Consider the following 72,089-nt stretch of genomic DNA (forward strand, 5'->3'; position numbering starts at 1 on the left):
GAGGGAGAGTGAGTAAGAGCCTCTTTCTGCCTAGATGCTGGAGGAGTCTTTGTGTCATGGATAGGAATGGGGTGGAGGAGTAGATAGTTTCCAAGGAACCATCCAACTCTTGTAATTTATGATTCTGTGATCTGAGCGGGAGTCATGGGATGAAGCCTTCATTCTACAGGTGACTTAATGATGTACACAGACATTCTAGTTTGTTCTTCATATTTATGGCATCTGTGTGTCTACTCTCCTATGCACACCTTGCTGTTGGCCATAGCTGCGACTGTCATTAACATAGACTAGTATTTTATTTCTGCAAGTCTAGCAAAAAAAAGGAGGACATATTAGATGTTTATGCTATTTGCATCCATGGTAAAAGCGTCTCCTTCAACTCCTAGCTCACAGAATCAGGGATTCATAATCTTTTTTTTTTACTTTACAGGACAGTCTGGATATCTCATAGAAATTATGAATGCTATTCCCATAAAAATGTACACATTCACCAGTACACAATTTTTGCACACAATTCTAGCGGTATGTGCACCCTCTGAAGCCAAACTGTAGAATCCTAATTAAGAACCTCAGTGTTAGAGATTTTTGGCTGTTTTATTTCAATGAAATGAGCACCAGCAATAAACAATAGCACAGCTTGAGTTTCTTCACTTGCTCCATGTAGTTTATCTGCTCTACAATGCAGCAGGGACCTCAGGTGGTGATCTAGATCATTCCTGTGCTACTTTTTCAGCGGGATTTAGTAGGACTGTACATGTGCTTCCCAGAATACTGTATTGGCAAAACTCCCAGAATCTTAAAGAAGATTCCATGATTTAATGCACTTTATTAACTGTAAAAGATTGTTTTCTTTGCTTTGTTTTGTTTTCAGCTAAAGGAGTCCTTTAGTTGTCTTGTAAAGCATAACTGTCTCAGTTTGAAAGCACATCACTAGACCAGGTACAAGTAAGTTAGTTGGAAAGTGCAACAAATATTGGTAGAGGAAAGGGAAGTGATACAGGGAAGAAAATAAAGTCAGAGAGTCTGTGGCCAAGCCAGCAAACCTGTGGACAACAGGAGCTAACCACATCCCCCTCAAGTCCACCATGTTGGGAAACTCTGGGAACCTTTGTAGAATACATGTTTCAGAGTTCTCCTACCTAAAAGACGAGAAAGCTGGTGTATATGGAACACAATGCACATCAGTCATTCTTTGAGGGCTGCTGGAGGTGGGTAGGTAGTACTTCTGGCTTACTAATCAGGTAGCAAAGAGGGTCTCAGTGGCCAGAAAAAGTTCTTCTGGATAATAAATTTAGGCACTGGAGTTGGGAAGTCATACTGGTCTTTCCTGAAGTGGTGAGGTGGGTGTGGATATGGGTGTGGCACCTGGAGCACCTCCTGCAAGAGGTTTTTTTGGCCTTGTGCTTGAAGAGTTTTTTCAATGCATGTTGGAACAAACTTAATAGTATGTAGAATAAAATGAGTTTGTTAGTCTGATTAAACAATACAAATTTTTTTTAAAAATTCCTTCTTTCCTAAAAGTACCTACTATTGTGACTAGGACTAACTATATTGTTGCTTTATTTTAGTGGAGGTAAACTGGTTTGAAAGATATCTGCAACTCATTTTTTCTCATAAGTTCAACTTGTGTTAAATATTCTTCCAGAGTTTCTACTTTTAGAAAACATCATGGCTATCAGTTTTATGTTCCTCTATTCTTTTGATATATCCTAAGAAAGGAATACTTTTGTCCTCAAGGCAGGATGAACTTTGGTTATAAAATGAGTTGCGAAGCGTTCCCTCCTTTTCTACTTTTTGGAAAGTCTGTAAAGATACAGCATTAATTCTTTAGATTTTCCTTTGAAATTCATCATCGAAGCCACCTAGGCCTGGGATTTTCTTTGTGGGTTTTTTATTGATTACTAATTCAGCCTCTCTTCTGTTGTTTAGGTCCATTCAGATTATCTATTTCTTCCTGAGTTAGCTTTAGTAGTTTGTATCTTTATAACAGTTTGTCCACTTCATCTAAAGTTATCTAATTATTTGGCATACAATTATTCACCGTATTTATTTATAATCCTTTTTTGCTTTTTGATAAGGTCAGTAGTAATGTCACCTCTCACTTCTGTTTCTAGTAATTCGAGTTTGTTCTCCCTCTCCCTCTTCCTTCCTCCCTCCTTCTCCCCCTCCTGCCCTCACATCCTTTCTCTCTCCCTCCCCCATTCTGTCAATCTAACTAAAAAGTCAATTTTGTTGATCTTTTAAAAAAATCCCAGTTTTTGGCTTCATTGATTTTTTCAAATATTTTCTCTATTTCATTAATTTCCACTTTAATCTTTATTATGTCTTTCCCTCACTTGCTTTAGATTTAGTGCACTCTTCTTTTTCCCATGTTAATTTAAGTTATTGATTTAAAATCTTTCTTCTTTCTCAATATAGATATTTACAGCCATAAATTCCCTTTAAGCACTGTTTTAGCTGCATCTCATAATTTTTGGTTTTTATTTTCATTCCTCTCAAAATATTTTCTGGTTTACTTTTTATTTTTTGACTCATTGATTATGTGTGTTGTTCAATTTCTACTTATTTGTTAGTTTTCTAAAATTTTTAATGCTTTTGTTTTTTAATTTCATTCCATCGTGGTCACAGAATATACTTTGTATTTTTTCTATCTTTTTAAGTTCATTAAGGTTTGTTTTATGGTCTAGCATTTCTTAGAGACTGTTTCATGTGCTCTTGAGAAAAATGCATACTCTGTTGTATTGGGTACAGTGTTCTATAGATGTCTGTTTACTTTAGTTGGCTTTCAGTGTTGTTCAAGTCTTCTTTTTCCTTGTTGTTCTTTTGTCTAGCTGTTCTATTTATTATTGAAAGTGAAAATCATCCATTATTGATTTAAATTTTTTTTCTTAAAATATTCCCAGTTCTATTATTTGAGTTGTGATCATAAAATTTGGCTGTAATTTCTCAGGGGATAAAACAATATTAATTAATTCAAAAGTGACTCTTGAACCTTGGTATTCCCATGTTCAAAATGGAATAGTAATCTTTGCACTGCTTATTTTAAATGGATGATATTTGGATTACACCTGAAAATATATATAAAACCATTTTGTAATTACATAGACTGCCACACCAGTGGTTATCAACTGGAGGCAATTTTGTCTCATAAGTGACATTTGGCAATGTTTGAAGACATTTTTGATCATCACAACTTGGGAGGTGCTACCGGCATCTAGTGGGTGGAGGCCAGGGTTGCTCTTAAATATCTTACAAGGTACAGGACAGCCCTTTTCAACACAGCATTATCTGGTCCAAAATGTCAATAGTGCCACTTGCTAGGAAACCCTGTGCTATACATGGGTGATCCAGGTATCACAAAATAAAGGCTTAGAGAAGATATAAGTGGTATTTATAAAATCATGGAGAGTATGATAAGGGAATATTAAACTTAGTTTCAAACCATGAATGTCTTAAAGAAGGATATTTCCATTTGACCTCAAAAAAATGTTGAAAAATATATATACTGAGAAAAAATACATATATTAGGTTTTACCTTATACCTGTAATCATAATTAAATGACTTATGTATGCACAATAAAACTTACAGGTCCTCCATTTTCCCAGAATAACTAGTAAAAAAAAACACTGGGGGAAAAAGAAGGCATGGATTTAGATCCCTTATAGTAAAAACATGTATAAAATTATAAGTAAAAATAAAGATTAACAAGTACATTAAAATAAAATATAAGACCTCTTTGTTTGGAGAGATGAAGAATTCTCTGCTCAAATCAGGGGATTCTGTTACAAAGAGGAAAATGGATATATTGGCAACCTGAAGAGTAGAGCTTGACTAGTTCAAAAAGGCATTTGAACAGGCATCTAAAGCAAACACAATGGGGAAGATATTTGAAAAAGATAACGTCTGCCATGCCATTCTACCAATCATACTTCCTAAAAATAACCACGATTAACATTTTGTCTTTCTAGGAAAAAAATGGATCTAGTTTAAAAAACTAGTAAATTCACTGAACTTAAAAATACAATTTATATGGGTTTTGTGAGTTTAGGGGAAGATATTTCCATAGTTTATTAAAGGAAACCTGGGATGTTTTGGATGAGGCTTTTGACTTTTTAATTATGATACATCAAAAAGAAACTCTGATCTACACAATATTTTTATCAGTTACATTCCCAGAAGCAGAATGGAGTTCGAAGCAAGTATATGGCATTTGGATGTCATTATTACTCTGATTATTCTGGTATCTCTGAGTTTATAATGTGTATCCTCAAATATAATTCACTCCTGTACCTATTCTGAGAGGACATAAACACAACCACAGAAAAATGGCAATTTCAATTACTAAACCATATCTCTGGTATATTCATTTCAGTTAAATTTCAAACTTAGCTAAGTCTTTCAGGAGCTTTAATGTTTTCAAAAGCTCCTTACAAAATCTTTCAGGCAAAGGAGAGAGTCACACATTCCAAAGCTGAGCAGTCAATGAAAATGCAGATAATAAGAATTTAGCAAACCATTTGCATGCAGCTGCTTCATTCCTTAGAGAATAATTTTTTCCTACAAGTGGACCTCTTTCTTTTTGGGCTGCATTTTACTGCAGAACATCTCAGGAATAGGCATCATTGATAAGATTTTCCGTACAATGCACCATCCTTGGAACTTTTCAAATAGCTCACCCTCAGTCTTCATGTGATAAAGATCCATGACTTTCATGAGATTCTTTTTTATGATAGGCCACTAATCACTCTTGATCCTATGATAAATTTAAATACTAACTAATCCACTTTGAATAGGGATTAAGCTTCAGTGTAGGAGGAAAGGGTTCATTAGAATTCATTACATCAATTTGTAATCTGAATGATGCACCTTCTAAATAAGGTACTGCAATTTCTAGTGATTGTTAACTGGGAGCCTAAACATCCTCATTATTATTTAATGAAAAGAGTAATAAAATCTATAATAATTGAGGGAATGCTTGTGCGTTCCCCTCCTCCCTTAGCTTCTTGAAATATCTAGCAGTTATTATTTTTAAGACAAACAAGGTCAAGATAGAATAATCACCATGGTAGAAGGAAAAATATAACAAACTCAAATTTCTTATGTCAAGGATAATTTGATGTGCATGAAAAATGGAATACATACTGCAGACTTCCTTATTTTGATGTATGCTTTATTCTTGGTGAACTCATTGTTATCAAATTATTTTACAAATTTGGGATGGAAATCAGATCAGATAATCATCTATCACTGTCTTATATTTTCCATGTTTGGAATGATAACATCTAACATTATTGAGCTAAAGTTCAATAATAGCTTTCATACCTGAGTAATATTTCATTCCAAATAATTGTCACTATAGTGCAATAATTTAAATTTTGATCTTAGAATATTTAAGCCATGAAATCAAAAGGAATTAGACATTTCTCTTTCTCACTTAAAAAAAGATATTTCTGTAAGTAGTCAGTCATTTGAGAACTGAATAAAAAACATGAAATTTCTGGGGTCTCGGTGCCTATGAAAGTATTTCACTCAACTTGAAAAATTAAATCATGATCTTTAATGCAGTGAATTGTCTTAAATTTTAATTTTATACTACACAGGGTATCATCAAAGTTGATGTTCAGTATTTTTATTCTGCTGAATGCTGTAACTCATTAAAAGTGATTTTTGTTATCAAGATTGATAGTGAAATAATTGGGAATAACTGCACCGTACTTGACGTATGCTAGGCACCATGCTAGTGCTCTATGCAATGAATTCATTTAGTCCTCACAACAGCCTTGTAATGCAGTCATATTAGCAATCTCATTTTATAGGTGAGGAACATGAGACTCAGAGAGTTAAAAAAAACTTGCCCAAGGTCACACAGAGAGTTAATAGTGGTTCTGGGATTCAAACTTAGCTAATGTGGCACTAGAGTTCATGCTTGTAAATATTTACTCCACTACACTGCCTTATTGATGCTCTACATCTCAGTGATTGTGCTCTCCCAAGGATCCATTTCCTATACATATGGACATGTTTTCTGACTTCCATAATGGGATAATCTAGTTCCTCTTCAGCTCATGATTGAATTCTTTTTAATCATGTGTCTTGAAAGGAGCCCAGTCCATTCTCATAATCCTAAAGCTGGTATCAATGAAAAATGCCATCATTGCAGGTAATTCCCAGAAAATTTCTTTAAATCTTCTATTTATTGTCTTACTCTTCACTTTGCTTTTTTCACCAGTTAGGTCCTGACCTCCTAACACGATGTGAACATGAACATCATTCTCACATCATGAACTTGGTGATAGATTCTGACTTCTCTGATTTTTGTCCCGAGTTCCTCCATAGACCATAGCTTGTATACTCATCTCTTCATTTTCTGCTCCTGGTCCTATACAGTATTTTTTTTTTTTTTTTTGAGTCCTCGTGCGATTTTTTTTTTTTTATTCAAACAGAAAGTCACAAAAATTATAATCATCCTCATCAGTTCACTCAGTCCCATGTAATTAATTTTCTTTTTCATCTTCTTACTTAAAGGTTTTCAAAATAGAGAGCGAGTGGGAAGCAGCCACGTAGCATGGGGAGATCAGCTCAGTGCTTTGTGACCACCTAGAGGGGTGGGATAGGGAGGGTGGGAGGGAGATGCAAGAGGGAGGGGATATGGGGATATATGTATACGTATAGCTGATTCACTTTGTTATACAACAGAAAGTAACACAACATTGTAAAGCAATTATACTCCAGTAAAGAGTATATAACATATAAGATTTTTAGAAATTTCATGTAACGTCTGAAACATTTATATTAACATATTTCCATACAAATAACCCAAAGAAAGTTTAGTATTAGTTGTTTTTTTTGTTTCTTTTTTTATACTGCAGGTTCTTATTAGTCATCCATTTTATACACATCAGTGTATACATGTCAATCCCAATCGCCCAATTCAACACACCACCATCCCCACTCCACCGCGGTTTTCCCCCCTTGCGTGTCCATACATTTGCTCTCTACAACTGTGTCTCAACATCTGCCCTGCAAACCGGTTCATCTGTACCATTTTTCTAGGTTCCACATACATGCGTTAATATACGATATTTGTTTTTCTCCTTCTGACTTACTTCACTCTGTCCTATACAGTATTTTTATTCCCCATATCTTCCTTGGTTTATTTTATACATATGTTAATCAAGACTGAAATTTCAGTGCCTTAACAATAAAGGCCCTCCTCCTTCTTTCAGCCTTGCTATCAGGAGCAGGTGGTTTCCAAGGTCTCCATGATAGCGGAAGATAGGGATGACGGAACAAGCTGACTCTTAACTGTCTTAGCCCCAAAGTGGCACATGTTCTGGTCAGAGCTAGTCTATGGTCCCAACTTAATTGCAAGGGAGACTGGGAAACATAGGGGAGCACATGGAATATGTGGTGAGCTTTAATAATCCTTCCTAGAATACATTAAGATCTCAAAAGGCTTTATATATAACTTACAAAATTGTCTTTTGGTTTTATCCTGAGAACGAGTTTATGACCTGCTTAAGAGGACCATATATTATTAAAAGTCCAGAAAACTGTAATATTCTTTAATGGTAATATTATAATGATATTTTGCTATACTAGTAATGTACATTAGAGACTTCAAGTGCCATTTGGTTTTAAGTCCATGAGCAGAGAAAGAAAAAAAAACATTAAGAAAAAAAAAATCTCTACGGTGTTGCAAATCCTCTCTCAATTTCTCTTGCCTATTGTCCATAAATTTGATAAAGTGGTATGTATATCAGTCAAGATAATTCTCGTAAGAGTATTTTACAGATGAAAACAACAAAACTATGTTATTGTCTTGGGGTTGTGGGGGATCTCTTGTTTATAGGATTCTAAGGTAGACAAGCTGTATCGAATTGTCTAAGCTTACATAACTGTTTTCCAAAGAAGAATGAAAGAAACACTTCAGTTTGGAAGCCCTTTGTAAAAAAGTAAAATTATTAATATGCACATACGTTTGCATCATTGTAAGATAATGAGAGTGAACATTTATATAAGGAAAACTGAGGTTACTTCCCTTGAGAGAATAAATAATGTCCTTGTGAAAAACGTTTGACCCTAGAGAGGAACAAAACTAAATTTTTTTTTTTTTAATCTTTACTGGAGTATAATTGCTTTACAATGGTCTGTTAGTTTCTGCTTTATAACAAAGTGAATCAGTTATACATATACATATGCTCCCATATCTCTTCCTTCTTGTGTCTCCCTCCCTCCCACCCTCCCTATCCCACCCCTCTAGGTGGTCACAAAGCACCAAGCTGATCTCCCTGTGCTATGCAGCTGCTTCCCACTAGCTATCTATTTTACATTTGGTAGTGTATATATGTCCATGTCACTCTCTCACTTCATCCCAGCTTACCCTTCCCACTCCCCATATCCTCAAGTCCATTCTCTAAGTCTGCATCTTTATTCCTATCCTGCCCCTAGGTTCTTCTGAACCATTTTTTCTTTTCTTTAGATTCCATATATATGTGTTAGCATATGGTATTTGTTTCTCTCTTTCTGACTTACTTCACTCTGTATGACAGACTCTAGGTCCATCCACCTCACTACAAATAACTCAATTACGTTTCTTTTTATGGCTGAGTAATATTCCATTGTATATATGTGCCACATCTTCTTTATCCATTCATCTGTCAATGGACACTTAGGTTGCTTCCATGTCCTGGCTATTGTAAATAGTGCTGCAATGAACATTGTGATACATGACTCTTTCTGAATTATGGTTTTCTCAGGGTATATGCCCAGTAGTGGGATTGCTGGGTCATATGGTAGTTCCATTTTTAGCTTTTTAAGGAACCTCCATACTGTTCTCCATAGTGGCTGTATCAATTTACGTTCCCACCAACAATGCAAGAGGGTTCCCTTTTCTCCACACCCTCTCCAGCATTTATTTTTGTAGATTTTTTGATGATGGCCATTCTGACTGGTGTGAGGTGGTACCTCATTGTAGTTTTGATTTGCATTTCTCTAATGATCAGTGACGTTGAACATCCTTTCATGTGTTTGTTGGCAATCTGTATATCTTCTTTGGAGAAATGTCTATTTAGGTCTTCTGCACATTTTTGGATTGGGTTGTTTGTTTTTTTGATATTGAGCTACATGAGCTGCTTGTATATTTTGGAGATTAATCCTTTGTCAGTTGCTTCATTTGCAAACATTTTCTCCCATTCTGAGGGTTTTTTTTTCCATCTTGTTTATGGTTTCCTTTGCTGTGCAAAAGTTTTTAAGCTTCATTAGGTCCCATTTGTTTACTTTTGTTTTTATTTCCATTTCTCTAGGAGGTGGGTCAAAAAGGATCTTGCTGTGATTTATGTCATAGAGTGCTCTTCCTATGTTTTCCTCTAAGAGTTTTATAGTGTCTGGCCTTACATTTAGGTCTTTAATCCATTTTGAGTTTATTTTTGTGTATAGTGTTAGGGAGCTTTCTAATTTCATTCTTTTACATGTAGCTGTCCAGTTTTCCCAGCACCACTTATTGAAGAGGCTGTCTTTTCTCCATTGTATATTCTTGCCTCCTTTATCAAAGATAAGGTGACCATATGTGCATGGGTTTATCTCTGGGCTTTCTATCCTGTTCCATTGATTGATATTTCTGTTTTTGTGCCAGTACCATATTGTCTTGATTACTGTAGCTTTGTAGTATAGTCTGAAGTCAGGGAGCATGATTCTTCCAGCTCCGTTTTTCTTTCTCAGGATTGCTTTGGCTATTCAGGGTCTTTTGTGTTTCCATACAAATTGTGAATTTTTTTGTTCTATTTCTGTGAAAAATACCATTGGTAGTTTGATAGGGATTGCACTGAATCTGTAGATTGCTTTGGGTAGTACAGTCATTTTCACAGTATTGATTCTTCCAATCCAAGAACATGGTATATCTCTCCATCTGTTTGTACCATCTTTAATTTCTTTCATCAGCGTCTTGTAGTTTTCTGCATACAGGTCTTTTGTGTCCTTAGGTAGGTTTATTCCTAGGTATTTTATTCTTTTTGTTGCAATGGTAAATGGGAGTGTTTCCTTAATTTCTCTTTCAGATTTTTCATCATTAATTTATAGGAATGCAAGAGATTTCTGTGCATTAATTTTGTATCCTGCTACTTTACTAAATTCATTGATTAGCTCTAGTAGTTTTCTGGTAGCATCTTTAGGATTCTCTATGTATAGTATCATGTCATCTGCAAACAGTGACAGTTTTACTTCTTTTCTGATTTGGATTCCTTTTATTTCTTTTTCTTCTCTGATTGCTGTGCCTAAAACTTCGACAACTATGTTGAATAATAGTGGTGAGAGTGGGCAACCTTGTCTTATTCCTGATTTTAGAGGAAATGGTTTCAGTTTTTCACCACTGAGCATGATATTGGCCGTGGGTTTGTCATATATGGCCTTTATTATGTTGAGGTAAATTCCCTGTATGCCTACTTTCTAGAGGGTTTTATCATAAATGGGTGTTGAATTTTGTCAAAAGCCTTTTCTGCAACTATTGAGATCATCTATGGTTTTTCTCCTTCCGTTTGTTAATATGGTGTATCACAATGATTGATTTGCGTATATTGAAGAAACCTTGCATTCACGGGATAAACATCACTTGATGTATGATCCTTTCAATGTGCTGTTGAATTATGTTTGCTAGTATTTTGTTGAGGATTTTTGCATCTACGTTCATCAGTGATATTGGCCTGTAGTTTTCTTTTTTTGTGACATCTTTGTCTGGTTTTGGTATCAGCGTGATGGTGGACTTGTAGAATGAGTTTAAAATTTTTTTTAACTTGTTAATAGACACCTGTCTTATAGATCTCCAGCTTGAAACTTCCTTTATATCATCTCTGAATGTCTAAAACCTTCACATAGTTACTTTGATCTGAAGTTCTCAAATTTATATTGACCTCTACATGAATATTTTAGATTTTCAGATTTAATGATATCACTAGCCAAGAGTATGATTTCTATTCTTGTCACCACATCAAGTGAAACAGTAATAATGGATACTGGATAGGAAAACAATGTAATTATGGATTACTGGCACTTGATATAAGGAAGCAAACTCAAATTGGTCAATTACTTGTCCATATTTCTTCAAATCATATGATCTGCTTGTAGAACAATTTTAATGAATCAATATTTGCAAAACTCCTAGAAGAATGACTACTTTAATATAAGAAAAATATCAACATAATAATAATAAGCTTCCGATTTTTAAAATTTTTCCTTCGTTTTGATTTTCTTCTTTTATATTTAATATTTTTAAGATGAATTTTTGATAGTGACGTTATCCATTGTGGGCTTTAATTTTGGTTTTAGCTACTGTTGATAGAATGTATAATGTGTTTATGGAAAGTAGGTTTTACACATAACCAATCATTATGCTAATTACATATGCTGTTTTATTTTACTGAGAAATTAGGAACAATATAATGTTTGCCACATTTTTTCTATCATTGGTAGACTAAGCTTAAGCTATTAATGCTTTTTAAAAGTCTGCATCAAAATATTATTGTGAAAATTAAAGAGGGTGGCAAGATTACATTTTTGCCACTAATTATGCAAATGAGCTCAGCAGGAGACAGCTTACCCAAAGTCAGGCATTCCATGGATTCACACTGACCTTCCCTCAAGAACTTCAAGGGCTGAATGCAAATACCTTCACTGCCCTGAAATTTGTCTCAGTCAAATCCTCTCTTTCAAACCCTGCACAATAGAAGTCTTGGGTCCCCACCAAGTCCTTGTTTACATACTTAAGCAGATTTTCTTTCCTTTCTTTCCCTTTGGAAAAAAATTGGCCCTGCCTTTTGGTATCTATGTTACCCATCCCTGTGCAGAGGCTGGTGATCTTTCTGGTTGAAAGTTAGTGAGGATACTACTTTGTATAGAAAATGACAGATACAGCACTAAATTATCAGGCATAAAATGGCTATGGATCTTCTCCATTAACTACAATACAGGGGTAATTTTCAAATCACCAGAAAGGAAAATCTTGTTGACTGTGATTTAGCAATTTATGGATACTTATTTAGGTTGATTAATATCGGAAAGACAGACTCTTTAGAACATGACCAGTGTCAAGATCAGAGGTTGCAAACTGATGGCCTGTAGATACGCTTTATTTGGCTAGAAGCTGTGCTTTGACCACATCCACATGTTTGGTTTTGCCTTGTTTTAAAATATTAGTTGCCTACATTAAAAACAAAAAATTTTTTGTTTGCTGCCTGTTCCCAACTCTCAACTATTTTGTCAGACCTGCTTCTCTCACTGACATGATCAGGCTACCTCTGTAGCACAGAGATTTGTGATCCCATAAAACAAGTTATTCTTATTCTAAGGTAGTCTTATTATACTTACATCAGAGTTACCTGGGGTGCTCAGTGAATTTGCAGATTTCTGGCCTCAAATTTCTAGGCCTTTATTGAATTTGAATCTTTGTTATCAGAGTGGAAAATCTGCATGTGGACAAGTTCCCCAGAGGCATCCAAGGTATATCAAAATTTGCAAACCACTAATAGAGATCCCTGGGTATTTACTAGAGATGCATATGTAAATCTCTCAGCGATTGCCTTTACAAACTATACAGCCCAGATTCCTTACCCAATGCTCTTTTTACTCCCATTTTCCTACTGCATTGTTAAATTTTTAAATAGATAAATAAATATATATATATATATATCTCATCACTCAGGAGAAGGAATTGTCCCTATAAATATAGGATTTAGACAAAGACAATTTTTAACATGTTTTTCCCCTAAGTGTTCTCTCTTGGTAGAGAAGATACATCCATTTGCTGCATTCTTGGGCAAACAAGATCTAGAAAGGGTGGAGTTGCTGGGCATTCCCCATGTATTCCTGAACTTTTTTTATCTCCTTCTTTTTTTCCCAGTATTAGCTTTGTATCTTTCCCTGTTGGGAAATTAGTGTGTTTGCTTGTCTTATAATTTAGAGCAGTTCTACATTAGCTTATACTAAATTTCTTACAAGACACAGAAGTCATTTTTATTTGGCCTTTTTGTTCTTTTTCCTTTGTCTAACAAGATTAAATGCTAGAAAAAGCTTTGCTCACCATGTGGAACTGCACTTTTTAAAAGCTAGATATTGAAGGTTATATAATTATTGTGTTTCACTTTTCACTTAGGTGACCAAGAATTTCAAAATCAAATTTATAACTCAAATTTAATAATTGTATAGATCTCTGTAGCTACAGTATCTGCATTTTAGCTTCAATATTTGGAATCATTTATTCTGATCTTTAATGTATTATGTATTTCAAAGGGTCAGTTCAAAAGACTTTGAATGAAATTAGGCGTCCAAATGCAAATAAACTATATTAAGAAGCCTGACTGATTTTCTTCAAGCAAATATAAGGTTTTAAGCTAATGGACATCTTTATAATTCATTTAAACTCATGGTCTTTTTTGAATACCAACCAATCATCATTCTAAGTAAATAAATTTTTAAAATCAAAGTTCAATTACGTATTGTGAAATGCACTGATCTAAAGTGTATATAGTTCCATGTGTGTTGACAAATGCACATATTATATATTTAACTCATAACACTATCAAGAAACAAAATATCAATATTTCCATCATCCCAGAAAGCTCCCTCATTACCCTTCCCAGTTAATCTCCAGCCCCTAGAAATAATTATTTTTAAAATTCTGTTAAAAAATAAAATTCAACTGAGGAAATTTGAAAGATCTTAGTGCCTTTTCAGCAATTCATGAATCAGGCAGCAGCCAATCTAGCAGATAGAAAGGAGCTCTGAGGAGCTGTACAGAATGAAAGACTTTTATAGGGAGAAGGGAGCAGGAACAAGGAAGTTATACTAAACAAAAAAGCAGCTTGGTTATTGCAAGGCCACTTTCCTTTAGGGAATGGCAAGGATCTATCAGGCAGATCACCTCACTAGTGCTGATCAGGTGACTCCTGATTGACTGGTTTAAGATTCCATTTCCAGGAAAGCTGAAACTATAATTACGTTAGTTCTCAGTTTGGTGATGTGGGGTTTAGGATAAATAACTCCATTTTGGGTCTGTTGTCTTGTTTTTTACAATTCCCCCTTTTGATCAGACTCTCAGTCTGAGAGATGTGATCAAAATTTAATATATTAATGCTATTCCAAGCTTAACTCTCTGGAGTTCTCCCATTTTTTTTTTTCTTTTTTCTGAATCTTTTTGTGGTATTTACAGGTCATGATATTGGGTTCACATTCTTTAAGTCAGCCTTTGTTTTTGATCCTTTTCTGACATTCTAGTCTTAGGGAGATCACTTGCTTTGTGGTGGTGGTTGTGAACATGTATTTAAAGGTTTTGAGAGCATATAGCACACCAGGGAGACTACTATGATTATTATAATGAGCGTGATAATTCCTAATGTCTGGAGTTCACTTCAGAGCCATGGTCCCTAAGACCCAAACCAATCAGAATCAAATAAGTCAAAGAAAAACCCTATTGAAGGAATCACTTTCTTAAGCCAAACGGCTTGTTCAGTGATCTTATGTAACTGACTTTTAGCTTCCCCAGAAATGTCAATCCAAGTGCAGCAAGCAGTGTTGGCCATAGCACAAACATCTCAATGCTCTGCTAAAAGATAATCCTATTATCAAGAACAATTTCAGCCAGAGAGTCTAGGGATTTCTGTTGAGCAGTTATTGCTTTAGCAACAGGTTCTGCAATATCTTCAAGAGTTGAGATATTCCTGATCATAGCCTCATTTGCATTTACTTCTAGCCAGGGGAGTAGGGATCTGCCAGTGGAGGCAAATTTTGAATAATGAATGTCTCCAGATAATTCCAGTTTGAGTCTGTGGCTCAGGACTGGAAACGTGACAGCCACAGGGGCCAGTAGAACTTAAGGGTCTGTAGACTGCGTACGTAGTTTTTTCTGGTTACTCTTGCCTTGTGTACCTTTCTTTGTACAGAGCCCGGATGCAAGTTTCCCTGAGTTTAGAGCTGTTAATCAGAGGCAGGAAAATGGACCCACAGGGTTAGGGAGCTTCACACAATAAAGGGATGAGTTTGTTCCAGAGAAACTAAGGCATTGTAAATCAGGGATCAGTTTGAGATGGGAAGAACTACAGGATCACCAACATCATGGCAAATCCAACAGTTATTTGGAGGCTGGATATACGTGAACAATGGCTTTATCTTTCCAGGACTAAACAAGGCAAAAGGTGAATAAAAGAATCAAAAAGAACTTCACAGTGTAAGAATTAGGAAAAGGATGGACAGAGAGGGAAGGAGGAATGGAAAGAAATGTTCTTGATCCAACACCTTTGGAGGAAGCAGTCTACCTTAATGTTGGCTACTTTGCTTCCTAGTCAATTTGATTTTGAAGTCCTGAGCTTTTGCCCAGAACCAGATGTCAGGTGGAGCCTTCTTCAGTTGTGAAATATGACACCTTGTAATTTGGCAGCAGTGTCAGTGGTCAAGAGTACTTGGTAGAGTCCTTTCCATGAATCTCACTTTTGCAAAAGCATAAGAATAAAACAACAACTGTATGTAAATGACAAAAGACTTTAAAATGTCCATTGTTAAAGATATGATGAGAGTTCATTATAACGAAATTGACAAGGAAATTCGGTCATTTCTGTGATATACAACACTTTAAGATAATAAATGGAATTATGACTGATAACATCAGAGTTCTAGGAATTTCATAACACATATGTTAAACACATGCCTCCATATAAATATAACCTAAGAAGGTTTAGCATCACTTCTTACTGGATATTTTTTCTCATGTAATTTAACATATCAAATAAAGCTAATTAGGTTAACATTTTACCATGTGAGAGACAAAACTTTTGAGGTTTTCCAGGGGCCCTCTGGGAAATCTCAAAGTTATTTATTCTGAGGTCAAAAAAACTCCATTTAGAATTTGATTTAGGGAAGTTGTCAAAACATCTAAGGGTCTGAACATTTGACAAAATCGGATTACAGATCATTATGGAATCATACCTTAACCAAAGTGATAGTAGAAGATATTAAAGGCAAATATAGAAGGTTACATAGTTGTGAGTAAAACTTGGCTCTTTTAATATTGAGAAGACTGGGTTTCCTTAAGTCATTAAAGATGATAAAGACAATGTGAAGTACAGTAAATTATTTTACTAAGTCAACGTGAAGTACAGTAATTTTGCTAAGATGCCAAATCTTTGCCGTCCAGGCAGATTACTTAAAAGGTAAAGATACATTCACAACTGCTTATCGAAAGCAGACCAAAAGTCCAATATAACTTTGTCCTTTTAGCAGACTGAAAACCAAATTCTAATTTTGCACCAGTGTATTTTTGATATCAAAACTCATTAAAAATAAATAAATCCATTCCAATCTTAGCCAGCTTAATCACACATAAAATTTCCTTCCCAAGATTGCTTTTCCACAAACCTTACACAACTTTTTAATATCTATTCAGATTTTGCCCTATTTTTGCTGTTGTTGTTGTTATTGTTGCTGTTACTTTTCATTCTGGAATAACCAGTAATTTTATGTTCTTTGCCTACTTTTCATACACAGATTTTTCTTTTCACCCAGACAAAAATAGAGATTTTAAACTTTTTGTATTAAAAATTTAGCTGTCAGGTCCAGTGATACAAAACCCACTAGTCTATAAATAATAGTTAAATCCATATTTTGTTTCTGGCAGTTGAAATAAGTTAAGCTTACCTGTTCAGATGGCTAAAGCTTTCTACTAATATTTAGGGATAAGATACTTAAGATTTTTCATATGCCTAGTTTCCAAATAGACTTTCCTCCTTTTTTTTTCCTTCTGATAAAAATTACTTCCCTGAAGTTTGCATTTCAAAGATATGGTCTAGATAAGAGCTCCTGGAGTAGACCAGCTAGAACATTTACATTTCAAAGGCACAGGAACAGAATGCAAGATCCTCCAAGAAGGACTTTTGTTTCCTAAGGCCAGAATTTTACAATACCTACAAACCTTTTGAGAAAAATAGGGGAGGTTCTGGGATTGGTAAAAAGGATAAGTGGGCTTTGAATTGCTTCTAAAGCTGCATTTCTGTTCTTGCAAAGATTCAATATATAAGACTAGGACAGTGTTTTTAATTCCTCAAAGAATTGGATTGTAACCTAAAAGACATCATAGGCTGACCCACCCATCCAACTGCATTATCTTCAGTTTGCTTCTTTATATCAGGAAGAAGGTCTTCAACTAAGATGGAAGTAAAAAGATTCCTATGTTCTAGACTTAGAGCTGTTTGTCTTTGGAATACTTTTCTTTCCCTCTTGGTACACAGTTTTGTTTAGTTTAGGGGAGGAGGGCTTAAAAAAAGTTCTTATTGGGCTCTGAATACCAGCTTCCAATTTGGCCAGCTTCTGGCCATAGAGTTAGTTTAAAAAAAATTCCTTTCACATATCTTGTCAGGTTCATCTGGGACAAACAGTAAATATTCCTGGCAGTACTGAACAACCCCTAGACTCAAGAGGCATCCCCAAAAGACTAAAAAGGATATTACCCTCCCAAGACCCAGGGACACTTCTAACGATAGCCCAAAGAAAGAAAAACTTAAGACAATTCCCCTCAAAACTGGCAATAGTTGGTAGGGCCCTAGTAAGAAATGGAGTGCAGTCTACATTTTTGTCCAGCTATATCTAGCCACAAGCAGGGTGCAACCCACATTTCTGTCCAGCCATAGTTTTGGTGCCCCTGACCTTACGGTTGCCAAGCCAAGTGCTCAGGGTACAAAACAAGACAAACAAGAAGGCCAAGGCTGCCCCTGGGAGGGAAAGGGTAAGTAACAGATGGGTCTGGATTTGGAAAGAAAAGGACAACATGAAATTTTACCTTCCTCTCTCAAGTGGGTGCTACACACAGAGATCTGGGAGAGCTGACTCTGATAAGAATTCCCAGGGTCTTATCTGCAAACTTCGGAGTGAATGCAGTTTAAAGTAGAGAGTGTAGCTTTGTATCTACTAGAATTTGGCAAGATTTTCTGTTAATTTTAATTTTAGTTTCCCTTTGGCTGAGAATAATTGGTAGTGGTTTATTGGAGAATGCCCTGAAAGGGATCCTCCTTCAAGGATAAATATGGAGGTGTCTGTAAGGTTACTAACTCGGCAAAATTTTGTTTATGGCTTTGTAGTTGCTTCAGAGTGGAAAGGTAATTCAGAGAGAGGATTAGTGGACTCTGAATACTCAGGTAAAGGAGGACAGAGGGGAGTAGTATGAATCATGTCAGTCTTAGTCTTTTGTTTTAAGTACCTGTTGTGTCTTTAATTTTCATTAGCCTTTTAAAATAAATCTTTCAATGAAGGTATTTTGGAATCTTGAAGGCTTTTGGAGGCTTCTGCATGCCAATTAAAATAGGTATCCCATTCTACTTCTTTTCATTTCTGAGCCCTTGGATACAAGTGCACTTCTTAAATGAATAATCTTTTCTAATTGGAATGTTCCCCATAATGGCAATTGTAATTCGATGTTGTCTTAGTGAGATTTTTCCCTTATTGTGGATATCTACAGCTTCTGGGACCATAGTTCCTAGATATAAAATAAGCTGTTGTGCTGGAAGGTGGTGTGCTCAGTTCTTTGAAACTTGAGGATCCCATTTCTTTAGCTAAGCCTTAGGTCTCTGGGAACCAAATTAATACCTAAGAAGGATGTGCTACTGGACTGAGGATTTTGTGGCTTTTTAATAGTGTACTACGTTGCACAGAAATTTTCTTGAGCTGGGTGGGTGACTTAGCAGCAATCTAACCCATTCCATGACCAACTTATCCTAGTTCATTAGTCTTAAGAGTTAGATGGTGAGAACTCCAACAGCTTTTAGGTTCTTGACCCCTGCCCAGCAACTTTGTGGCTTTGGCTTCCAAGGTTCTCATTAACAATGAGTCTATTATTCCTTTACCTTATGTGCATAATAACAGAAACCAACAATAACCAAGGAAACAAAATGAGCAATAACTAAAGAGACAGTACTGTGGACTGACCAAGAGAAAGTCTTAGGTGCACACTACCAGCAGTTCCCAAAATGAACAGACTGAATCAGCAGACCCCAATAAATGGGGACTGTAGGCTGAACCAAGGGCTATGGATTCAGGTTCCAGGTGGAACTGTCTTCCAGCTCAAGCTGACCTGCTAAGTCTGGACTGGGACCGTGGACTAACAGAGGGCCAAGGACTGATGCTCTGTTATAGCCTCCAGTCAGTCTAGACTGACCCAACAACCCTAGACTGGAAAGCCAATTATATTGCAAGATCAACACAAAGAGAGTGGAGCTCAGATCTGAGAGCAACTTACCCATGGCCCTTGGAAATGATGAGAAAGAGACCTCAAAGTGTTTGCATGTACCAATACCTATGTTTGTCATTGTCATCTGAAGCCATCAGATGTCTCCTTTGGGTCCCATTACTGCCACCAAATTGTTAAAAAACAAAATTCAACTGAGTAAATTTTAAAGATATTATTGGCTTTATTCAATGACTCATGAATTGCAGCATTCACTCTAATAGATAGAAAGGAGCTGAGGGGAGCTATACAAAATAAAAGACTGTTATAGGCAAAAGGGAGCAGAACAAGGAAGTTTCACTAGACAAAAATCGGTTACTGCAAGGTCACTTTTTAGGGGATGGCACAGGTCTCTCTGACAGATAACCTAACTAGTGTTGATCAGGCAATTCCTGATTAACTGGTTTAAGATTCTATTTCTTGGAGGGCCAAAAATCTTAGTAGGTTAGGTCTTGATTTGGTACTGTGGGGCTTAGCATAAGCAACTCCATTTTGGGCCTGTTGTCTTGTTTTTAACAATACTTATTATCATAGTTTAGTTTTGTCTGTTCTAGCTCTTCCTATAGATGGAACTATAAAGTATGTACTGTTTTATATGAAGCTTTTTTCACTCAGCAAAATGTTTTGTGTGACTTATCCATGTAATTGCATATATCAGTAGAGTGTTTGTTTTCATTGCTTAGTAGTTTGTGCACTAATTGTTACAGTAATTGTTTGTCAGTTCTCCTATTGATGGAAACCAGGCTGGTTCCAGTTTTTGGTTACTAAACAAAAACAGAAGTTGCTGTGAACATTCTTATACAAGGATTTTGTGAATATCTGTTTTCATTTATCTAGATCAGGGGTCCCTAACCCCTGGGCCAAGGACCGTACCCATCCCCGGCCTGTTAGGAAGCGGGCTGCACAGCAGGAGGTGAGCAGTGGGAGAGTGAGTGAAGCTTCATCTGCCGCTCCCCATCGCTCCCCATCGCTCACATTACCGCCTGAACCATCCCCCTACCCCCTCCCCGGTCTGTGGAAAACTGTCTTCCACAAAACTGGTCCCTGGTTCCAAAAAGGTTGGGGACTGCTGGTCTAGATAAATATCTAGGAGTAAAATTACCAGCTCACAAGGTAGACGTTGAACTTTCTAAGAAAGTGCTGGATTCCAAAGCAAGTTTACTGGTTTACCCACTCATCAAAAATATGTGAGTTTGTATTTTTTTTTGTTTTTTTTGTGTTTTTTTTTTGCGGTAGGCGGGCCTCTCCTGTTCCGGAGCGCAGGCTCTGGACGCACAGGCCCAGCGGCCATGGCTCACGGGCCTAGCTGCTCCGTGGCATGGGGGATCTTCCCAGACCGGGGCATGAACCCGTGTCCCCTGCATTGGCAGATGGACTCTCAACCACTGCGCCACCAGGGAAGCCCTGGTTGCTCCACATCTTTACCAACATTTAGTGTTGCCTTTTTCTTTTTAGCTAGTGGTACTAGAGTAGCATCTCATTAATTTGAATTTCCATGGTGACAAATGATGTTGACCACTTTTTCATATGTGTATTGTCCATTCACATACCTTACTTTGTAGAGTGTCTATTCAAACCATTTTCCCATTTTGTATGTGTGTGTTGGGTGAAAGGGTTATTCTTCGCATGTTCTAGAGTCAAGTCAGATATATGGAATATGAATATTTTCTCCCATTGTACAGTTCGTACATTTTCTCAGTATTTTATGTCTTTTGATGAACAGAAGTTTTTAATTTTGAAAAATTCAAATTTATCATTTCTTTTTTTTATGATTAGCATTTTCTGTTTCTTCTTTAAGAAATCTTTGCCAAGAAGTCATTGGAGGCATGTTTTTAAAAAAGACAGTTAATTTAGGAAAAAAATGGGCAAAAGATTTGAGGAAGAATTCACAGAGGAGGAAATACTAATAGCTAATAAATATAAGAAAAGAGGCTCACATACAAAAGACAGAAGGACAATGCATATTTAAGTGGTATATCATTTCACACCCACCAGATTTGCAAAAAGTAAAATACCCAGAAGTAAAAGCATTGATGAGGATGCAGAATCTCATATACTACTGGTGGGAATATAAAATAATACGGTTACTTTGTAAAGCAATTTTGCTGGACTTATTATGGTGAATACTTTCTTATTATCCCTCCAGCTCCACTTTCTATCTTTCTTTGCTCAGCTTTTTGCCCTACGAGGCTGATCTTATATCGATTGAAAGGCTCCCTGGTTCTTTGGCTTCTAGTTCGGTTCAATTGGAGAATGGAGGATGAGAGGGAAGTGAGTTCATGGTATTTATTTTCTCGCCCCTTTTACTTGTATTTATCATACCCTATCCCTTAAACCACAGATCCTGTCAGAGAGCTCTCTCCATGGAGTAACATTTCCCAGATCGTTGTAACTGCTTCCTCCCCTCACTATTTGAGGCTTAAGAGTGGTGATATCTTTCTGCTGTAGCTAATCCCAGAGTACTGCACTATTTCTTACATTCCTAAGCCTTGACAATGCATATTAAATATGTTTTAAATTCAATTCTCCTTAAATTTACCAGTCTGAATGTGCTATCTAATTCTTGCTAGGATCCCAAGGGATATCCCTGGTAAAGTTGAATAGGTATATACCTGTGATTCAGCAGTAACAATTATTAGATGTACAACTTTGAGCTACTCTTGAATATTTGCTCAATCAGTTATACATGAATGTTTATTGAAACATTATTGTAAAAGCAAAAATAAAAAGTTAAATTATCTAAGTGTCCAATAAACAGGATAATGGATCAATATGCTGAAGTATAATAATACAGTGTAACATTATACAGCAGTGAAAATGAAAAAAGGTAGAGCCATTGTACCAACATGGATAAAACTCAAAAAACACTTTTTTAATTTAAGGTTACATGCATATATATAATAAGAATAAAAATATACACGAGAATAATAAACCCAAAATTCAGGAAAGTAGTCATCTCTAGGAAAGAAGAGTGGGATTGTTTAGGGATCCATAAAGGTCTTCACTTCAGGTGAAATGATGTTTTATTTTTTTGTGGCGGTAGAGGATGTGTAAGTTTTCATTATATTATTACCTTAAAAAATTTTAATACCAGAAAAAGTTGATAATTTAAAAGCCTTTTTAAAGAGGAGAGGTATAACCAATCTACAAAAAAAGGAGCATGACCTCTGTTCATGATATTTCAAATTTGCCTTGAGTTGTTCTGTCCTTACCTTTGTCCCCACAGAAAATGTTACTACAGCCCTGTAAAATCCTGCTTAATTATCTAAGGATAAGGCCATCTGGTGATAACCTATATACCCTTTTGCAACATTTGTGCAGTTTTGGTTAGAGTGGAAATCCGTCATCTTTCAGCTATTTGTTCTGGACACTGGAACAAGTATGGATTTAAAGGAGAGCCTGTTGCCAACTTCTTGCTAGAATCCAGCTGGGGACATTTTTAGTGTTGCATTAAGACAAGATACCAAGAGACCCTGATAAGGGCACTCCATGGGGACAAACATCTCCACTCCCCGAATTCTTCAGGATAATGCCCTTGCATTCATTTTAGGATTATTATGGAGATGGCAGGGCAATATGAAAAATTTTGCAATATGGAGAAGGAGTGTAACATCTACTTAAGCTTTGTCCAGATTTATTCTTTAAGCTGTCATGTTGTACTCCTAAGACACAAATAGGCTACATCAGATCCTTAAGTTTTCCTAAGAAATGTCAGGTTTTTTTTTTTAAACCACGTTAACTAAGAGATGCTGGAAGGGATATAGTATCCTCATGGTGGTAACAATTAGAATATTGTATCACAAAATAAAATGTTTATTCTTATTGGTAGCATTGGAATGCATACATACCTTGCCTGAGTTTGAGCCCTTATTCTGCTAATTACTAGCTGGAAGATCTTAAGGAAGTTACTGAACTTCTCTGTGCCTCAATTCCATCATTTGTCAGATGGGAAAAATAATGGTACCAACATCACAGAGTTGCTGTGAGGGTTATGCAATCACTTAAAACAGTCAAGACATGCTACTACCATGCAACCCAGAAATTGCACTCCTAGGCATTTATCCCAGAGAAATGGAAACTTAAGTTCATACTAAAACCTATACACAGATGTTCATAGAAATTTTACCGATAGTGGCCCCAAATGAAAACAACTTTGTTTTAAAATGTAGATTTTGTTATTATTCAGGTACGGTGAGGCCAACAGATTAGGAGATAAATGCCAATGAAAAGACAGTTTGTTACTCACACTTCCCAAGACGTGGCACACTGTGCCGCGCAAGTACGCCTTTGCTGCCAGCAGTATCAGATCGTATCGCACGTGGTCTCCTCCACCCAGGAGAATATCCAGGTGGTTAGGTCAGTCCATGCACCCCCAGGCATGGGGGGGGTCCCCGATGCCCAAAGCCTGCTAACCCCGTGCCTAAGGGTACTGAGCATGCACGTGCCACGCAGTTCAGGGCAGCCAGGGATTTGGAAAGAGTTCGAAAGTCCTGAGGGGCTGGACCACTGGCACGGGCTTCTGGGGATCCAAGGTCTCTAATTCCAAGCCCAAAAATAACCAATGAAGCCTATTCCGCCTGAGGGCAGATTTGGAGGGAACTTGAAAATCTTGCTCCCGCCGCATAGGGCAGGGCGGCCGGGGTATCTGTCAAGAAGAGGTACCTGCGAGGCCTGCTGGCGGGAATGGCGGCCGTGAGCCTGGCGCAGAAGAGTGAACTGCGCATGCGGATCCTGCGCAGCTCTCCGAAAGACGGAAATGTGGGCCAACCGGGAACCCGTACCCATCCAGGACCCGGCTGTGAAGACGCCAGGTCGCTCTTGCGGGCGCTTGGGAGAAGCTAGGCAGTGTCGCAGACCGCACTTGCACCACGGCTCCTGTTCACCCTGACTCCTGCTCTCACGGGAGCTTTTTTTTTTTTTTTGTCTTTAGCGGTAGGCAGGCCTCTCACTGTTGTGGCCTCTCCCGTTGCGGAGCACAGGCTCCGGACGCGCAGGCTCAGCGGCTATGGCTCACGGGCCCAGCCGCTCCACGGCATGTGGGATCTTCCCGGACCGGGGCACGAACCCGTGTCCCCAGCATCGGCAGACGGACTCTCAGCCACTGCGCCACCAGGGAAGCCCCTCACGGGAACTTTTGAAGCCTTGCTTGGTAGGACGGGGTGTCCTGGAATGAGAGACTCCTGGGACCCCTGGTTCCTGTAGAGGCCCAGGTTCCCATAAACAGCGCGGCCGAATAATGACTGTTGCCACCTTTGCAGTAGCAGTATCTGATTTTATTCAGCGGGTGCCCCACCCCACCCCACCCCCGCCCCACGAAGATATCCGGGTGGTCTGGCCGGGCCATGAACCCACAGGCCTGCAGGGCCAGTGCTGACCAAGGCCTGCTGAATAGGTGCGTATTTCGCATGTGTGCCTTGGGGTTCCGGGTAGCCGGGGGGTCATTGAGAGGCAGGATCACTGGCTCACAGGTGGTGAGAGGCAGCTTCGTTGGTTCAGGCTCCTGGGGTTTGTCAGGGGGCAGAAAGCGTGGGAAGAAGATAAGAGCAAGGGTCTTTATTGTGGTTTCTGCAGAAGGAACTGGAGAGACAGGGCAGACAGGTTTAGGATTGGCTAATTTGAATAATTTCATTGGGCTTTGGGATGTTGGGACTGCCCTGAATCGTTTGGGACCTGACCTTGGAGTACTAACGACAGCGGAATATTGGCTTTTGCCTAATAGAGGAATTATGCATGTGGGGGTAAGGACAGGTGCATGTTTACTATCTCTAGGAATTGGCTAACCCTGCGGATTGGGGAGCAGTTTCCCCAGGGTCAGTAAGGCCGCAGATGCCAAAGCAGTATAATAGAAGACATGCTTAAACAAACTCAGGTGATTAAACAGACTGTGATAAACCATGGAATACTTCTAGCAATATAAAAGAATGAACTGTTTGATGCATGAGCAACTTGGATGAATCTCACAGGACACATGGGATAGGGTGGTGGTGATGGTGTGTGTGTCTGTTAAAGGTCAACACCAGGGACCCTTGTGATGATGGAAAAGTACTGTACCTTGACTAGATCAAAGTTAATATCCTAGTTGTGACATTGTACTGTAGTTTTGCAAGGTGTTAACATTGTGTACGACTCGGCGGGTAATAGGATCATTAAAAACAAAAAGCCTGGCACATAGTTAGAGCTCTTCAAATATTAGTTATTTTTAATATTATTTGCTCTATGATACTAGTAAATCTGTTACAGAATGCATTAGAGTTGATTGATTCAGTAATTCAAACATTAGTTTAGCAATATTTATTGATTCTTACACAGGTAAGGTCCCATAGAATAGGGTTATAAAGACATGACTCCTGTTCTCATGTAACTCTAATACAACAAAGAAAAGAAGTGCTAATTATTATAATAGGAATCATAGTGGAGTACTTTAAAGCAAGATTTAGAGCCAGGAAGACTTGTGTTGAATTTCCTCAACTATCTGCATTTTCTCAAACAAGTTATTTCTTTCTGTTGCTTCGTCTATTAAATAAATGATGAAAATAATTTCTCTTCTTAGTATTGTTATGAAGTTTAAATGAGGTACTACTTTCATATTGTAATAGATGTCAATTTTGCACCTGTAACTGGGCTCTGTACAAGATACTGGGCATCCAACAGTGCTTAAGAAAATTATGTCATTCATGAAGTTTATTGTCTTGTGGAGTCTTTGAACTCTCAGAGGGAATTGCTAAGGAATTGAATGCTTTCACTGCAAGGCTGTGGGCTTTTAGAAAACAGTGATACATCTCTGTTTTGAGATAAATGCAAGCACCTAATGTGCTTTTGCTGCTGTCTGTGCTTTATAATGTTTTCTTTATTACTAAAAATGTGTATGTAAACTGAACTGTGTACTTTCATTATAATTTCATTAATGCTTTATCTTTATGTACATTTAATCTTTGATGGGCAGCAGGGCTTATGTAATCACTTACTTAGCAAGTGATCAATAAATAATAGCATGCAAAAGAGAGAAAGAGAAAGAGATATATAGAATATTGGGAATAGAAATGATTTCGTTTAGAAAAAGCTTTTTGAAGAAAGTGAAATTTGAGCTGGACCTTAAAATAATAGGTAATATTCTAAGCACAACTCAGATCACATCTAACTGAAGAAATTTAGCACACATAATGTCCTCAAAAAGGGATTTATGCATTAAAAAAGAAAAGAGTTTTGCTTTTCTTAAAGATAAAAGAATTTGAAATGAATGGGGAAAATTGAGTAGCATTCTTCATACTTCTTCACTCGTTTTACCTATAAATGGTACCCTAAAAATCTGCATGCAATGTTGGCTTCTGAGGCTAGGAGATAATTCAGCTGGGCTGAGTTCTCTAAGTCTTTGATATGAATATACTGAAGGAATACAATAATTTTCTATAAACACATTGTATGAAGTATCTTGCTGCTCAGTGATAATGAGATGGGCTTTAAGGTTGAGACCACAATAACTCATGCCAGCCACTCTATTTTATTTAGTAATATTTCCCAGAAAACAGCAGTTCAAACAATCAGTGTTTAGCTTTATCCTTTAGAAGATTTGAGGCTGATTGTTATCTTTATCCTGAAGAAATCCTTATAACTGTTAATTTGTGTGAAGAATTATGCAAAATAATTGAAAGGAATTGTAATTGTTAGACCTGGAAGGTAGCTATAAATTTCTTCTAGATGATTAATGGTCTTCTCATTAGCTTTATATTTAACATTACCTGATGTCTGAGTTCTTTCTTTTTCAATACACAAAAATGCTTTGAGAGTATGTTTAACAGTTCTGTTTCTCCAAACATTTTTGTTTTCTTTTACATATCATTTTATTTATAGAATATTTATTGAATGTCCATTTGTGTCTACCCAGGAGTATAATGCAGTTTTATGGCAAGTTGAAAACCAAGGCAGCTCTTAAGGTTCTCAACACACTCGATACGAAAAGGAATGTTGTCACAGAGGGAATTTAGGAACCTAGAGAGGAGGGGAGGATTTGAGGCTTTGACAATAGATGAGTTCCCCTGAAGGGATGACCACCACCCATTTAACAGCTCAATTACCTGTTCTGCATGTGGCTGGGCCTTCTGGAGTTTCTGATAAAGATGATGAGAAATGATTATCTTCAGCTTAGCTGTAATACAAAAGTCTATTAAGTATCAGATGCAAAACACAAAAGTCCTTTGAATCGACCATTTTTTTTCTCACTTGGCATATGATTTGCTTGAGTCTTTTTTTAATTAAACTTCTACTCCAAAAAAAGACATTTTTTCTTGGAAAATATTTTTGGAAACAGTTTTTATCTCAGGGAGAAAGGTATGGGATAAGTTTTTGTATTCAGTCAGCTACTTAAAAATAGAAGGTGAGTATCTTTTTTTTTTTTAAGCAGATACCTATTTAAAGCTACTCCGTTATAAAAAATATCAACATTGTGTATATAATTATGATAATGTACTTATTATGTGTTGTTACAATGATTTGTTTCTATTTTTTAATTTCATTGACACTTATTTAGAGGCATTTTAAAAACAGACACATGGTTTAGAAAATCTTGTAGTAGGAAATGTGTTATTTACAATACATAAAATATATATTAAGTACCTTGAAATATGCTGAAATATTTTTTAGAGATTGTTTTATTAGACCTTTTTTTGTTTAAATATCTTTAGTCCAAAGAAAGAACTAGAAAACTAATCCCTCTGAGATTAAATTGAACATCTGGGGCTTGTGGAATGCTGAGAACAGAGTTAAGTTTCAGAACATAAAATTTATTTGTCTCTCTTTCATGTTTGTTGCTGTTCTGTTATTTAAAATGTTTCTGTAACTACTACATTCTGCTTACCTGGCACTGGCAGAAACGGTGCTGCACTCATGTGTAAGTGAACCCCTGTGTGTAACAAAGTATGAAAAGAGAATGAACAAACCCTTCTTCACATTACACAGAATCTTGCCTTGTTTGAAAGAAGAGGAACTTCTCCATATTATGTCTGAAATACCACAAGGTTCTGTCTCACCCGTAAATTATAGAGTTTTAAAACATAATAATAATATGTTCCCTCTCTCTCTCTCTCTCTCTCTCTCTCTCTCTCTTTCTCTCTTTCTCTTTCTCTCCCTCTCTCCCTCTCTCTCTCTCTCTCTCTCTCTCTCTCTATATATATATATATATATATATATAGCAAGCCCTCACTCTGAGGCAGACATTTTAATGCATATTTTAGAAATGAGGAAACTGAGACTAAGAGAATTTAAGTAATTTGCACAAAATCGTAACATGCTGAGTAGTAATAAAGACTTGAACCCAAACCAAAGCTGATGCCCTGCCCACCAATTCTGTTACTGTTGCCTCTCTTGTTGGAGTCTTTGGAAAAATTGTAGAACCGTTTCCATTTTTCAAACTAGAACCTATATACATCTTGCAGCTTCATTGTCATGCTACTGATGAAATGGCTCTCACACACACACAGAAGGATGGCAGAGCGGCTACCCAGCCAAGTTGGGCGTGATTGCCACCTGTTCATTTCAGGCAATGGTTGGAAAGGTTGGAATGGTTAGACTCGTAGAAACCTGGGCCCCCTTCTTAAACGGAGTCCTGTTGTTTCAGGTCATTTACATTCATGCAGCACTTCAGGACTCTTCTCAGCAAACTGCCAGGGCTCTGCTGTGGGAATCTCCTTGGTATGCAGGCACAGACGAAGCCCCTTGAAGATGGCTGGTGCCCCAGGTAGGAAGATGACCCAAGTGAGTTCTTTGACTCTTGAGAGATGAGCTCAGTTATAAGAGGAAAGTGTGTTCTGAGACTTGAAACAGAGGAAGGAGAAAGTGAGTAAAATTGGATTTAAATGGAAATCTGATGTTCATTTGAATTTGTTCCAGTTATGCTTGGAATGCCTGATGCATTTGAATTTTCAAGTTTAGAACAGTATTATGTGAAAATGCCTCGATAATTCCAGAAAAGTATATGTCTAAGGAGAACGAGGAAGTAAAGGTGTCTTTTATTACTTTCAGCTTTTCCTTAAATCCATTTAATTATAACAGTAGCTTACATCTTTAATAGCTTTCAGGGCACTTTGTGATATGTAACTTTATTTTATATTCTCACAATAGATCTTTATTGTAGGCCACACAATTAGTATCTTCTCCGTTTTGCTGATAAAAAAACTGAGAGACAGAAAGATTATATAAATATATTATTACCATTATTACTGGTGGTGAGTCAGTTAAACAATAAAGTTGATTATTTTTAAAAAGTATATCTATATCTGTCTATAATTATACCTTAACATTTTATTTCAACTTTAAATATATGAGTGTACAACTTGACATGGGCTAAGGCCTTTTATTTGCATATCTTTTTGATGAATTGAAGTTCTCTAAGATTTCTTTTTCTTACATAAATCACACCCATATTGAATCATATATAATTTCTAGGGCTTTTTTTGGGGGGGGGTGTTAACTACTTAAAAACATTTTTTAAAACAATGAGTGCAGCTTCCTTTTATATTTTTATAGCTGTTTTACAAATATTTTATTGTCATCAAATCTGGCATTTTTTGTTGTAACTTGCCTTTACTGAATCTTACTAAAACCTTCAATAGCATTTTCATAGTGATATATCTATTTTCAGATCCATTGTCTATTGGTGTATAAATATTTACTGAAGTTGTATAATTAAAACAAGTGCAACAGACATACACAGGTTTGGGAACAAGCACAACTGATTCTTATTAAATATACAACACAAGTGTGGGCAAAAGTATGTAGTTGCACTTGTGAATAGTCTGCTAGCTGTGAGCCATTCATTGTACCAAAGAATACGGATTTTTTGGAGATGGAAAGATGAATCTCAATTTATTTTGATTATAAAGAGCAATTGAGAAGGAATAATCGTGAATGTAGGCAATGATTTAGCTAGGGTCTATTCACCATAATGTCTACTTATTAAACCAGTATTTTTTTAAAGTACCAATTATGTATCAGATATACAATTCTAAGAGCTGAGGACATGCTTATGAAATAGAGTCCATAGTTCTGGGAGAAGGACATTAAACAAATTAAATGTGTGAGGTGGTGATAAGTCTATGGAAAACATACTTTGGGGTTTGAGACAGAGACTGTGATTTCAAGGCCTCACTGAGAAGTCGTTATTTCAGTAAAGATGTGAAAGAGGGGAGAGAGTGAATATACTTTAACGCTGCTAACACAAACGAAATGTGGTGGAGTTCAAAGGAGACAGTTTTTATTTAGCTAAGTTTGTGAATGGGGGGACCAGCTGAGGAACAGCAAGTATAGAGCTCCTGAAGTGGTAGAGCAGGTGTATTTGAGGGATAGCAAGGAGGCCAGTGTGTCTGAAGCAGGGTGCGGAGTGGGAAATAATAAATTGGACCAGAAAAAAATGAGGGGTATGGGGAGGAGTGCTGTTGGAAACAGAGTCACCTAGTTTTGTATTAGGACTTTGGTTTTTGCTCTGAGTAAAACAGAAAGACATCGGATGATTTGAGTGGGTGGGGGACATGATCTGACGGGTGACAGGATCCTGTGTGCTCAGTTGAGAACATCCTAAAGACCAAGAGTGAAAACACTCAGACCAGTTGGTAGACTACTGCAGAAGTCCATGTGAGAGACCATGATGACGTCCACAATTTTAAGCAATGGAATTAGCAGTGAAGGTGGAGAATTATTTATATTATTGTTAAAAATAAGACAGTAGGCCCAAAATGGAGTGCTTAGGCTAAATCGCATGTCACTAAACTGAGACAACTTAATTTAATTACAGTTTCTGCTCTTCCAGAAATGGAATCTTAAACCAGTCAATCAGCAATCAGCTGATTACTAGTTAGGCAGTCCACCTGATAGACCCCTGCCATCCTCTAAAGGAAAGTGACCTTGCAGTAACCAACTGTCTTTTTTCTTTTTAGTATAACTTCCTTGTTTCTGCTCCCTTCTGCCTAAAAAAGTCTTTCATTTTGTACAGCTACTTAGAGCTCCTTTCTTTCTGCTAGATTGGATGTTGCCTGATTCATGAGTTTTTAAATTAAAGCCAAGAAGATCTTGAGAATTTACTCAGTTGAATTTTGTTTTTCAACATTATTAAAAAACGTTTGAAGGTAGCAGGAAAGATGAAGACAGAAAAATTAAAACAATCAAAATATTTAAGAGTAGAAGATTGTCTAAATTATGTTGTAGCCATATAATGAATATTATATAAAATGTATGTTATATACAGAAAAAAGATCATAGTGACACATTCAGTCATGATACATGGTAGTATTAGGTAAATGCTGTAGGTTGTAGGATAGACAAATTATGTTTTCACACATATACAATGTGAATCTATGTTATACATACGAGGCAAAAAAGACAGGAAGAATATATAATATATACATGGATTATGGATGTTTTGAAATGTTCTTATTTTTGCTTCCCTGCATTAAAATTTTTTTAATGAAAACATGCTAGATATATTAGTTCATTAATTTCTTTATTCAATCTTTTTTTTTGAGAAGGGATTATCTTTAATATTCTGCTGTTGGCTTTGAAAAGCATTCAAAAATGAGTGAGATGTAATTCTTGTCATCAGTCTTCAGAATTTTGTAGGTGAAGAAAAAAAATACAGGTGCACATACCAGTATATCAAGAAACTATACCAATGCAACTAGAGAAGCACAAACAAAATACTATGAACATTTATGAGGTGACAAATATTTAGCTGTCAGCATTTGAGTTGGGCTGTGAAATATCACGGAGGTGTTTTGACAATTTGTGGAATGGCATTCTCAGCTGAGGGAACAGAATTAGCAGAATTATAGAGGCAGGGATGTATGTACCATGTTAGAGAAATTGAGTATGTAGTATGGTTAGAGTGTAAAGGAAGCACATATGGAAAAGTATATAAGTATAGTATAAGGAAGTATGTAAGTATAGTTGAATAGAATCAGACATGAAAAATGGCAGACTGAATGTGATAGAAAATTGTTGGTCATTGAAGAGCTGTATATATGTGCTGTGTTTATAGATGAAACACATTTGCATAAATTTATATTCATATATTAGCCAATATCTATATTCAGGTTGCTTGGATTATTAATATTAGACTTGTGCCACAAAATTGAAATGTAATGAAAAGAAAAAGGTACCCTTACAACTTCCCTCCTTTCCAGAAATATGTACTGATTTATTTTGGGCTCTAATAATACAAATATGCTATAAATATTTATTTGTGGATTGAAAATTTTACTCTAGGCCTTCACATACTAAATTTCTTGTAAGTTGAAGCAAGAAGAATCTAGTTCATTTTATGTGAAGTTTATTTGGAAGAATGAAAAGAATTTTTGCCTTCCAGAAGAACTCAGTAGTGACGTCTATGGAGAGATACTGGGCATCTCCTTCAAATTTTTCGTGACTTAAGGCTATGGAATGGAGCCAAAGCCAGCATTATGGCTGCCCTTTGTCACATTGCTGCAGTTTGTAAGTTTTCATTAGTCAACAGCACTTTGGAAGGTCTGATTACTTACTTGTGAACATTTGCTCTTGGCTGTAAACTGGTAAATAAACAAAGGCTTTGCATGAGAGAGCAGTGACATTTGGGTAATTCTAGGGGAAAAAAAGTCAATTTGAGCACTTGGTTATAAAGAGAGGAAACCAAGATGTTACATTTTGCAGTCATTTGTCCCTCCCATTTGTAACTGACAGATTGGATTTAACACATGGAAACTGGAAGACTACTTGTCTTTAAAAATGGTCTAATTACATTTGGAACTTAAGGGGAAATAGAAGATTCCAGGATATTTTTGTTTTGAATTTGAAATTGGGGACAGTGCATGCACAGTTGTTTGTTTTCACACTTTATAGGAGTGAATCACACCATGTCGACCGTGAGATTTAATTATGTATTTAGCAGAGAAGCTGGAGATGTGCCAGTGCAATAGCTAGCTGCTGGAATAGCCTGTGCACAGCCCCTTCCAGTTTCCAGACACTCCAAACCTTTCCTAATAGCACATTTGACATAGGAGATGGAATGGTGTTGATGAGATGCATCAAATCTCAGTGGAATTGTGTCTGCTTGGAAACAAAATGCTGATGTCAAAGAAGGACATTTTTATAACGGGGAGCAAAGCTGCTGAATCTCTGGGCATTGGGTCTAACTTCAATTGAGGCAATCTGAGCAAAACATGTCATCTCTGCCTGTTCCCATTGTTCTTTTCATCTATAGGTCAGTACATGAACTGTCTTCTATCCTAAACCTTGACACACACACAGAGAACTTGTAATATTTAGACCTTGGGGACCAAGGGGTGAATTGAAACTTGAATTATTTTATTTAAAAATTCACCATTGTTTTAATGAGTCTTCGTTAATACTCAATTCAAAACAGGATTGGCTGAAAAAATTCTTAGGTTGATATGTGTTCAAGTATTTTTCTGATAACAGCTAACTAAATAGGTTAACTTATTCATTAAGGATTCACGAAGGATACTTAAATAAACTAAAAGGGAATAAGTAAGGCTGTAACAATTTTGCCATAAAATATATTTCCTTCTTAGATGTGTTTAATCCAGAGTTTTCATTCATTTCAAGGTTCTTGAAAGTAGCTAGGAACATTCACGGTTCTTAATACGTCAAAAGCCTAACAAAAGTCATACATTTCATTAGCATTAGAGAACTGTAAAGCTAATGAAATATTTTTTTTCTTGTTTGCTATAATTGTATCACTCTGGCTGATTGACTATGGAATTTTAGAGTTTCATTGTGGAGGAAAGTAATAAAAAACAAACCTTTCATGGTAAAAAAGCTAGGATCTGAAGACACAACCTCTAACATTTATGTTCTTATGATTATTTCTGTCTGCATTTTTTCCATGTTCTCAAATAGGGATGGGAATTCTACATAAAAGCAACATAATGACTTTGGGCATAGACTCAGAAGTGAAGAATGCTAATTCCTTCTGATTTATAGTAAATTCTATTTGTAAACAACATTTAATCTTTTGATCCTTGGCCCCTTTGTGTATAGTTGTTGGATTCATTCTCCTATAGTCTAGGTTGTTGTTTGTGGGGTTGTCGGAATTTAGTCTCAGTGAATCTTTGGATGGGCAGTGATATAGGTGTATTTTTAATAAGATGATCAATAAAACTTGTTTTCAGTAACTTCCAGTGAGTAGAGCGAAACTGCTTGTGATTGGGAATGATGCTTTCTTTGCATTGGTAATGTTAAAGGGGCACCTTCAAAAATTGACTGGCCAGTTTGCTGAAGCAGGGCTGTTACTTGATGAATTAAAAAGTATTTGGTTCCCCTGCTGACACTCGACTATAAAAGTTTTTTAAAGATGAGTCCTTGAAAATACATAAAACTAGTTTAAAAAAAAAAGGAACAAAGCAGTTCATTCATGGCCACAGGTGGAATTATGCCTCCATAGTTACAGGCAGGGCAGCAGCACTCAGCTGTGAACCCCCTTCAAAGAACTCCCTGCCTCAGCTGAAGAATGCTGACCTGTCCAAGGTCACGCCCCTTTCCAGCACTGAATGTTGGTAGGGTGTGACAAAGGGACAGTTATAAAGACATGGCCTCTCATCCCAACTTGGGACAGCTTCAGAATTAATTCTGTCTTCAGAACCCCCATGAATTTGGCTGAGGCTTTCACTGAGACCACATCACAATTCAGCTTTTCCCTCTACTCAGCCCTGCCTCTTTCCCTTCCCTTCCACAGGTGTTGGTCACAAAGCATCCCCCAACATCCTTCTGCACACTAATTCCTTCTGAGTCTGTTTCCCAGGAAACCTAACCTACAACAGCCTCAGTGTGTATAAAAGAAAGAGCTACTCCTGGCTGCTTTTATGTCCCATGTGTACAGTCTGGTGCCTGTAGCATACCCTGACTCAGGAGGTGTGGTGGCCAGCCTCCCTCCTTATACTCAGTCTGGGTTGTCCTTCTGACTACATCTAGCCACATATCCTAAATCAATCTCTTCAGACTTAAGAAACCCTACACATTCATATATTCCATTCTAACTACCTTGAAGAACATCCCCTTCCCTCTCTACCCATGAAAATGAATTGTGTATTCAGGTCCAAAGCATGTGAAATGATTTCAGCTGAACTTAAGCCATGACCAATAGCTAATAGCCTCACCATGGTCTTTTCAGGCTAAGCACCGTACTTTGAGTATCTAAATTCACCCATAAGTAACATTATACACCTTATTCTGTTTTCCAGAAGGTGTTTCTTTGGATCCCAGATGTTGAAAGCATCATCATGTTAGGAGCCAGGAAATGTTTTGTCATTTCTGTTATGTGTGAAAAATAATATTTAAAATATTTCTCTGAATTTGTTATTTTCCATCTTTGCAGTTTTTATCATTTGTAAGCTCATATTGGTGTTGCTGTGTATGTTTTTGGTGTGCCTGATTAAACCTGTTACTGTGATTTTATTTTGACACTCTTGGTGTGAATTTTTAGGAAACACCTGTCTAAAGAACAAGGTAGAGCTCATCCCACAGGACTGAGCCAGCCATCTCTGCCAGGCATAGTAGAGTTCTAGCTTCTGTGTATTCAGACCAAATGGTGCCTGAACCAGTTTAATTTAATTTACTTATCATTTCACTTTGGAGAGAATTCACAGTACAAAGATACATTCACAAAGAGACCATTTCTGCCAAACCAAAAACCAATTTCAAAGTGTTTCTGGGATGTGTAAATATTGATTATTGAGTCAGAACTTTCTCTCAGTTTAGCAGTTTTCCCATTATACCTTTAGATCACTAACACAGAACTTGGTTAACTATGAATCTAGCTAATGAGTGATGTCTGCATAATGTGAAAATGTTAATCCATACCTGCAAATATCTTTTCTTAGTTGGCTATGATTTGTAAATACTGGAGAAAATGAGTTTTTATCTCTGGAAATGATCTATCTTCATAAGTACTCTTTCTCTATTTTCTTGGCATTTATACATGCATGCTCACATATCTTCCTGTTAAAAAATAATAGTAATTAGTAGAAGGGGTAACCCTCAATCTATACACTAAAGTATCCACACAGTGTTCCATGTCTTCATTTTTCAGTGAGTGAACTCAAAGCCAAATTCTGAGAACCTTTCCTGCTATGATGATGGGAAGATTGAGTTTTTTCATAGTGTTTCACTGTCTTCTCTGAGTTGGGATATGAATCTAGGGACTTTTTCAGAGGTAAAGTATTAGAAAGGAGGCTCCCTGCTTGTCATCATGGGACATCTGTGTTATGGACTGAATATTTGTATCTCCCCCAAATTCATATGTTGAGGCCTAACCCCCAATGGTGATGGTATTTGGAGGTGGGGCCTTTGGGAGATAAATGGGTTAGATGAGATCACAAGGGTGGCCTGGATGATAGGAGTTGTGTCATATAAAAAATGGAAGAGAGATGAGAGCTGTTTATCTCTCTTTCTCTGTCATGTAAGGACACATCAAGAAGGGGGTGCCCACAAGCCAGAAAGAGAATCTCTCACTAGGAACTGACTCTGTTAGCACTTTAATCTTGCACTTCTCAGCCTTCAGCACTGTGAAAAATAACTGTCTGTTGTTTAAGCCACTCAGTCTATAGTATTTTCTTATAGCATCTTTAGCTACCTAATACAATCTGTCTACACTGATGGCTATGAGATGATCCTTGCTCCTGTCCACATGGCCTCATCAAGCCTGACACTTTTCTGTTCTTCCTGTGCCATGCTTGTGACTTGGAAATCTCTGCCAGGCTGTCTGTAGTATCACTTATTTGAAGCATCATGCAGCATCTCTCTCAAGTCTTGTTACCTCTTTACAAGCAGCATACAGGTTCTCTTTCTCTAGAGATGGGTATGCCTACTCTATTTCTACTGGACTCCCTGCCTCTATTCCTAGTACTTCAATGTTCCTTAATGGTGTGTGCATTTAAGGGGAAATCTCCAGACCGACTTGTAGGTAGGCAATTTCTATATTCACCAGTCCTTGAGATACAGAAATCCTATAATTTCCTCAAGAGCAGATTACTCGCTTTAAAAAAATAATAATAATGCAGTCAGGGGAGGAAGGACTGCATAGACTTTAGTATCTCAAAATATTTTTTAACCACAAATCTTAGCAGTCATTTATTGACAGGCGTTTTCATTTTAGACAGATAAAGAAAGGAGGAGGCAATGTGCCTTGTGCAGAATTTGTCACCAGCCAGCGGAGGGAGCTTCTGAAGTTTCAGTGCAGGTGTAGCAGGCATGGGTACCGGTGATCAAAGATGGTTTGTCTTAGCAATAACAAGATATGCAGATGCTTAGTGATGGGGAACCAAAGGTCTTTCTTCTAACACCTATGTTTAAATCCTTATTAGCAGTGAAATCTGGGCATGCCACTTAACGTCTCTGTTCTTCAGCTTCCTAATCTGTAAAATGGGCAGGTGATTTTTAAAGTACATAACACAGTTTCTGACACACATTATTTTTACTTAAGTGATTGTTCATGACAGTGATTATTGAAGAAAATACCAGGACCTTTGGAATTGTGGGTTACTCTCTCATCTTCTCCCCCTGGCAGGAAAGAATGGGGAGGAAAAATATTAAATTGACAGCATATTTGTCTAAATGGAATGGAATTAAAACCAGAAGGAACTAAATTTACTTTGAATTGGTAAGATTAAGTTTCCTGACATCAGAGAAAATGGGTGTCTATAAATCCAGTTTTCACAAGTGGGTCAAAGTGTCTATAAATTCATATCTTGCTTTGATAATTAGATAATTACCTTTTAAAAATAACATGTGGTTTATAATGCATCAGACACAAATGCAGGATTTATTGGCAAGAACTAATTGATTCTAATTAGTTTGATACCTAATTTGGTTTTATGTTTCTCTCTACATTTTACCTCCAAATTGAAGACTTTTACTTTAACAGCTCATACAGCATAATCTGTTAAACATTTCTGGAAAAAGAAATATATCTTTCCCTTTGAAAGTTATTCATTCCAATCATAAAATGCCACAGGCTTTCTCCTCCCCCCACCTCACCCTGCCCCCATTCAGAATTCTGTGGGGAAAGAAATGGTAGGGAGAGGAAAGTCCTTTAAGACTTCTCCCTTTAAGAAATGAGACTCTCTTTTCCCTAATTTAATTAAAATAAACATGACTTGAGAAAGAACAAAAAAATACCTGCAGGTTTAATTCTAGTTTCTCTCCATCTGTTAGACCCATATTTTCTGAAATGACCTAGCAGCTGTGCTGCAAAGACACCCAGCACTAATATTCTCTTTTATACATGTCTAAGACTAAAGCTTTAGTAAATATTTCAGAATTTTATTTATACCAGATATAGTCACCTTTTAAAAATGCCACTGAAAGCTCTGTGTTTTCCTTTGAAGGTGGCATGTTGGTAATTGAAAGTGAGTCCTCTAGCTACGTTGCTGACCTCTGAGAAGATTTGGGAGAGTCTTCTGGTTGAGAACTAAATATCAAATTGTACCAGGAGGATCACTTTTCAGAGTGACTCACAGTGGGCCATGGTCTGCTATTCTGAGCAGTGGCCAGCATGCATTTTATATATTCTCAATAAAAGGGATCACAGGATTATAAAACAAAGCAAAAGTAACTTGGTGGTGATACCTGGATACAAAATGGTGCTTTATTTATTCATTTAGCCATTCAACTATTTACTCAGCACCTATAATGCTATGCACTATTGGAGGAGCAGGGGCCACTTATTTAGATGCAGATCTTGCTCTCAGATACCTTAATGCTTAAAGAAGCCCTTAATAAGGATGACATAATGTGTCACCTGAGAGGAAGGAGCCAGAGGATTACTCCTTAAAGAGGGTGAGTGAGAGGGGAGGTTGTGTGGTTCTCCAAGCCTCCATGGAAGACTCAACTTTTAAGTCCGAGCCTTGAAAGATAGATGGAATTTTATAATGTGTTTATAAAATACATGTTTTTTAAGGGGAGTGAACAGTATAGGTACATTCAAAGGAGTCAGTAAGGTAGAGGGTACATGCAGGGAGAGTGAGTGGTGCAAATGAAATAAAAGATGATTAATAATATTTATTACAGTTGATACTAATTTATTAAGGAGCTTTCACATTCTAGAGGGATTCTTAAAACTTTTCTGGGAGTATACTAATAGCCAGGAGGAACTTGGTAGTGTAGCCAGAGATGGCCAACTGCAGGATTTAAATTTCTTTAAAGTCTGACCTTTTTTTCCTAGTAATTCATACAAAGTTTGCATTTTATTCCATAATACAAGTACATTTGTTTCAATATAAAATATGTCTCAAATTGTTTTCAGGGAGATGCCACTGTCCTGTGGCTGCACTTATGCCTTGGCATGGTGAGTGGCTCATAGTCTTGGATGTATGAGCCTGAGTTTGAGAGGCATGGGCACAGACTCACTCAGATATGAGCAGCAGAAAACAAGAGGGGAAAGAAAGATTAACACCACATTGTGGTTGGCCTTGAGTGAGCAGTTCTAGGCTTAAGTACTTGGAAGGAATTCTTTAGGTGACAGGGAAATGATAGAAGTTTTAAATCAGGTAGTTGTGAGACTCCAGCTTACACTGGACAAGCAGGCTTGACTTGGTAGCATATTTAAGATAGATTAGGGGTGAAGAAGAAGGGAAACGATAGAGGGAGGCCAGTTAGTAGTTTCGGTGAAATTTAGAGTCATGGCAGAGATACAGTAACAGAAGAGAAGAAAGTCAGCCTAGACACTGAACAAATGGAACTTGAAAATTGATTGGATGTTGGTGGACAATGGTGAGAGGAACATGAGGTTTTCTTGATTCTGGGTGTAATTGTGAGGTCACCAAAAGTTCCATTAAAAGACATAGGAAATCTAAGGACCAGAGGAGCAAATTTGAAAGTAAAGGGTGGTAAGTTCTGCTTGAAACACAGAGTTTGAGATAGCCAAGAATCATTCTAGTAATCTGTCCTACAGAAGCATGGATAGTTTTTTTTTAGTCTCCATTTATCTCATTAGGGTGCATACATTTCCAGTAAAATCATGATGATATATCAACATTTTAAACATATTTATTTATGTGGTTGTTATCAGTTGTTTATTACTAATACAATGATAATTTAATCTAGTTTTTTTTATTATTAGAGATTTAGGCCTCAGGGAATAAAATAAACTTTAAATTCCAATTAATAAACACAACGCATTTTTGGTGCAGAGAAGCATGATAAGAGATCAATAAAACACTATAAAGGATAAAATATGTTTTATTAGAATAAAATTATATGAGAGAAGTATAATGAAAATATGAATTCAAGGAGAAAAGGAAAAGATAAAATGCCAAATGTTTATTCATTCACCTTGTTTATGTAGGTTTAAAATAGATGATTGTATATATCAAATATGTAGGTAGTTTCCATTGGATACAGTGAAAGTAATGAGATTTTTATTTTGAAGTATCAATATTTACAATATGCTGGAAATTACATGCTTTTCAGTTATTTAAACTTCTAATGAAAAATTTTAGTTATCAACTTAGAAAACATAGGAGGGGTAGATAGTTATTCAAAATTATTTTAGGGATACATGAGCAATAAAAACTTTGAAGAGCACTGCTCTGGCATATTTTGGAAAATGATAGGTTTGTCACACAGCTATTCTCATATCATCTCTCTGGATCCTGTTCTTCTGATTTTTTTTCTTCTTGACGCTCTTCACTCTGTTTAGATAATGTCTCACTCTGTGGCTGGTGTCAGCATGGAGCCTGTGGCTGGCGGTTCCCCTGACAGCAGTATTGCCAACCCTGAAAGGCCTCTAGGGTCGGGGATGAGCACGGTTCTGGCGAAACACTGAACGTCTACCAGGACTCTTCCTGGGACAAAAATCCTGACTCGGTTTCATCCTAGCTGTGTGACCTTGGGCACGTCACCCAGCCTCTCTGAAACTCATCTGTAAATAATTGATGGAGTTGCTGTAGGGTTAAGTGAGATCATGTCTATGGATTACTTTGCCCTGTTTGGTACACAGAAAGAACTCAAGAAACAGTAGTTTTTCTCAGGGCAGCTAGTCCCTTCAGGAACAGGCGAGTTCATAGAGCTATATCAGTTTCTGCTCACCTTTGTTCTTTAAAGCAAGACAAATTTCTCCTGAAGTAAGTAGCTAAAACGGTAAGTGACAGTAAAATGTTAAAACGGGTACTTATGATTCTGCTGCTCACCAACTGTTAAGTACCTTTTTGATTATTAGGGTATTTCTGTACTTGTGAGTCGGAGCCCCCTAATTAAGAAGCCAGAAAATACTCTAGCAGGTAGGACATGAGTATGTCACAAAACAGTGCATTTACCCAAGACTTGGGTTAGGAGGCGAGTAAATGTGACTCCATTTTCTAGGGGAGGTTTTTGCAGTGGCATGAAACGTTTGTGCCTGGTTTTAAATCTCTGGTGTAGAAGTGGTACTGGTGACCATAGTGATGGGAGTGGAGTCACAATCCTGGTGGCCAGATAAATTTCAGCATCTAGTTCATGATGGCAGCAGAAGCAGATGATCATCAGACTGGTTCCAAACAATTTATACATCTTTCCTAGGAGCTTCACTTCTTATCTGAAACTCCAGTCTTCTCATCTATCCTGTGAGCCTCTAATATTCTTTCAGCTGACTTCTTTGTCTGCTTACCCAGCCTATACTGCTCAGACTGAAGCAGACATACAACAGGTGGTTTTACATGGCAGGCTTCTAAAGGAACAAGCCACCTATATGTTAACATCAATAATAGCTTAATCTAATCACCATCTTCCTCAGACTGTTTTAGAATCTTTTTTTATAACATCGCATCCTCCACACATAGTTCCAGCTTGTTGGTGTCTGCAAAGCTCTAGGCTCTGTGCTATACAAGGAGTTACATTCTTCTGATCTTTCAAAGCAGTTCTCAACTTTTTATCTGCTGCCAACAACTAGACCAGTATGAAATCACACCCATGATAGCCGCTATGTTGATGGGGTGGGAGTGGGATCGGAGTTGGGTGGGGCACTGAAAATTGAAGAAACTGGGGTAAATGAGAACATCCAGTGGTTGAATGTTGTTTGAAAAAGCCTAGAGCAAAATATGATTTACCGTCGTGTACCCTTCACTCTGTCCGTCTGATTCTGGCAGCACTAATCTAGAGTTGAGATCTGTTTTGTAAGAGCTAATCAAAATGACAGGCTGTAAATAGTAGAGGATGATATTTGCATCCCCCTTTTCATACGTAGATGTAGAAAAGGACCAATACATCCAGGGAATGTGAGCCCCTGAGAGTGGCTTGTCCTGTAATCCATCCATCCTTGGAAAACAACATGAGGTAAAACTTGGAGACAAAAAAGGCTAAATGTTTTGGTTAGCAGGTATGAAATTATGTTGTGTAAACCACTTTATTTGTGTGTGTTTTTAATGGGTGTGGTGTTTAATGTAGGCAATATTTCTGATTCCTCTTCACTCCTTCATTGATCAGAATATTGCTGATACCACATGCTGCATATACCTTTTAAAAAGACTTCTTCAATTACAGTGATAAGTGTAATATAATTTTCTTTAAATTTGCTCTGATATACTAATTAATGAATAAACACATTGCAGCCTCTTTGTGAAAGATGAGGGCAGAGTAAATGAGGCCTGCTGTTTCAGAGGGCTTCAGATTTTATCTCTAATACTCAAGATTTCGAACTTGAATATTACATTAACCTTAGATATGCTAGTAATCAAGTGTGGCCAGACAGCTGTCTCCTGATTACATATCTGAGAAGATAAATGTGGTATTTATGCCAGTCAAAGTCAGCTTCAGTTCACTTGTTGACTAGTCCCAAGCTTAATAGAGGGTTCTGCAAACAGAAGAAGCTTAAGAGATGTCAGATGGAAATGAAAGCAATATTTACCCCCCAGCCATCTTCAGGCTAGAGATGCACAGTCCCTCAATACATTCGTTAAATGTGAGAAAGTCTGCAAAAACTTGGCAGGTTTACTGATATGTCATAACTTATGTAAGAATTGTCTGGTCTATGAAAAAAAGTCTCTCTCTTTTTTTAATTGTGAAAACAATGTCACAACATTACAGGGAGTTTGGCAAATAGAGGGGAAGATATCAATCATAATCCCAATGTTCAAACATTAAAGCAAGTACAATATTTGTGGGTTCTTTTCCTTTTGTTTTTCATTTAAATGGTAAGTTTTCCATTATTGCAATCATAATGTCCTCATAACAACTTTGTTCCTTCTTATGAAAGTCAGCTTAAGAGGAATTTTTATGTTTTGCTATGTTGACTCATAATTATCCATTTTTAAAAGTTGCATAGTTTTCAGTGAGGTAGATATACTATAATTTATTTAACTAGTCTCTTACCTGTGGGCATCTCATTTACATTTTTTAAAATTAATTATGTGTTTGCATTTATTTGTAACATCTACTCAATTCAGTGCTAAATTCCATGAGGGCAGAGACCTTGTCTTTTCTGGTCATTGTTGTACATCTGATACCTAGCACCGTGCCTGGCCCAGAGTAGATCTCATTTATTTATTTTTTTTTACTTCTTTATTGGAGTATAATTGCTTTACAATGGTGTGTTAGTTTCTGCTTTATAACAAAGTGAATCAGTTATACATATACATATGTTCCCATATCTCTTCCCTCTTGGTCTCCCTCCCTCCCACCCTCCCTATCCCACCCCTCTAGGTGGTCACAAAGCACCGAGTTGATCTCCCTGTGCTATGCGGCTGCTTCCCACTAGCTATCTGTTTTACGTTTGGTAGTGTATATATGTCCATGCCACTCTCTCGCTTTGTCACAGCTTACCTTTCCCCCACCCTATATCCTCAAGTCCATTCTCTAGTAGGTCTGTGTCTTTATTCCTGTCTTCTCATTTACTTTTAACATTTTGAATTATGCAGTGTGTCGCAATATCTTTCGATCATTGTGTTTTCCATATTTTGGGTAATTTCTTAAAGATAAGTTCTTAGATAATATAATGGCATGCCCCCTTCCCCTTTAATTGGTGATGTTGGTAAAGCCAATTACATGGGATGTTGGAGGATAAAAGCTAGTCTTCTTCAGTGGGTTGAGGAGTGAATGGGTGTGAAAAACTGGAAAATTTTTCTGCTGATTGTAAAAACTATTTTCAAGAAAAAATTGAAGTTATAGGGACAAAAAGGAATGGCTGAAATAATGAAGTCCTAAAAAGGCAGGAAGATATGGGGTCCAGAACATCAAAGGTCCGTGGAAAAATTAGCAGTGGCAGAGGGAATATGCTATCCCCTATATGTGAGGGAAAGCACAGTTGTAGGTGTGGATGCAAGTAAGCCTTTTGGTTTGGTGGCAAGAAACTGAGGGAATCCGTAAGTGATAACAGAGGTCATCTGCTGACAGAATATAGAGTATGTCTAAAATAGCCACTATTAAGAATGAAAGATAATTGACAGGTCATAATAGCTGGCAATTTCTTCTGTGCACTCACTATGTGCTTGCTGATGTGCTAAGTGCTTGATATGTACTGTTACATAATATTTGTATACTTTTCCACCAATCCTCAGCAGCACAAGTGTAGGCAGACATTTATTCAAGTCTGTGTGTTTGTCACGTGGATGCAATGGAAGGGCATTGCTAAAAGGGAATTGATGATGCGGCATGAGAGAGGTTGAGGAGAAAGATCATACATCTCAGCTAGATAGGAGAAGTTGTAAAAGAGCATACACCGTGTGGTGCTAAGGGCAAATTTACACCAAAGCACTGGCTGAATGGACCATAAATAAAAGGATAATTTATGGGGCCAAATCTTCAATCATGTTTTACGTTAACAGAAGATACCTGACTCTGGCATTGCTGGTTTATTACCCCACTAGGTGGGCAGTACACTCTTTATAAATAAACTTCCAAGAATATATGGGTGGAAAGCCAAGTGGAAAAATACATTGAGTTTGAATGTCTTGACTGGTCATCATAGGAAGGGCCATATAATTGTCATTAGCCTCATCATATTGCATAATGGTTACTGCACAGGCTTCAGGGCTAGGCTGCTTGAGGTAGATCTTTTATCTGCCACTTACCAGCTGATAACCTTCCACCAGTGTTTCTATGGCTCAGTTTACTCATCTGTAAAATGGGGATGATAATGGTATATGCTTCATAAGTTTGTTATGAGGATTATGAAGACAAAACGTGTAAGGCACTTAGAGAAGCTAAGTTTGGACGAGCTGTCACCATGTTTATTATTATAACTACCACTGTCTGAGACTCCTAAGTGCTAGCAATATGCTAAGTACATTATTACTTTAGCTCATTTAATTCTCACAAAATTTTTCCCCATTTTACAGATGAAAGAATTGAGACTTAAATTAAGTCACTTGCCTAACGTCATCCCAATTTGTAAATGGCAAGAGCTGGGATTCAAATCCAAGACTGCTTGAACCCAAAGTCTTAGACAACTTTCTTGAGCGTATGAATACTATAATGTTTGGTTTTGTTTTGTTTCTTCTCTCTAAAAAGATGTTAAAAAAAATAAAGTTTGTTTTGGGAGCTATAGTAGGTAGTAGTTAGTGGCTCATCCATATTCCCTCAAATTTCTTTACCATTTTCTGCCCATTAGCCCCTGATATGTTTTCTCTCACTATAGCCAATGTCAGTGTCCCTTTGGCAGAGGGTTGCCTTCAGGCTGCTGAAACCAGTAGTACATATATAGGCTCATGTAAGTCCTAAAATAAACAAAATCACCAGGAGGACTTGTTAAAAATAGATTGCTGGCCCTGTCTACAGAGTCTATGATTTAATCTGCCTGGAGCGGGTTCCTAGATTTCCATTTCTAATGAGTTTCCAGATCTGGGAATCACACTTTGAGAATCATTGTCTTAGAGTCTCCATTTTAATCATTCATGAGTGTTCAACATTACTATGAAAACAAACATCGTTGTATTGTTTAAAAGAATAAAAAACTCATTTAAAACTATATTTTGAGTGCATAAGCCCAGTCTATTCTCTTAGTGTTTTTTTGTTTCATCTTTTCCTACATTTTTTGGTATTTTGGATTGTTTGTTTTTCCTTTTTCTCAATTGTTGGTTTGATCAAGATGCTGTTTATTCACATTTTCCCCTTTTAATTTGGAGGGTTTACTGTCTGTATGTTTTCACTTCAGTAATGGTCACCACTGATCTCTTAACAAGGTGAGATAATTCTGCAATAAGTTCTGCACAATATACAGACTTCTCCCCATCCAAGAATACCATACTTCTAGTACCCTGCTCCTCCAGCTTCTTCCCTCCTCTCCTCTCTTCCCCCAGCCCTGTGATATCTTTGGAATGCTTCCACCTTTCTTCTCTCCCAACCCGCCTTCAAGTACTAAAATAGTTTCTTAGTTATAAGAATTTCAGAAATGACATTGTGTACTTCCACATGGGAGTGGCAGTAGCAGATATTTGGAGGAAGTAAGTCCCATGGCTTTTTCATTAAATCACAGCATTGAGATTTCTTCTCTTCCTTCTCCCTCTTCACCTGCTCCTCCTCTCCCTCCTCCTCCTTTAATTAAAGGCTCACCTTGAGCTTCATTGTCTCAAATGAGCTTGATCTTGGCTGTGGGATGTTCTCTGCAGGGGTGTGCCAGCAGCAGCAGGGGTGGTAAAATTCCCAACCACGGAAGCATCCAGGAGGCTGGCTGTTTTTCCACCTATTTCTGTACTTGTTTGGAAAGCTAACTAAAGGAGAGCTACAGAACTATGTGTGTGTATACACACACACATACATCAAATGCTTTATTTTATTTTAGGAAGGTGAATGATTTCCAGTGACCTGTGTCTACCCTGTGTTGTGCCCTGACACTTAGCCACCCCTGCTTCTTGGTGTCCCTGCAGTTGGTCCTTGATCCCCTAGGCTTCCCTGAGACCTCAGGGTCCTCAACAAAGCACAGGAATGTGTCTGGTTGCACCTGAAGGAACATGTGGTTACCCTGCTGTTCTCTGCATAGACAGAGCATGCTATCCCCTAGTAAAGTAAAAAGAACTTTCAAGGCAAGACTGGATTCAGCTGTTATCCATTTGTTTCTGGGCCCTGTGGTCAGGTTACATCATTCTCTTTACCCCAGTGAGGTGTGCCCTCTAGTTGCTGGGAGACACTGCCATATTTGCTTGTGCAATTTAAACATGTTTCCTAATTTTCTTTTAAAGTTTCAATTTGAAGGGTTTGCTGACTCTGCCACCTTTTTCTCCTACTAGACATCCTTGAGGTATGTCTCTGATGCTGTAATATGAGCTTTGTTGAGTGTAGGGTTTATGAATATGAAAAGTGGGAAATTTGCATGATTATAGTGCATTCTTCATTGAAATTCTCTTTTGTTTGAGCACAAAGCCTCTATCAGTGTATGAAACACTTAATTAATGAACCCTATTTGTTGAAAAAGAAGTGAAATAAAAGAACCTAAGTGAGATTGTAACTTTTCGAAGTGTTTTATAGTTTAGCAGCCAGTTTATTTTTGAAATGGAGTGTCAACACAACATGATTTTAAGATTCCTGATTGTCATCTCTTTTGGAATTTTGGACAACACTTTTTTTTCAAAATTGAAGTATAGTTGATTTACAATATTATGTTAGTTTCGAGTGTATAGTAAAGTGATTCAGTTATATAGATATGTATATATGTATACTCAGATTATTTTCCATTATAGGTTATAACAAGATACTGAATGTAGTTCCCTGTACTATATCTATTGTTTGTCTATTTTATGTATTGTGGTGTGTATCTGTTAATCCCATACTACTAATTTATCCCTCCCCCACTCCCATTCCCCTTTGGTAACCATAAGCTTGTTTTCTATGTCTGTGAGCCTGTTTCTGTTGTGTAAATAAGTTCCTTTATGTCATTTCTTAGATTCCACATATAAGTGATAGCATATGATATTTGTCTAGGACAATACTTCCTTAGTTTGAGTATTTAAAATTGTTTTTAAACATAAACTTTTGATTATAGTTTTCCTTTTTTAAAATATGAAATATCTCGAAAGGCACAAGGCCCTCAGTGATGAGTTTTAAGTTCACCCTGATGAGATGAGGTAAGGTATAGAAATTCGAGAAGAAACAGATGATGTCACTTTAAAATAAAAAGAGGTAATTATCTTTCTGAATATTGATATCCACATGAGAAAATTCAGTTTAGTGTGAATGTTTTTCTTAAAAAAGTTAAAATAAATAGCAAAAGAAGGAGAGAGAGAATGACAGAAAGAGAGAGAGAGAGAGAGAGAAACAGAGACAGAGAGGAAGATAGGGAGACTCTTCCTACCGCATTTGCCCTTTTACCTCTGGGGAAGAGAAATCCAACTCAGAAAACTCCTGGTACCATTTTTCTGGCCCTATTCTGTTTAAGTGGTGCACTTTTCCAAAATGTGTCTGTTAAAATAACAACCTCATCGTGTTATGTAAAATAGAAAGTGCATTGGACCTGAGAACAGAGGATCTTTAAACTGAAGAGTAGTAGCCTGAAGATCTAGTCCTTGACGCGAAGACTTCTTAGTTAGTTGACTTTGGGAAAGTCAATTAACCATTCTGAATCCCACTTTCCTCTTTTTCATGAGGTTGTTGTGAGGATCAAAGATGATGGGCATGCAACATCTTTTTCTGCTTTATTTTTTAACTCTTTCCAGAACTATAAAGTACTGTGTATATCCAAGGCATTCTTTCATTTCTCCAAATATTTATCCAGGGTCAGGGAGCTTTTTAGTTTTAAATGATGCATGTAGTCCTATGGAAACACATTCAGAATGAACTTACAATTAATTAGTTGTCTGACTACAGTGATAACTGAAAACACCCAAATTTAAATCTTTCAGAAAGACAAAAAACATCTAATATGTTCACAGAGCTAAACCCACAGGTCCCTGACAAGGTGGAATTATGGCTGCAGGCCCTCCACAAATGCTCTTGACTAATTGCCATATGCATAGGTACCCCTGTAGCTTTCTCTAAGTCCTACCATTCCAAGTGACATCCTCTGCTTGAACTCCATCTACAGCTGACACATATTCTAGCTTTAAAGACAACAGCCACCTGTTCTATTTTCCCCATCTGAAGGTCTTATTATTACATACCTCAACAAAGCAAGAAAATTTAGCCAACTCTAAATTTGTGATGGGACTCAAAGGAAACAATATGCCCAGAACAGGCCTAGAATTTGGATTTTTATCTTATTCACACAACATTTGTGAGGGATAGAACAAATTATCAGTCTTAATCATTTGAACTGAGGAGAAGGTTATGAAATTGAGAAGAGATGGAGAATACCTGACATTTTTACTGAAACAGTGAATAGGCAGAGTTTGCAGATATTTTAATCTTGTTCTATCTCTGAGGCCTTGTGACCTTTGAGAAGAAACATGTGACTCAGCCCAGAGCAAAATGGAAAAAGCAAAGCAACAAGAAACTCTTAAGTGGGTAGAGACTGTAGTTAGCCTAAAGCATTTTGGTTTTCCTTGATAGTACATTCTAGTTCTCAGACTAGTTTTCTCTGAAAAACAAAAAGAAATAAAAAACACTGAAACCTCTCCAGCTATGACCTGCCAAATCAACTTTCTTAAGTTTCTTAATATTATACTTTCTTATAGGTTATATGCTGAAAACAGAAGATAGGAAACCTCCTCTGACATATTACTTTTAATAAAGTGATTAGCTTTAGTAGGCTCATGATTTGTCACTAGAATTTTATTTCTTGTTAGATTAACTATCAAGCATTATGATTCGAACAGCTATCAGGCTGCTGTCAAAACTTGAAATACTCTTACTAAATTCATTTTTAAAATATGTATCTCATCAAAAGGATAAAATAAATCATATAAAGTTTGTGTGTAAAAAGAATTGTTCAGAATTTAAGCAACATCATATTTATGCTTCAGCATTTGTCCTGAAACAATTCTAAAATATCATTTTTTTTTCCTGTGATAGTCCAAAAATATAATTTAGACATTCTTTTTCTGGTCTATGTTATAAGTTGATTATATGCTAACCTCACTTAAAAGGTGATTTAAGACATATTGAGGCCTTAGACAGGAATGTGGTTCTGTCATCCCAATTCTAGGTTTTATTATTATTGTCACCCTGAAACAGTTACAGGCTAGCTTTTATACTAAGCATGGAGTCCCCATTTCCTCAGGGTACTGTTCTTTCAGACTCATACTTGCTGCTTAAAGTGTGGGCACCCTGTTAGAAATGTGGAATCTTGAGCACTGCCAAATCAGGACCTGAATTTTAGCAAGGTTTCCAGGTGATTCACATCTAGTTTGAGAAGTTCTGCACTAAGAGAAGTTTGCTTGGGTTTCTGATTTTTAACTGATGAATTTATTTCTACCAATGGCCCTAAGAAGAAAGAAGCATTCAGTTTCTTTCTTCAAGCATGTACGGAGAGTTCTGGATTCCCTATATCAGAAACAGGGCTCTGCTTTGTGACTGCAGCCTGTTACATGCAGTGATCCTGTGCCCTGGACATCCTCCCCAAGTGGGCATCGAAGCCTCAGTCTCATGAACTTTCTACACTCTTATGAGCCCCTTGACTTTGCTAAACAAAATAATCTGATTTTGTGTTCTTTCTTCACTTCTGGCAGCTTTCTATATATCAACATTTTCTAGGTTTTTTAAAATGGTGATTTTGTTTTTTAGCATTTATGAGTTTTTGGAAAGGAGGGGTGGAATTGTGGGAAGTAGGAAGGGTCAGCAAAATAGAGAAAGACCATAGCTATTAATTGTGATAAAATAAATAAGTAATATAAGCTTAATTATGGCTGTTAGTAAAATTAAAGTGTGTAGAAGTACTGTAAAATTAACAGAGGGAAAAGGAAGAAAGAGGAAATGAAGAAAAAGTTGACTAAGCTGACAAAAGCAAGGAAGGGTAAAGAAAGGACACTAATGGTATGTTAAATAATAAGTAAATGTGTTAAAACAGTAAATAAGATGGAGTGAATAATACCTTGTATGTTAGTTATATCAGCAAATTTACATGCATTTCTATATCAAATAAATAATCAACAGTGGTGTAAAAAAGAAAATTCAATATTTTGTTTTTTTAAGAAAGACACTAAATCAAAGTGGCAGAGAAAGGTTTAAAATATTAAAAATTGATAAAGATATAACAGGCAAATGTAAAAGTAAAAAGGAAGGAAGGAAAGAATTCAGACAAAGCAGGCCTCAAGATTAAAATCATTAAAGAGGGCTGCTGAAATAGACTTCAGGCAGACCTTCAGTTTGGTTTGACTGAGGGATGTTACACCTCGGAAACTGATCTTCGCTCTACTTATCTCTCCCCAAACACTGAGGGATATGTTAAGGCTGTTTTGTACCAGTTGCTTGTATCTGGTGAGCAGGCAGGAAGAGAGCCAGGTTTTCTAAGCCTGGATGGCCAGGCTTAGAAACTTCTCTCTTAAAAACAGAGGAATGCTCACTCCATGCAGGTGATATTCACAGAAACTATATGTCCCTGTAGGCACATGAAGACCTTGGGGACTGGGGGGATGCTGTGGTTGCTCCTGCTTCATGTAACTACCTCCATAAATTTCCATATTCTTTGTCAAAAAGGTACTTTACATGCTCTTATTCTGTGTGATGGAGTTCTTCAGTCAACTGCATCACTATGTCATTTGCATTAAAAAGATATAAGAAAATAAAATGAGATGATATTAACTAACACCAAATATTTCTATCAAATAATATAAAGGAAATAAACTCAATTTCTAAAATAATATTATTTTTTAAAATTTCTCATTTAATTACAAATACAACCCAACAAGATACAGTACGTGAGAAATGAAAAAATACAGGTCACATGAGACTTTAATTTACTTTTCTCAGTTGATGAATAATCAAGTAAAGAAAGAAAAATGGAAACCCTTCTAATTTAACTAATAAGGCAGATCAGTGACTCTATCTTTTTATAGGAAAAATAAAACCCTGCCCTAGAAATTAGAGAACAAACTAAAAAAATCCTTTTAAACAACTTTTATGCCACAGAAGAAATAAAGTTATAAAATATTGCAAAAACAAAATGACAAAGCACCATGTATCAGAACCTAAGAGGAATCCCTGAAATAGGGCTCAGTCATACCCATAGCTTTTATATAGCTATATTATTAAGACCTAATGAATAAAAAATTGATTATAGCCACCTCAAAATGTTAAAAGTCTTTAGGAAGCAGAAGTCAATGGACTAATGTATAGGGAAAACAAGAACTATTATGTGGGGCTTCCCTGGTGGTGCAGTGGTTGAGGGTCCGCCTGCCAATGCAGGGGACATGGGTTCGTGCCCCGGTCCAGGAGGATCCCACATGCCTCAGGGCGGCTGGGCCCGTGGGCCATGGCCGCTGGGCCTGCACGTCCAGAGCCTGTGCTCCACAGCGGGAGAGGCCGCAGCGGTGGGAGGCCCACGTACCGCAGGAGAAAAAAAAAAACAAAAAACTATTATGTGAACCCAGGAATAAATTCTTTTTTAAAAGTTAAAAATAAACAGATTTGCTTTAAGGACCAAAGATGAAAAAAAGCATAGTGAAGAGTTTTAAGATATGATGAGCATGGAATTAAGATAACACTTTGGTTAATTCTCTGCAAATACATTTTTTTAATCTGAAAGAAATTGATGATATAATAAATTAATGGTGATGATGATAATTTACCAAAACTAACCTTGATGTAAAATCAAAGTAAATCATTTACCATAGAAAAACATTGATAAAGTAAAAAATTAATAACGTTTTCAAAGGGCTACTTCTTTCAATAAAGCATTAGACCATAGAGTTTAATCAGTGAATCCTACCAAGTCATTAACAAATACAGAACTCCAATGTTATTTAAGTTGTTCCAGAGCATAGAGCATGAAAAAATGATTCAAAGTCTGCTTTTTTTCAAAATCTTTTTATGCAATCAATATAACCTTGAAACTGAAACTGGACAGTAAAAGCTATAGACCAATCTCACTTATGAAAAGTTAATGCAGACACCTAAATAAAATATTAGCAAGTTGACATGTGACATCCATGTCAGTAATTTAAAGATGGGTAAATATTTTGAAACCTATTAGGGAAATTAACTAGAGCAATAAATCAGAGAAGTAGAATTCTGCAATTAAGATTACTTTCATAGATGTTGAAAATATATTGAATTAAATTTAATATGTATCCATCATAAAAACTTTTTATAAAACATGAATAAGTAGACTTTTAATGAATGTGTGTGTGTGTGTGTGTGTGTGTGTGTATGTGTGTGTGCGTTTCTGTCCAGCAACAAGCTCACTGTCAAATCACTAGAATTATTACTATTCTAGTCAGAAATAAGTATTCAAGTAATGGTGAGTTTGATTATTTGGACAAAATATACAGCTGAAAAACAACTAGAGTGAACAGAAAATATTAAAAATGATTTAACACGTTAAAAATGTTCCAAGAGAGTGATGAATTTCTAGAAAATATTCTGAGGGAGTGTCTAAACTCAGAGAGGTAAGTGAATCTATTTCCCACAGCTAGAGTAAGTGTCAGAGCAGAGATTTAATTCAGCATTCTGAATTCAGAGGTTCTGCCATTTGCCATTTTACAATACTATTTAAATATGCTAGGAATTCATGCTTCCTTTGTCATAGATTAGGTGAACATAGGTGTATGGGTTTGTCTCTGGGCTTTCTATCCTTTTCTACTGGTCTATATTTCTGTTTTTGTGCCACTACCATACTGTCTTGATACTGTAGCTTTGTAGTATAGTCTGAAGTCAGGGAGCCTGATTCCTCCAGCTCCGTTCTTCTTTCTCAAGATTGCTTTGGCTATTTGGGGTCTTTTGTGTTTCCATACAAATTGTAAAACTTTCTGCTCCAGTTCTGTGAAAAATGCCATTGGTAATTTAATAGGGATTGCATTGAATCTGTAGATTGCTTTGGGTAGTAGAGTCATTTTCACAGTATTGATTCTTCCAATCCAAGAACGTGGTATATCTCTCCATCTTCCTGTGTTGTCTTTGATTTCCTTCATCAGTTTCTTATAGTTTTCTGAAAAGACAGCCTCTTCTGTAAATGGTGCTGAGAAAACTGGACAGCTACATGTAAAAGAATAAATTAGAACACTCCCTGATACCATACACAGAAGTAAACTCAGAATGGATTAAAGACGTGAATGTAAGGCCAGACACTATAAAACTCTTAGAGGAAGACATAGGCAGAACACTCTTTGCCATAAATTGCAGCAAGATCTTTTTTGACCCACCTCCTAGAGTAATGAAAATAAAAACAAAAATAAACAAATAGGACCCAATTAAACTAAAAGCTTTTGCACAGCAGAGGAAACCATAAACAAGATGGAAAGACAACCGTCAGAGTGGGAGAAAATATTTGCAGACAAAGCAACTGACAAAGGATTAATCTCCAGAATATACAAACAGCTCATGCAGCTCAATATCAAAAAAACAAACAACACAGTCAAGAAATGGGCAGAAGACCTAAATAGACATTTCTCCAAAGAAGACATACAGTTGGCCAACAAACACATGAAAAGATGCTCAACATCACTAATTATTAGAGAAATGCAAATCAAAACTACAATGAGGTATCACCTCACACCGGTCAGAATGGCCATCATCAAAAAATCTACAAACAATAAATGCTGGAGAGGGTATGGAGAAAACGGAAGTCTCTTGCACTGTTGGTGGGAATGTAAATTGATACAGCCAGTATGGAGGTTCCTTTAAAAACTACAGATAGAACTACCATATGACCCAGCAATCCCACTACTGGGTATATAACTAGAGAAAACCATAATTCAAAAAGGACACATATGCACCCCAGTGTTCATAGCAGCACTATTTTTTTTTTTTTTTTTTTTGCGGTATGCGGGCCTCTCACTGTTGCAGCCTCTCCCGTTGCGGAGCACAGGCTCCGGACGCGCAGGCTCAGCGGCCATGGCCCACGGGTCCAGCCGCTTCACGGCATGTGGGATCCTCCTGCACTGGGGCACGAACCCGTGTCCCCTGCATCGGCAGGCGGACTCTCAACCACTGCGCCACCAGGGAAGCCCCCACAGCAGCACTACATGTAAGCAACATAAATGTCTATCAACAGAGGAATGGATAAAGAAGATGTGGTACATATATACAATGGAATATTACTCAGCCATAAAAAGGAATGAAATTTGGTCCTTTGTAGAGACATGGGTGGATCTAGAGAGTGTCACACAGAGTGAAGTAAGTCAGAAAGCGAAAAACAATATTGCATATATTTGGAATCTAGAAAAATGGTATAGATGATCTTATTTGCAAAGCAGAAATAGAGACACAGATGTAGAGAATAAACATATGGATACCAAGGGGGAAAGGGGGGAGTGGGATGAATTGGGAGATTGGGATTGACATATATACACTATTGATACTATGTATAAAATAGATAACTAATGAGAACCTACTGTATAGCTCAGGGAACTGTACTCAATGATCTTTGGTGAACTAAATGTGAAGGAAATCCAAAAAAGAGGAGGTATATGTATACATATAGCTGATTCACTTTGCGGTACTAACACAGCATTATAAAGCAACTATACTGCAATAAAAATAATAAATAAATAAATCAATAGATAGATAGGTAGATAAATAGATAGATACGCCAGGAATTCAAATAGCAAAAGGAGGCACACAGGGGAAAGTAGCTTCCTTTCAGTTCTTCTCAGAGGCAACCAGTGTTTGCAAATTCTAGTGTGTCCTTTAAAAAAAAAAAAATTTGCTTAATCAGCATAAATGTATATTCATTTATCTATCTATATTTACCAATTAATTGTCTCTCTTTTTATATTAGGCAGGAAACATAGAATGCATAAAGGAGAGGATACATTTGAATATGTAATCAAGACAATTGTCTTGATTAAAGATACTGTTTTATGAAGTGAAAGTGAACTGGAAACAATGACTTGCATATGAAATGCATATGATAGACACAATGTAAATATCTTTATTATACAAAGAACTGCTACAAATTAATAATTGGGGGAGGAAAGCAATAGAATGATGGACAAATATATGTCAAAACAATTCAGAATAAATGAAAATCCCAAAGAGATGTATGTATAAAGATGATTTTTGCAGTGGCTAAAAGCTGGAAGCAACTTGAATCATTGGCCTGCTATTAAACATATAACTACTTAAAAAAAAAATAAAACAGTGAGTTAAAGCTAGGTGTTTTGAACTGGAAGAATGTTCACATTATACTATTAAATGACAAAAGCAATTAGAATAATGTGCTTTGGGTGATTTCAATTTTGTTTATAAAATCTCAACTCTATAAACTCAAAGATTTATGTATTGTATATATGTGTATGTGTGTGTGTGTTTGTTTATATGAGTGCAGAAGATTGCAAACTAGGCTGTTATCAGGAATTACTTGTCACTGTGGTAGGAGAAGGAGGAGGTCAGTGATTAGAAGGAGAAAGCAACATGAGAATAATTTTACAGCATGCATATCTTGTTTCACTAACTACAATGATCTTTTATTTATTTCTAAATATACATATATTAAAGAAAAATGAAATGAATGCCCTTATTTTAGAAGAGTTTGATTAGTGAATTGCAGATAAACTGAGTACACAATTAAGATAAATTGGAGGACTTTTTTGAGGAAAATATGCAGCTGTAAAAAATGAATTATCTACACAGATGAACTAGTGAAAGCAAAGTGGAAAACCAGGGGCTTCCCTGGTGGCGCAGTGGTTGAGAGTCCGCCTGCCAATGCAGGGGACACGGGTTCATGCCCCGGCCTGGGAAGATCCCACATGCCGCAGAGCGGCTGGGCCCGTGAGCCATGGCCGCTGGGCCTGCGCGTCCAGAGCCTGTGCTCCGCAGCGGGAGAGGCCACAACAGTGAGCGGCCCGCGTACCGCAAAAAAAAAAAAAAAGTGGAAAACCAACAATATGCCACATTAAGATGCAACAAAAGATTAAACAAATTTAGATTTTTTTGCTCATTCAAAATTAATAATTTATGACAACAATTTGTACATTCAGGTTAGTAGGCTTTATTAATTTTTTCTATTTATGAGTGTTTCTGTAAACCTGTGAAATTACAGTGATCCAGATGACCTTATGCCATTACTGTGTTGAAAAATACACTTACTTTCTAGGCATCGAATTTTAGTAGACCATTTAATTAAACAGGTATGAAAGAAGAGTGGCCCTGGAACAGTTGTGAAAACCCAAACAAACTGGGAGTCTGACAGGGCCTGCAGCATTGCTTCCTTCTCGTACACAGTTAGCTTATTAGGTTCCCTAATATCCCTAAGGAAATAAAGTCAGGTATAATCATACAAATAAAAACAACAAACAAGCACACAAATTCCAGGTGGATTACATATTTAAATGTAATACAAATCAACAGCAAATGAACAACTAAAATCCCAAACCCACTAAAATAATCATAACAACAAAAACAAATGCAAAAATAAGTAAATATACTTATTACTCTGCACTTACCATTACTGTCCTTTCTCTAAGAACTACTTTCTCGAAGTAGTGAATTTTAGCCTCTGACTTAATTAAACACCAATTATTGAAGGTTCTAGCCAAGGCAATTAGGGAAGAAAAAGTAATAAAACAATCTAGATTGGAAAGGAAGAAGTAAATCTATCTCTGTTTGCAGATGATGTGATCTTATATATAGAAAATCCTAAGAAATCCACCAAAAGCTATTAGAACTCATAAATGAATTCAGCCAGGTTTTAAGATACAAGATGACTAAACAAAAATCGATTGGATTTTTGTACACTATCAATGAACATTCCAAAAATGAAATTGAGAAGACAGTTCCATTTATAATTGTATTAAAAGAATGAAATATTTAGGTACAAATTTATGCAAGATTTGTGCATTGAAAACTATGAAATATTGTTGAAATGAATTAAAGAAGATCTAAATAAATGATAGACATTCTGTGTTCATGAATCGGAAGATTTAATATTAAGATGCCTATATCTCCAAATCAATCTACAGATTTAATGCCAGCCCTAATAAAATTCCAGCTGGTTTTCTTACAGAAATTGACAGGCTGATCCTAAAATTCACAAAATGGAAATTTAAGAGACCGAGAATAACTCAAACAGTTTTGAAAAGAACGATGTTGGAGGACCCATACTTCCTAAATTCAAAACTTAATAAAAATCTACAGTAATCTAGTTAGTATACTACTGGCATGAAAAGAGACATATAGATCAATAGAGTTGAGAGGAAATAAAACCATAAATTTATGGTGAATTGATTTTTGACAAGGGTGCCAAGATAATATAGTGAAGAAAAATTGTCTTTTCAACAAATAGAGCAGGGAAAACTAGATATCCACATGCAAAATAATGAATTTGGACACCTATCTCAAGTCATACATGGAAGTTAACTCAAAATATAAATGTAAAGCCTAGAACGATGAAACGCTTAGAAAAGAACCTAAGTAAATCTTCTGACTTTGAGTTCGGCAGTGGTTTCTTAGATTCAACTCCAAAAGCGTAAGCAACAAAAGAAAAAATAATTTGGACTACATCAAAATAGTTCTCAACTGCAAAAATAATTTGCTGTAACTTTTTGTGCTGCAAATGATGCCATAAAGAAAGTAAAAAAGCAACTGATAGAACATATTTACAAATATATCCGATAAGGGAATTTACAAAAAAAAAATTAAAAAACTCTTACAGCTAAATTAAGAAAAAAGACAAATAACCCAGTTAACAAATAGCCAAAGCATCTGAATAGATGTGTCTCCAGAGAAGAAATAGAAATCGCCAATAAGCACGTGAAAAGATGCTCAACATTATTAAGAAATGCAAATCAAAATCACACTGATGTACTATTTTACACACACTAGGATGGCTATAATAAAAAGACAGACAATAACAAATGTTGTAGAGGGTGTGGAGAAATTGGAACCCTCATTCATTGCTGTTGCAATGTAAAATGATGTAGCTTACTGAAAAAGTCTGGAAGTTCCTCAGAAGCTTAATAGATTTACCATATGACCCAGCAGTTCTGCTCCAAGATATATACTCAAGACAAACAAAAACATATGTCCACACAGAAACTTATACCTGAATATTCATAGCAGCATTATTCATAATAATCAAAAAGTTGAAACAACTCAAATGTCCATCGCCTGTTGACTGGGTAAACAAAAGTGGAATGGAAAATTACTACAGAATATTCAACCACAGAAAGAATATGAAGTACTGGTACATACTGCAACTTGAAACCTTTTTTTTTGAAGCAACTAGTGCTCGTTTTTTTTTTTTTAATGAATTTATTTATTTTTGGCTGTTTTGGGTCTTTGTTGCTGTGCGTGGGTTTTCTCTAGTCGTGACGAGTGGGGGCTACTCTTCCTTGCGGTGCACGTGTTCTCATTGCGATGGCTTCTCTTGTTGGGGAGCACAGGCTCTAGGCACGTGGGCTTCAGTAGTTGCGGCTCGTGGGCTCTAGAGCACAGGCTCAGTAGTTGTGGTGCACGAGCTTAGTTGCTCCACGGCATGCAACTTGAAACCTTGAAAGTATTATGCTAAGTGAAAGAAACCAGTCCCTAAATACCACATGTTGTGTGATTCCATCTATATGAAATGTCCAGAACAGGCAAATCCATAGAGACAGAAAATTGATTAGCCATTGCCTAGAGCCAGGAGTGAGGGTTTGTCAGAAGGCAGTGGAGAGTGATTGCTAACGTTCTTTCTTTTTTCAGTGACAATAGTGTTCTAAATCGAGTGTCCCCAGCCTTTTTGGCACCAGGGCCCGGTTTCATGGAAGACAGCTTTCCCATGGGAGGTGGGAGAGAGGGGATGGTTTAGGCGATAATGCGAGCGATGGGGAGTGATGGGGAGCGGCAAATGGTTCGCTGGCTTGCCCGCTGCTCACCTCCTGCTATGCGGCCTGGTTCCTAACAGGCTGTGGACCAGTACCAGTCCGTGGCCTGGGGGTTGGGGATCCCTGTTCTAAATTAGATTATAATGATGGTTGCATGACCCTATAAATGTGAAAAAAATTATACATTTTAAATGGGTGAATTGTATGGTATATGAATTATGTATCAATAAAGCTGTTAAAACAGACCCAAAACAAAATAAAACAAAGCCACCGATTGTTGAAGGCTTTAAGTCAAGAACTAACTGTACTCTTTTGTAGAGAACTGCCTCTGGAGGAATGACCATTTTACAACTTTCTAGGACCCATTAGAAAAAATAGATGATAGCTCTTCACCCTTGTATAATGTTCTATATTTCTAAAACATGCTTGCTTGTATGCTATCTGAGTTAATTCTTCTAATAATACTGTAATGGAACATATCCATCATTATAGTCTGCACTGGAAGGTGAGTAAACACAAGTCTAGAGAATTAAGTGGTTTTCCTAAAGTCATATCTCTAGCAGAAGGAAAATCTAAGTCCAATGTTCTTCCACCATTTCTGGCTAACTTAGATTTCTCCCAAAATGATTGCCAGCCAAGACATTTGCTTGCTGTACCCACCAAGGTCAAAACCCCCAGTCTGAGCATGTTTGAAATCTTTACTTGGTTCATTTTTTTTTTTCTTTCTGTTGAGAGGAATGTCTTTCTTTTCTACACTCAGATTTTCTCATTGGGTATTTTGTTGTTGTTTCCTTTAATTTGACTTAATACCAGAAAAAATATCACAAACTAACTTAACATACATAGAAAAGATACTTGCATTCATCTCACTCTCAAAAAATTTAGAATAAAATATATAGATTCCTACTAATCAATGAGTGATAAACAGTGATAATGAGCAACTATATGAATAGGCAATTAACAAATATAATGCATGAATAGAGAAAAATGTATGAAAAGAATAATAATCACAGATACGTAGATTTTGGTAGTTTTAAAATATGACTGCAATTTTTTGAACATTCTTTGAATCCAGAATTTGGTTCTGTGTTCCCTTAACTTGAATCTGGGTGGGCCTGTGATGGCTTCAACCAATAAAAAATATGACAGAGTTGACATTCTATTATATCTGAGCCTAGATCATAAAAAGCCATACATATTCACCTTTGATCACTTGAATTCTTGCTCTTGAAGCCCTGAGTTCCGGGTTTGACTTCCCTGAGGCTGCTGTGTTGTTGGAACCTTGTATAGGTCACATGTAAGTGCTCTGGTCTTCAAGCCTCACTTGTTCATCTTCCCCAACTGTTTAAGTCTTCCTATTTGAAGTCACAGGTGGTAAGGTGGAAATACAATCCATCCCTTTTTTTCCCTGTCTGAATTCCTCATCCATGGGAATAGTGAACATACTAAACTGGTGGTTTTCTTATTACCATTAAGTTTTGGGGTAGTTGGTTACACAGCAAAAAAAAAATTGGGAACATAGTTTTCATTGGATATTAAACCTATGTTTAGTGAACACAAATTTGATTCATGCAAGTAAAATGTAATAAGTAGAATTAGGTGAGTATAGAATCTAAGATTCCATGGGAAATAAAATCTAGAAGAGGGTCTCAGAAAAGAGAGTCATTAGAAACATAAGCATCAGGTGCAAGCAAAAGAAGAATCTTTATTGTGAACTCATATGAATCCCCAGCACAGGATCCCATACCCTGTGAGGCTGGAAACCTGTCTCTGTGCTCAATAACGTGGCGTATTTTGGCAGTGATGGGTGTGACCATCTGACTGAGTTGAAATGTGATAGGGCAGAAGGGTTAGCAGTTCCAAACATTTGTTTCTCTCAGGGGCTCCAATTTTTCAGTCTATGAAACTTGGCAAGGTTCCCATTTCTTGATTTTTTTCTTTTTTAAAAAAACTCCCCTTCTCCCTTGCCAACTTGCATTGCATGGCAACTGGGAAAATGCCTGATCACATAAGGAAAATTCTGATTGAGGCCAAGCAGTGTACGAAGCCATAGTTCAACTTTGAGCTTTGCCTCTGACCCAGATACATACAACCTAGGGACTTAAAAACCACATGTGGCAGTTATATGTGGGAACAGGATGGAACTGACATTCTGCCTCTGTGTAGAAAGAGAGGAGAGATGAAGGTGCCGACAAAGAAGAGTACACTTCTTAAGTTTCAAACTATTCAGCCAGCTGAACTCCATTAAAATTGGTGCCACAGGGTAAAGTAATGGCCACATATTGGCATTTCAGAGGTCCCTTACATTATGGCTTTGTGTACCACAGACATCATTTGAAGTGTAGCAAAATGCAAATCCATCGAATAGTAAGGCTCATCATAAGAGCACTATATATGAACAACTCTCTTTGCATTCAGAATTTATTCTAAAATTACCAGGTTGTCATATGTGTGTTACTCTGGCTCATTTCATTTGACTCGAGGAAAAGAATTAAAAACAAACCATTATTCTGAAATTACCAGGTTGTCATATGTGTGTTACCCTAGCTCATGCCATTTTACTAGAGGTAAAGAATTAAAAGCAAACCATGGAGATATTATTTTATTCCAACTCTAACTGCTGAACACTGTTCTCACAGAAAAAAATAGCACAGGTAGCAAAACTTCATCTTCTCCAAATACACTTCAATACGTTTTAAGTGTAAAAACCTAATTTAAAATAATGTCAGCATCTTTGGGCTGTAGAATATGAGGCTCAGCATCTTTAAATTATTTAAGAGGTCCACAGAGAACCAGTTATGCTTATAATGTCAGATTTACTCAAAGAAAGGGGAGAGCAAAGCAAAGTGTTGAATAAGGGTTTCCTATGCAGTTTCATTGAGTTATTTCTACATTCAGTAATTGCAATAGTAGTCCTACCAAACATTAAAACAAAACAAGATATGCATGTACATAACGTTATGAGATCTATTTAGTGTATTAGTTTTGTGGTTTTAAAACAAATATTTGTGTTCTAGTGCTACTACTTCTCTTTTTGGCTTTTATTTACTTACAATAAAGTCTATCAAAAACATACTAAAAAAATAATGCCTCTGCCCCTATAAAACTTGTCATTATTTCCTTTAAATAAGAGACGAGTAATCTCTAAATATATATGGTATATAGCTAGCTGCTTTGATTTCCTCTTTTCCAGTGGTCTGGTGTGGAAAAAAAAGCCTCTTTTTTCCTTAAGGCAAAGCATATTATATAAATAATTTTAGCAGCATATTAATCTATAAAAGTTTGTTTATCATACAAAAGAAAAATCAGTAAAATATATAGTGTAATGCTCAGAGGATTCTTTGGATGTCTGGAGTGATAAGAAAAGACACAGAATTTTTGAAACTAGACTCTCTATCCAAAATGAATATGGTGACATGGTGAGAGCTTATTAATTATATATATTTAATATAAAATATATATAATTATATATTCGATATATTATATATAATTATTTTATATAATTATAATTTAATATATAATTATATATATTAAATATATATTTGATATATTATTTGATATAATAATATATCAATATATTAATTACTAGAGTTTTCCATAAAGGCTTCATAGTATTTTAGAGTTCATTATCAGGAGTTCAGTAGATGTGAGCATTATCAGGAGTTCAGTAGATGTGTGCATTAATTACTGACACTAGTTAATGGACACATTTCCATGTTAAGGCCACAGGTACTTATTTACAGACAGACAGCCTTCACTGGGGTCGGTCAGAGAGATCTGCCAAATTCACGGAACTATTAGGCTAACCCAAAAGAACGGTCATATCAATACCTTTTGTAGTTTGCCTGATAATGATCTAAATTTACAGTTATTCTAGGAGCTAAGAAAGAGCAGACAGGTCTCTGATAACACAGAAATGCATTTGCTCCTTTTCTATACATTTCTGAGTTCTTTTTTTTTTTTATTTTTTGCGGTACCCGGGCCTCTCACTGTTGTGGCCTCTCCCGTTGCGGAGCACAGGCTCCGGACGCGCAGGCTCAGCGACCATGGCTCATGGGCCCAGCCACTCCGCGGCATGTGGGATCTTCCCAGACCGGGACACAAACCCGTGTCCCCTGCATCGGCAGGCGGACTCTCAACAACTGCGCCACCAGGGAAGCCCCATTTCTGAGTTCTTTAAACAGACTTTCACAAAGGTATTTTCTACCAGACTAATGGCTTGGTATTGTTCAACAAAGAGATAACTTGTATTTGAGTGGTCTGCATTCTAAGGATGTAGGTGATACAGGACATGTTCATTTTTTTTGTTTTTTGTTTTTGCCGTACGCGGGCCTCTGCCGCCGCGGAGCACAGGCTCCGGACGCGCAGGCCTAGCGGCCACGGCTCATGAGCCTAGCCGCTCCGCGGCACGTGGGATCCTCTGGGACCGGGGCACGAACCTGCATCGCCCGCATCGGCAGGCGGACTCTCAACCACTGCGCCACCAGGGGAGTCCGAGGACATGTTCCTTTTTATACTGGATAAGCTTCCTTATCCTCCAGGGAACTCTGCCTGGAACATGACAAGCTTCAGGGGAAAACCACACAGGCTTTGCTAAAATTATTTTTCTCTTTGGGAAAATTTCAGACTTCCTTTCTGAACTTATGATCCCCTTTCATACTCTACTTTCACTCATGGTTTATCAGGAATTATGGAGTTGCCTAGGTTGCTGTATGAAAATTTATCCTGTAACTCTCACCTCTTATCTTCAGGCCTGACCTTTTCTCGTATTCCTCATCCTCATTGAAAAGAGGTCCAGTGCTCATCCCTGCCTCATTCCTTGAGTGACCCCTGATCCACTGTTGCCCTGATCTGAGATCTGTTTTTTTCCCTTACTTCACTTATGTCACTGGGATTTTTCTGGGCCACAATTTTTCCTTAATTTTTATTTATAATTTATACTTCTTATACTTTAAAATTCTCTTTAAAATGCTGTAATAGTAATTAGCTAAATGAAAGTTAAAAGATTAAAAATTATGTAAAAGATTTAAGAGAAAACAAATATAGAGAGGAAAAGGAATTATGAGACATTTCTGTAATTAAGCCTGAAATTTAATCTGTTTCCTGGAAGCCAAAGTAAAGAGGGAAAGATGGCAGTTTACCTAGTTATCAATGTCTGATAAATGGAAGAAGACTGACTCTTCAGTAGAGAGAAACTTCTTTGGCATTAAATTCTACGGGGAAAAATCTAACATTTGGACTTTTATATTAAAAGGCATTTAATAAAGTCATGGCAGTATATTTAGCAGTTTTATAGCAGTTGCAGAGATATCCCTGTATGGCTCTTTATTAGAGCAAACACTGATATAAAATGAAATCATAGTAGTAAAGACACTTCTACAGGGACTGAGATAATACAGTTCAGTCATGTTTCTTTCTGATGACCTAATTTGATAGAATAATAAAATGTAGATAACAGAGAGAAGTGATTCATAATCTGGGTGGGTAGGGGGGATGAGGCATATATCAGTATTATCTTGTAATCATTTTAAAACTACACACACTGCCCTTAAGCTGAGAATTTGTTCTCAGTTTTTTTCTATATATACTCATAATTTATATAAGCCAGTGACACCCATGTTTTTTATGTCTAACCCATACCTTTCTCCAAAACTTATATATCCAACTACCAGTTCAGCATCTCTACTTGTATATTTAATCAACATTTCTCAATACATGACAAGTCCATCCACCTAATTCTTCAGGGCAAAAACCTTGGAATAGCCAGACTCCTGTCTCTCATGACCCCCAACTTCCTTATATAATCCATCAGTAAATTCTATTGGTTTTACCTATCATCAAAATATATCTAGAATCTGAACCAATTACTGATGTGAAAATTCTCATCAGATCCACCATTATCTCTTGCATAGATTAGTGTCATAGCCTTTTATCAAGTCCCCTGTTTCTATCCTCACCATAGTTTATAACCAAGTAAGATGTAGATATTTGCTGCAAACAGAATTTTAGGAATCTTGGAAGAGTCCCCATATGTAATGTGATCAAAATGTATTCATTACTTTTCATATGTTAATTAAGAAGAAGAAGCATTCTATGTTATAGCTGAAATAAAGTTTTACTGTGTCTTCATTTCTATGGTTGGCCAAATAAAGCATAAATTTAAAAATTATGAAGGTAATTCAATTTCTTCTGCTTTATAAGACACTTTCAGATAAGTATTCAGTTAATTCAAAGTTCAAACTCTCCATAAGGAGTGTTTTTTTTCACACACTATTTGAAGTCTGCATCTCTCTTCTCCTTGCAAGGAGCCTCTTTACTGTCAGGGTTACAAAAGGGACTCCAGAACTTCATTTGCTTCTAGTGAGTTCCTCATAGTTCTTCCTTCCCACCAATGCTCCCTGACTTGCTGGTATCTCCTGAAACCAAGATAGATGTCCTTGCTTGCACCAGTCAAGCAACATAAGACCATGTCACTGAAGACCATTCTTACACCCCAAACTGATGTCCATACAAGGCTCATTATATACTCTTTTCTGATAGCATTTCTCACTCCTCTTCAATTTCTGAAAAACTTCTCTGTCCCTAGAACTGATACCTCCTATCATCAAAATCCTTTAGATACTCAATCTCTTCTCTGCATTTTGTTTGTTTATCTGTTTTCCTCTAAGTGAAATTAACTCTTGTTTAGAGGACAGTGTTCTCTTGCAGTGTTCTCTATGATGCCTTTTGCAGTTGTTGATACTCATGTTATTTCTTATCACTGTTGAAGATATTGGTAGTTTCATTGTCAGTGTTGCCAATACTATTCTTGTTATAATTTTTGCTAATTTTAATGTCCATGTATACTCTCTCCATACCTTACTCTTTCAATTTGTTTACCTGTCCTTCAGCAGTAGATCTTGTACTATACCCCATGTCATTCACTAATCACTCCCGCGATAGACTCTAGACCTTATCATTACTAATAACAACAAATCTTCCATAATGTCAACTTCAAATATGCTACTCTCTAAGGGCTATACCCTATCTTTCTGGCTCACTCTCTCTCTAGGTCTTCCACCTTATCAAGATATATAACCTAATGTATTATTTCATTTTCATTCTTCTTACTATCCCTTGTTTACTGCCCAGTTTTCAGTTACTTCCTTTCCACTCTTAATTCCATGATCTTTCATTTTAATCCCTTACGTGGATACACCCTTAAGTGTTTGCTCTGTCATGGTTCGTGGTACTTATTTGGCAAAACATCAAACCCTATTTAATAAACCTTCTGACCACTCTATGTATACATCTGCACAGCCAAATTTTGCTGGGGAAAAACACACAACCATGCTGTCAAGGCTTTAATTCATGGCCACAAATCTCACCTAGCCTGTGAATTGCCCTGAAATCATGATGCATTGCCCTGGTTTGCTCATGTCTGCAAATGACAATGTCATACTGTTTTCTCTTCTTAAACCTTGAACACCTCCTCTCATTTCTCACTCAGCTAAAGACACTGCTACTTATTTTTCTGAAAGAAAATAGGAGCTATTCACAAGAAAGCCTCCACAAATGCTCACCACCACATTTGTCATCTACTTGCCTCTTTGCCCATCTATTCCACCTTTCTTCTGACTATCATGTGTGAATTCACTGTGTTCCTCCCCAAGATTAATCCCTCTTCTTGTCCACTAGATATCATCTCCCTTCACCTACTCTAAATACATCACTTTTGAAATTCTCTCTATCTCTCCTTTGTTATCATGTTTTTCACTTTACTGGATCATTTCCATCAATACCAAATATATATTACTCCATTTTGAAAAGAAAATAATAGTTTTTTGCCTCACATTAATCTCTGGCTAGCTCCTCATTTCTTTATTCTGCTTTGCATCAAATACCAAAAGAAAAGTCATCAATACTTTATTTTCAGCTCCTCCCCCATTCATTGTTTTTAATTCACATCAGTCGCAATATTTGCCCTACCTCACCTTAAAAAATGCTCTTAATGGTGGCTTCTTCTTTGCTGAATGTAGTAGTCACTTACCTGTCTTCATCTAACTCAATCTGACTCTCTTCTATTTGAAGCATTTTCTTTTATTGGATTTTAGGACATTCTCATGGTTTTTCTTGCCCTCATTGATCATACCTTTGGATGTCTTTCACTCTTTTCTCATTTTCTCAAACTCTAAATAAAAGAATTTTCAGTTTTCATACTTCTGTTCTTTAAGTTCACTCATCTCCTTGGGGATGCTATTCAGTCTCATCACTTCCAAATTTATATCTTATGTTGTGGCCTCAGACCTGAATTCTGGACTTGAGTATACTGTCCCCTTTGAGACAAATTCACTTGGTTGTGACATTATGATATAATCTGAAATATAGATTTGGGGCTTTGTCCCTGGCTCCTGGCCAGAGCTCATAAAACATTTGTAATTTCCTGAGCAATAAAGGTAATAGGAGCATCTTTTGTTCTAATATTTTGTCTTTGACCCTGGTCCTTGATACATAGCTCTTAAACTCCTTAGCATTTCTTGGGTGACAGGAGCATCTTTTGCTCTAATATGGTGACTCTTGGTGGGCTCCTGGATGGGGGCTGCTCACCAGAAAGACCAAGCCATGATTAGAAGCTTGGAACATACAGCCTTGCCCCCCAGTAACGAAATTGAATCAGTAATAAGAAAACTCCTAAAGAACAAAAGTTCAGGACCAGATGACTTCACAGATGAATTCTGCCAAACATTTGGAGAAGAGTTAACACCTATTCTTCTCAATCTATTCCAAAAAATTGAAGAGGAAGGAATGCTTCCAAATTCGTTCTACAGGGCCAACATCACCCTCATGCCAAAGCCAGACAAAGTATCACTGATCAACTTAGATGTAAAAATCCTCAACAAAATATTAGCAAAATGAATTCAACATGTTAAAAGTATCATACACCATGATCAAGTGGCATTTATCCCAGGGATGCAGGGAAGGTTTAATATATGCAAATCAATCAGTGTGATATACCACATAAACATATTGAAGAATAAAAATCATATGATAGTCTTAATAGAAGCAGAAAAAGCTTTTGACAGAATTGGACATCCATTTATTTAAAAAAAACTCTCAAAAAAGTAGGTATAGAGGAGGTGCACTTCAACATAATAAAGACCATATATGACAAACCTACAGCCAACATTATACTCAGTGGTGAAAAGCTGAAAGCATTTCCTCTAAGATCAGGAACAAGACAAGGATGCTCACTCTCACCAGTTTTATTCAACATAGTATTGGAAGGCCTAGCCGTAGCAGTCAAGACAATGAAAAGAAATAAAAGGAATCCAAATTGGAAAGGAAGAAGTAAAACTGTCACTGTTCACAGATGACATGATATTATATAAAGGAGATCCTAAACATGCTACCCCAAAACTATTAGAACTAATAAATGAATTCAGTAAAGCTGCAGGATACAAAATTAATATATAGAAATCTGTTGCATTTCTATGCAGTAACAATGAACTATCAGAAAGTGAAATTAAGAAAACAATCCCTTTTAAAATTGTATCAAAAAGGATAAAATACCTAGGACTAAATCTAACCAAGGAGGTAAAATACCTGTACTTGGGAAAGTCTAAGACACTGATGAAAGAAATTGAAGATGACACAAACAAATGGAAATATAGACTGTGCTTATGGATTGGAATAATTAATATTGTTAAAATGGCCATACTCCCCAAAGTAGTCTACAGAGTTGATGCAATCCCTATCAAAATACCAATGGCATTTTTCACAGAATTGGAACAAATAATTCTAAAATTTATATAGACAAAAGGCCCCACATAGCCAAAACAGTCTTGAGAAAGAAGAATAAAGTTGGTTGTATCACACTCCCTGATCCAACTATACTACAAATCTGCAGTAATAAAAGCAGTATGGTACTGGCACAAAAATAGACACATAGATCAATGGAACAGAATAGAGAGCCCAGAAATAAACTCACAGTTCTATGGTCAATAATCTATGACACAGGAGACAAGAATATACAATGGGGATGTCTCTTCAGGCAAGGGAATTGAAAGCAGTAATAAACAAATGGGGCTACATCAAACTAAAAAGTTTTTGCGCAGTGAAGGAAGCTATCAACAAAATGAAAAGGCTGCCTACGAAATGCGAGAAGATATTTGGAAATGATGCATCTGACAAGAGGTTGATATCCAAAATATACAAAGAACTCATATAACTCACCATCCGCCCCCCCCTAAAAAAACCAAACCAACAAACAACCCTCTTAAAAAATGGGCAGAGTATCTGCATAGACATTTTTCCAGAGAAGACATACAGATGGCCAATAGGCATATGAGAAGATGCTCAACATCACTAATCATCAGGGAAATGCAAATCAAAAAACACAATGAGATATTCCCTCACACCTGCCAGAACGACTGTTACCAAAAAGACAACAACTAGTAAATGTTGGTGAGGATGTGGAGAAAAGGGGCCCCTTGTGCACTGTTGGTGGGAATGTAAATTGATATAGCCACTGTGGAAAACAGTATGGAGGTTCCTCGAAAAATTATAAATAGAACTACCATATGATCCAGCAATTCTACTGGGTATTTTTCTGAAGAAAACAAAAACATTAAGTCGAAAAGGTATATGCACCCCTATGTTCATTGCAGCATTATTTACAATAGCTAAGATATGGAAGAAACCTAAGTATCCATTGATAGATGAATGGATAAAGAAGATATAAGTATGATGGAATATTACTCAGCCATAAGTAAGAACGAAATCTGCCATTTATGACATGGATGGACCTAGAGGGTATTAGGCTAAGTGAAAGAAGTCAGACAGAGGAAGACAAATACCAAATGATTTCACCTGTATGTGCAACTTAAAAAACAAAACATACATAACAAAACAGAATCAGATTCATAGATACAGAGAACAAACTGGTAGTTGCCAGAGGGGAGGAGAGTGGGAGGATGAGTGAAATAGGTGAGGGAGATTAAGAGGTACAAACTTCCAGTCGTAAAATAAGTCACGGGAAGTAATGTACAGCATAGGGAGTATAGTCAATAATGTTGTTATAATTTTATTTGGTGACAGATGGTAACTAGACTTATTGTGGTGATCATTTTGTGATGTATAAAACTATTGAATCACTATGTTGTGTACCTAAAACATATTATAGGTCAATTATATTTCAATAGAAAAATAGAAGGGAAGAAAAGGACTTATTTATTTATTTATTTTGCGTTGCGCAGGCCTCTCACTGCTGTGGCCTCTCCCGCTGCGAAGCACAGGCTCCAGACGCGCAGGCCCAGCGGCCATGGCCCATGGGCCCAGCCACTCCGCGGCATGTGGGATCCTCCTGGACCGGGGCACGAACCCGCGTCCCCTGCATCGGCAGGCGGACTCTCAACCACTGTGCCACCAGGGAAACCCAGGACTTAGTTTTTAATTACTGAGCATCATTCTTTTGTATTGTCATTCTCAATCCCTTTCTTTTGCACACTCCGTATTTAGTCCATCAGTAAATCCTCTTACTCTTACCTTCACATTATATACTCATAAAAGAGCCCTCAGTTTCCCTCAGAAGTTGTAGATGCTGTGGTGCACTGACCCGTTTCTCGCTTGAGGACAGTGGCAAGCATTGCTTTACTGCTGGGAATTCTGACTGCTGATGGTTTGTAAGAATTGCCCTTGATTGAAGGGAGTTGCCTCATCCAAGTATACCAGCTTTTGGGAACAGCCAGCCTTCAGTGATTGGTAGATATGGAAAGAGAGAGACAGAGGGAAAGAGCGAGAGAGAAAGATAAAGAGAAAGAGAAAGAAAGGGGGATTGATTTATCATAAGAGAGTTGATTTATCATAAGCTGAGGATGCTGGACTGAATTCAAGACAACTCTTAAGAACCATTCGTGGTCCCCAAGCTCCACATAATATTGAATAAGGTCACTATTGCTGCTGTGTCGGTTTTGGGCTTCTCCCTCTTTCCAGTTCTGCTTCCCTCAGTCCCTTACACGTGATCCAGAGAGCACTGCTTGACATATCTCTGGCACGCAAACCTGTACTTCAGAGTCTGTATTTCTAA

Source organism: Grampus griseus, assembly GCF_964374135.1.
Source record: "Grampus griseus genome assembly, chromosome: 6".
NCBI lineage: Eukaryota > Metazoa > Chordata > Mammalia > Artiodactyla > Delphinidae > Grampus > Grampus griseus.